This window comes from Palaemon carinicauda, chromosome 21 (assembly GCF_036898095.1).
Source record: "Palaemon carinicauda isolate YSFRI2023 chromosome 21, ASM3689809v2, whole genome shotgun sequence".
NCBI classification, from domain to species: Eukaryota; Metazoa; Arthropoda; class Malacostraca; order Decapoda; family Palaemonidae; genus Palaemon; species Palaemon carinicauda.
The window spans coordinates 33,405,423-33,477,511 of record NC_090745.1 but is presented as its reverse complement, the minus strand read 5'-3'; the positions used below and the strand labels follow the sequence as shown (position 1 = coordinate 33,477,511).

The 72,089-nt window shown below is 38.0% G+C and overlaps 1 long non-coding RNA gene and 2 pseudogenes across 1 annotated transcript; 1 reads left to right on the top strand and 2 right to left on the bottom strand.

Moving 5' to 3' along the window:
- Positions 1 to 4,667, bottom strand: part of LOC137614827 (prolyl 4-hydroxylase subunit alpha-1-like) — a 9,943-nt pseudogene extending 5,276 nt beyond the window's left edge.
- A 19,516-nt stretch (positions 4,668 to 24,183) lies between these two features.
- On the top strand, positions 24,184 to 24,976 carry LOC137614658 (uncharacterized). The gene is made up of 2 exons (XR_011039120.1): positions 24,184 to 24,449; positions 24,798 to 24,976. It is a non-coding gene; the product is annotated as an uncharacterized lncRNA (long non-coding RNA).
- Positions 24,977 to 29,765: 4,789 nt separating this feature from the next.
- On the bottom strand, positions 29,766 to 37,827 carry LOC137614826 (prolyl 4-hydroxylase subunit alpha-1-like; annotated as a pseudogene).
- Positions 37,828 to 72,089: the final 34,262 nt, after the last annotated feature.

Genomic DNA, 72,089 nt, shown 5'->3' with positions numbered 1-72,089 from the left:
GCTTTAAGAGTGGTCAAATGTCACTGGAAGACCAGCCTCGTTCAGGGCGACCTTCAAGCTCTCGAACGGATGAAAACATCATGAAAATTCATGAACTGATCTTGGAAGACCATCGCAGAACAATTGATGAACTTGCAGATTTGAGTGGTGTGTCCTGGAGCTCATGCCAACAAATTTTGAACGACGAATTGGGAATGAAAAGAGTTGCAGCAAAAATGGTGCCTCGCTTGCTCACGGACGGTCAAAAGCAGTCACAAATGGATGACTGTCGTGAACTGAAGGGAACACTTGGAAGTTGATCCAGATCTTTTTTCGAAGGTCATCACAGGTGATGAAAGCTGGTGCTACGGCTACGACCCAGAAACAAAGCAGCAATCAGGTCAGTGGAAACATCCAACGTCACCACGACCCAAAAAAGAGCGTCAAGTGAAGTCCAGTGTCAAGACGATGCTGATTTGTTTCTTCGATGTGAAAGGAATTGTCTATAAAGAATTCGTTCCTACAGGTCACACTGTTAATCAGACGCTTTACTTGGCAGTGCTGAAGCGTTTGCGAGATTCCGTGAAACGGAAACGCCCCGACCTGTGGCAAAGTGGAGGGTGGTGGCTTCATCACGACAATGCACCAGCGCACACCGCCATGAGTGTGAGACAGTTTCTGACCAAGAATGGCATGACCCTACTTACCCACCTTCCCTATTCACCCGATCTTGCTCCCTGTGACTTTTTTTTGTTCCCCCGAATGAAGAAAGTCCTCAAAGGAAAACGTTTTGCACACAACGAAGAGGTTAAGAAGAAAACGACGGAGTCATTATAAAAATAACTTCACAAGAGTTCCAGAACTGCTTTCAACAGTGGAAAACACGTCTGGACCGGTGCATTGCTTCAAATTGAGAGTACTTTGAAGGTGATAAGACTATAAACATGTAACGATAGCTGAATAAAATTCTATGACACAATTCCGGTTACTTTTGGGTCCTCCCTCGTATAGTCAAGGAACAACCTATGATAGATCAGGAATGCTTTTCTAATATCATAAAACTTCATATACATGTTTTCCAAAATACATGCAGACCTAAGGGGTAACCAATTTAAGCAATCTTAGGGAATTATGAGACTTTAACAAATTTGTGATTCCTTAAGCACAGTATAGAGATTCCAATGACGAAGCAAATGAAGGACACTCGCCTTGCTGTACATCGGTGAGATAGATGAGGAAAGTAGCCATATGATTGTAGGGAAGATTCGAGGCTGTGGCATCATGGTGTACTGTGTAGTGCCCTCCTACGCCGTAGTTTACGACCTGTCAGGTATTACACAAATGCTTCAGTAAAGAATCATCACTGAATATTGTTATCATTATCAATGGCAAAGTAAAATGGTGGGAAAAGAACATAGGTCTAGCGTATCTCTTCTACATGCACACACAATAATGTAACTTAGGGAGGGTAGTACCAAAAGGATACAGTCCTCCTGTTCATAGGCAAGTCTTTTTCTTGATGTCATCAGATGCTGGCAGGTCATCATAAAAATTATGAATGTTTGATCTCGTGTATCTTTTAAACTGGGTTAACAGAACCGTGTTAATGGGGAGTTAACTGTATTTATAATTTTAATAACTCTATGCACATCAGACACACAGACGAGCGATCCATGACACTGACACGGTGCTTGGCTCACAATTTACATGATCATTTCACTCTTACCTGGTATGTTTCACTACCAGTGTACTGGACTGCATTTAGGCCGGTCAGTCTTTCGATGCGAGTAGTGAGGAGAGGCAGGTGATGGCCATTGTGTTCATATATCCAGGCACTGAAAAGTATAAGAAGAAATTTTGGGTTAAGTTTGTAATTTTATCAGCGAAGACAGGCACGGAAATCTGGTCTAGTAATGATGAAATATTCATTAAGTTTCTTTTCATAAAAAGTTGTTAACATGAATGTTAATGTATGGCCCTCAGTCCACCACATAAGGTATAGATTAGGCCCATAGCTGTTATTGGCTTTTAATGACAACATATACTTTAATCCTTTTGGAAGGAAATTCAATTACATATCTTTACTTCTCTGATTCTATAACTGAATTACTTCTTACGTGGAACTAGTTCTCTGGTAGCTAACTTCACTCTCTCCGTTGTATCTGAAGGTGCTGGATTTCTCCAAGAAACGAGAGGCCGTCTGTTTGAGGGCCGTGGCCTCTGAGGGCATCACCACGCCCTTGATGGTAATGACGTAGGGAGATAACGAGTGGACCTCCATCTTCAGTGGGCCGATTAAAAATTGAAGTGAACCATTATTTATGTATCGACAATAAAGGTTGAACGTCATATTAGGGGCCTGAGGAAGAACACAAAATGCTGTTGTTTTTTATTATCATTACTATTCAGTTGTTTCTGAAATATGAAAGACCATAATTATTGCCATATACATTTTTAAATTGGGTGAACATGCATGACTCTCCTGCACATTAAACTTGACACAAAATAAGCAGTTTTATATGCATATATATGCAATCTGAATGTAGCAACATTAAACTTCACTGCTATTCATTGTTCATAAAATAGATAAAATTCTTTAACTAAGTATTCATCATAGAAATTCTTCTATACAACTACAAGCTGTGCAATATTTGCATTTACCATAGCCTGTAACCAATTACAATGATGTATTCTCAATTCCCTTAAACTGACTTCTATAATTTCTTTCAACAATGCTATGGCTTGTACACTTTCTAAATTAGCCATGTTTCAGACCACCATAGATGCATATTTGATTAAATTAAAAAAATCTAAAGTATGAATACCATAGATGCTCAATAATTAAACTGACAAAATCTAATGACTATTCTGCTTACAAACTGGATTTTAATGTTACCTTATCTCTTAAACTTAACAAACAACCAGAAGTATAGTTACCCTCAAGTCCTCGCCTCGAAAGATCTTCACGTACTGGACTTGACCTTCAGTTAGTGAGCCAACTTCCCCCACAACCGTCGTGCTTTTTGTGGTACTTCTTTTTTCTGGCCAGTTGCTTATCAAGCGGCTTCTGGTGAGTGCTGTGCTGCTTTGTGCGGAAGCCTTTCCATTCCAATACTTGGTCGTGCTTTAAAAGAAGAGAAATAGCACTTACATATTTGGCAGAAGGATACAGCATTCCTTTCCCCACTAAGACTAGTTTGGCTTATTGGTCTACTTTGAAACTAAAAACTAACTGAGGTACTGTACAGGATTTACCACCCATCAGGGATTGTAAATTTATTATATGTATCACTATTATAACTTTCAATATTTCCATAAGTCAGTTGTTTACAATTGCCAAACTTTAAGTCGCAGGGTGGGGAGACTTTCTGGCTGCTCAAGTCAACTTTCTCTATCTATTTCTATTCCTGGTATTTTCCCTTAGTCCTAGTTCACCCATATCCCTCCTCATCACATCCATCCATCTAATCCACTGACACCACATACTTCACCTCCCCATTACTGGTATGTTCTTACCTCTCTTGATTCATTCCACCTATTCTTTTCTTATTACATGGCCATGGAATCTCAGACGAGCTTCCCTAGCCTTATCTTTTACATTACATATACCACACATTCTTCTAATATTTTGACTCTCCCCCTTTACCAGTAGTGATCAAGCAATCCATCTCACCATTCTCATCTCAGTTCTTTGCACCAATCCATCCTCTTTCTTCTTAGGTGCCCAAGTATCTTCTTGATAACTGACTTATAGATCTTCATTTTGAGTCTTAAGTCTAAAAAAACCGCAGTTACTTCTCTCTGTTTTCACCATGCCTCTTCTACTATCTGTCTCACTGCTTTCTCAGTAATTCCCTCCTGTGTTAATATTGATCCCACTTGAATGTTTACTCATTCAAACCTTTCTCTACTACTAATCATTAGATCTGTCTACCCAATGTTCATCTCAATCCTTTCCTTTCTAGGGATCCTTTCCATGATAAAAATATTCTTTGCTGTCTTTCTTCTTTGTCTACTATAATGATTAAATCGTCAGCTAACACAAGTTCCCACAATTCTTTGTTGTTCTTTAATTCTGATGCTGTAGTGTCTATAACAACACGGAAGATAAATGAACTCAGAGCAGATCCCCGATCGATGCTAATCTCCACAGGGGCTGTCTCAGTCTCCCCATATTTCTCTGTATGCTGGTTGTTGCTCCTTCATATATCATCATCAATAACCTTTCAAACCCCCGCCCACCCCCCCTCTCTCTCTCTCTCTCTCTCTCTCTCTCTCTCTCTCTCTCTCTCTCTCTCTCTCTCTCTCTCTCTCTCTAATAGACTAGCTTTCTTGATACTCACAAACACATGTAAACTTTCATGTCTCCTTCTAGATACTTATCTTAGACTTTCTCTTGCTTTGAAAATAGCATCTACTGCGCTCTTTCCTTTATGAAACCAAAACTATTGCTCATGTATATCTATCTACTCTCTCAACCTTCCTTGTACTATTCTCTCTAGTATCTTGAATACAGTCTCCAATAGCCTTAGTCCTTTGTAGTTCCCACAGTTTAACATATCTCCTTTTTGTTTACACAATTTGGTCATCCAACTATCTTCCTATTCCCTTGGCATATCCTCTACATCCCAGATCTTTTCCAATATGTGTACACCTACTTTACCTAAATTTTTCAATGCCTCATTCATTTCTACTGGTAACTGTTATTTTCCAGCAGTTTTATTTACTTTTCCTTTCTTTGTCACATTCTTAACTTTATCATTGGTCCTTCTACTGGAGGAGCATTCTCTAGTTCTTCATACTCATTCTCAGTGTTTTAATAGTTGTGAAAAATAGGCTTTTCATCTTCTCTTGACTTCTTCCTCAATTTAGATAGTTTCATTTTCATCTTGAATAATTTCTTCTTGCTTCTGCAATTCTGTAGGTTATCTTTTCTCCCTCCATTGTTCCTATCATCTCAGAAAACTCTCTCGTGGTTTCTCCCTTTGCAATTAATAACATTCTCTTTGCTTCCTTCTTTATCCATCTATATTCCTCATTAGCCTGGTAGTTGTTACACACACACACACACACACACACACACACACACACACACACATATATATATATATATATATATATGTATATATATATATATATGTATATATATATATATATATATATATATATATATATATATATATATATATATATATATATATATATATATATATATATATATATGGAGGAAGGTCGTTACACCTGGAAAGCTTCAGTGATTTAATAAACAGGAGAACGAAGAGTCTGGATAACATCTTTCATGTTTATTGTTGCCGACGTATCAGGACTCGTCCCATTATCAAGGCTAAAAAGGACATATAAAACATTGTAAGCAATCACTCAGTATAAATATAGTTCAATATAAAATACATAAAATAAAAGTTTAAGATTAAAGTTATAAACACAGGTACAAGTAAAAACTGGAAATAAGATAAAATTAGCTAAAAGAAAAATATCTTCAAACTGAAATATACAAAAATTAAAATTGTCTAAGGAAACTATCCTGTCTTAGTTTAACTAATTTTCAAGAATCCCTGACAGTGGGATCCTCGTTTAAATTTAAGGATTCTCTCCCTGATCTAAGGCGTTCTTCAGTAGTTTATATGTTTACTTGTCTGAGATGTAATCTCGGAAATTATGTGGGTTCCACAAAAAGACTGCTGAAAATCACTTAGTTGCTAATCAGGGAGTTAGCCATAGAACTGGATGCGTGCTCAACACCAAAGAGTTCTCAACTGTAACACACATCTAAATGCAAGACTAGCACAACATATAAAAACTTCGAAATCATTGCCCAAGCGCCAAACAACTCCTCTCTACTAGTATTAGAGTCGTTGATAATTAAAGAACAAACTCCTCAACTAAACAGCCAATTATCCTCTGTCACCCCCACATTGCTCAAGCTGACAACTTTAGAATTTTCTTCCTGAGTGCTGTACTTAAGATAGTCACTTAGTTCTCTAGTTTAGTCAAGACAGGTTGGTCTCCTTAGACAATATTATTTTTTGTATATTTCTGTTTTAAAACACTTTTCTTTTTTTTTTTACTTATACCTGTATTTATAACTTTGATTTTAAACTGTTTTTTTGTATTCTATATTCAACTATTTTTTTTTACTGAGTGTTTGCTTATAATGTTTTACGTGTCCTTTTCAGCCTTGATAATGGGATGCGTCACGAAACGTCGTCATAAATAAACTTGAAAGATGTTATCCAGACTCTTTGTTCTTATATATATATATATATATATATATATATATATATATATATATATATATATATATATATATATATATATATATATATATATATATATATACATACATACACACACACACACACACATATATATATATATATATATATATATATATATATATATATATATATATATATATATATATATATATATATATATATATATATATATATAGCCTATATATATATATATATATAAACTTTTTTTTCAGAGTCCAACTTGGTTCAAGATTATCAATCAAGTCAGCAAAAACTCGTTGAGTTTAGTGATATGATATACTTGTGCAGTGCTTAAAATCCCTAGAAGAAAAAAATTAAAGAAGAAACCAAAAGTTTTTTATTGTTCTTATTGTCGTTTAACATTTTCTAGTAAATACCATTTGGATAGACATTCATAATCCCTTAGTGGTGAAAAATCTTTTTATCATTCTTCATGTCCTGAATCCTTTCCACGAGATGACACTTTGAGACGTCACATAAGGGAATGCTCCACTTTGTAGTGCTGATTTTCGCCAAATTTTTTTCATTTTATTTTTCTTTGCTAAAAGTCTTCCTTTGGCCTAGCAGAAGGCCGTGATACATGTAGAATTCGTCTGCAGCCTCTATAATGCCCCCCATGGTCGTCAACGCCCCCATACCTGTATAATATATATCATTGCATGTTGGGCGAAGTGCCATATGCTTATAGTAAAAATAAGAAATATCATTAGTAATTGTAAAACGTTTATAGTGTACCTCTCAAATATTGGTCGAAGTCGTTTTCTATGATCAGTTTCAGCAAAGAAAACAGCTTTTGGGGTATCTATGAAATTATTTTCCATTTTCCTATGTCCTCAGAAAAAAATTGCCTTTTCTTTGGTTTGGTTTTTTTCGGGAAAGGGGTGTATTTCTTTCATTGTACTGCTTTTATGGCCTAAATGATATAATTTTTAGATGTTTTAGGCTATCAAGTGACATAATAACTACAAACTCCCAGAAGGTTTTGTCCCTAAATCGAGGTTTGAATTTTTGTTGATTATTTATTCCTAACTATTCGCTCATTTATCAGCGGGGTTTTCACTGAAGTTGTTGCTAATTTTTTTTAGGATATGTGATTATTTACTATTCTATTTTGATAAAACTTTATGTGCATGTTCCAGATGGATATACCAACATGACTACAGACCAAATTTGTATTCAAGACAGTAGTTTCTCACCGATCACCAAATAACCTTTAGTACAAGGGGCACTGAATTTCACTTTTTTTTCATAAAACCATTTATTTTCCTCGTAGGATGATAAAACTCACAGAGAATATGCGTTGTTATAGTGCTAATAATGCCTGAAAATTTCATTAGTCCTGTCTTGATCACTGTGTTTTTGGCAAATATTTTTACGATCGGCACCCCTACAAAGAGGAGCCAACCCTAACTGTACAAAAATTAACAAATCAATTAGCGTTATTGTGAGTGACATTCAACGAGGGAGACTACACGTTCCAAACATAATACCCGTCCCGTGTTGCACCTATCTAGATATTATTATTATTATTATTATTATTATTATTATTATTATTATTATTATTATTATTATTATTATTATTATTATTATTATTATTATTATTGTTATTATTATTATTATTATTATTATTATTATTATTATTATTATTGAAAAGAAAGATTAACCAGCCCACTGAGTCAAACTTCAATCATGCAAAGCTGGCCCGAAACAATTCGAGAGCAAAAATGTAATAAGTTTTAAATCTAATTGATAAAAAATAAATTAAATTAGAAAATTTATGGCAAATAGAAATTTAGATTCTACCTATTAAACCTGTTCATCTGAAAAATGTTAAAATTTTAGAAACAGAAAAACATTGATTTCTATAAAATAGCAGTTAATGTTTTTGACCAAAACATAAATCTTTTGGTCTTTTAAAAACCTTTCATTCGCAAAACATAATTTTGTCGTAAGGTTAAAACATTGCCATACTCGCTGCACTTGGGAACTGCCTCATGAGGTATACACACTAGAAGCCTAAAGGTCAATCTCTTATTTCTTGCTAAAATAACTTCCGCCATTTTGTCTTTCTGCTTTGGTTGCCTTCAATCTCTGATTCATTATTCCAAAAAGTTTACCATTTTGTTACTCGAAACTGCCTTATTGTGGCTACACAATCCGTGAAGGGAAATTTGATGCCAAGTTGTAAAAACAACGCAATGTAAAGTATAGACAAAGTGACATAATTGAATAGATACCAACTATGTTCATTCCAAATAATAATAACAATAAAAAACATAACAATAATAATAATCATTTTACTCACATAGGCCATCGAACCGAAATACCGAAGCTTAATGATAATATCAATATTATAAAAAGCTAACGTAAAGCCCACCCAAAAAGAGACACAATAAAACAATGTTTTGCGCCATCAATTCGCGGTAATTGTACTGTCAATAGTATATTCTTAATCTGGACTCACGCTGGGTTTAATCAACTTACCGGAAAAATGAAATAGATTAGTGGTATTAAGCCCTTTGTTAGATCTCCACTGTCGTGAAAGTTTGTTTTGCGATATAGTACGTTGTTTATAACTTTGAACAAAGTAATCAAAGACAATTTGGGGCATGCAAGCTATTTAGATCTTAGAAGAATAATTACCACTCCAGCGAACTTGCATTACAATTGAAATCGTCCATAAACGTTGAGAGAAGATGCATTTACGCATTAGTCTCTGGCCAGTGTAGAGAAACGCGGCTGTTATACAAGTCATTCAAACTCATTTCTTTCCATTCGGGGAAATGATCATGGCCCCGAAATCTCTCTCCAACTGGTATACACTCCAGATCTTCTTGCGGGTCCTCCAAATCTGTGGATATTTCCCGTATTCATGGAAGAAAGGTAAACAGTTTTGCCTGAGCATTGGTGTCTACGCAGTACTGTGGACCGTTTTAGCCAATTGTCTCAACTTGAGTAACTGTTGCATTATTGTCTCAACAATTTGGAATCACATTTACACTGCAGAGGCAACGGGGACCATTGTCGTGATTGTGGCGGGTGGATTTATTATCGTCACTTACAACATCAGAGTTCTGTTATGTATCTGGAGAGCCAAAGACTTGGCAGCGTTTGTTCGTGGCATAGCTGTGTTTCATGCAGATGAGCATTGGTGTAGGATACAGCCTTCTGTGCTGACGATTTTGACAGATACTAAATTCACCGTGTGTGTCTCTTGTCATCTTTATTTCTTTGTTAGATCATTCATAGTTGTTACAAGCATTTCCTGCAGGGATCTAATGGGATTATTCAACTATTGTTCCATCATTTATGGAGGATTGACTGTTATTCTAATTCTCAGTGTCGCTGAAATTCTTTGTGTCCTTTATGCATAGGGCAGTTGACGAAATAAAAGTAACCATTAGCAATATGAAGTCGAGAGATATCTGGACTTCTTCCAGTCGTTTCCAAGGGCAACAGAGTGTTCATGAACAACTAGGGAGACTTATGGAACATTTGGATAAGGTAAACAAAACTTGGTTCCTCTATGTTTTTGTGTTTAACATAGCCTACAGCTTTGGGAATATTTCATCCTTAACTTTGCATGTTTGCGTGCAGGCTTTTACTTCAAGAAAATTTCCTCATTTTTGTCTCTCTGTCTATCAAGGTGGATGAACTTCAGACGTGTTACCAAAAAAAAAAAAAAAAATGCTTTACTGTTGCTTATTAATCCTCCTCGGAAAATTTATACCAAGTTGTAAAAACGACACAATATAATAAATAGACAAATGGACATGACTCGATACTAAATAATAATAATAATAATAATAATAATAATAATAATAATAATAATAACAAAGATAATAATTTAATCCAATACAACCCATCGGACCGAAATACCGAAGATTAATCTTAATTGACGTCATGACATTGTTGATAACAATTTTCACTTGAGGCCAAAAAAAAAAACGGAATACAATATAACAATGTTTTACGTCATCAATTCACGGTAATTGTAATGTCAATAGCGTATTCTTATTGTCCACTCACGCTGGGTTTAATCAACTTACTGGAAAACTGGAATAGATTAATGGTATATTGTCCTTTGTTAGATCTCCTCTCTTATTACAGTTTGTTTTGTAATACGATGCATTTTCTATAACTTTGAACATAGTAATCAAAAACAATTTCGAGCGTGGAAGCTATTTAGGTCTAAGAAGAACACTTGCCCTTCCAACGAACCTCATATCACAATTGAAATCGTCTATAAACGCTGTGAAGAGATATATTTAGTCTCTGGCCAGTGTAGATCAACGCGGTTGTTACGAGTCACACGAGAGCATTTCTTTCCAGTTTGGGAAATGATCATGGCACCGAAATCTCTCTCCAACTGGTATACACTCCAGATCTTCTTGCGAGTCCTCCAAATCTGGGGATATTTCCCGTATTCATTGAAGAAAGACAAATGGTTTTGCCTAAACATTCGTGTCCACATGATACTGTGGACCGTTTTAGTCAATTGTCTGAACATTAGTTACAGTTGCATCATTTTCTCAACGATTTGGAATCAGATTTACACCGCAGAGACAACGGGGATCATCATCATGATTGTGGCAAGTGGCTTTATTGTCCTTAGTTACAATATCAGAGTTCTATTATGTATCTGGAAGGCCAAAGACTTGGCAGCATTTGTTCGCGGCTTAGCAGCGATTAATGCAGATGAGCGCTGGTGTCGGAACCAGCCTTCTGTGCTGACGATTTTGACGGAGGTGAAATTTGCTGTTTGTTTCTGTTGCCATCTTTACTTCCTCGTCAGGTCACTCATAGGTGTTAGGAATATTTCCGGCAGGAGTATCATGTTGTTATTCAATTCTTACACCATCTTTTGCGGAGGATTGACTGTCATTATAATTCTCACACTGTCGCTGAGATTCTTAGCATCCTTTATGCATAGGGTAGTTGACGAAATGAATGTAACCGTTAGCAAGATGGAGTCAAGACATATCTGGACCTCTTCCAATCATTTCCAAGGGCAACGAAGTGTTCGGGAAAACTAGGCAGACTTATGAAACAGTTGGATAAGGTAAACAAAACAAGAGAGAAGGGCATTACACTTTTGGTGCCTCTGTTTTTTCATTTAATTTATCCTAAAACTTTGTGAATATTTCTTCCTTGACTGTGCATGTTTGCATGCAGGCTTTTACTTCCATAAAAGGACCATTTGATCGTACTTTCTGCCTCTTTGTCTCCATAGATGGATGAACTTCAAACGAACATGGCCTCATATGTTAGTGGGTTCCTGATCAGCACATTATTAATTTCTGTGGGGTCTTCTATCATCCAAATCTTCAGAGTGGTGCGAGGAAGCGTCGACGGATTCACCTGGGAAATGTTAGATTTTCTGGCAATAAATAGCGTTTCAGTCAGCATTTGTTTATCCGGCCAAATGTACACTGATCAGGTAATGTGATCTTGAAATTTGGGTGATAAACCTTTTATAAGAACTGATAAACCAATAAACGTTATTCACTATCTTACCTTTGTAATATCTATGCATAGGCTAGTGTATAGGTAGGAATTAAAGAATATATTTATCAAATCAAAATTATTATAAATACAATCATATTTATGTTCGTGGAGATACTTTAATGTAGTGAAGGGGTTTGAGTATTGCCATGATCAGAAAAGCTGTACTAGTAAGGTCTTCCCATACTAGGTTGGTTGCTGTGAGCTATCAAACCAATCATGTTAAGGTGTTTTCACTCAGAAAAGGATATATATATATATATATATATATATATATATATATATATATATATATATATATATATATATATATATATATATATATATATATGTATATATATACTATAAATATAAATATAAATATATATATATATATATATATATATATATATATATATATATATATATATATATATATATATATATATATATATATATATATATACACACATATATGTGTTTGTGTGTATTTATACCATATACTAGGCAGGCAGTTAATTCTAATAGCCAGGCCTTCTTCATCACGAGACTCAATACTATGCAGTATTCTAGAAGTTTTATTCCAGCTGTTACCAAGTTGTGGAATGATCTTCCTAATCGGGTGGTTGAATCAGTAGAACTTCAAAAGTTCAAAGTTGGAGCAAATGCTTTTTTGTTGACCAGGCGGACATGAGTCTTTTTATAGTTTATTTATGACATATTTGTTTTTGATGTTGTTAATAGTTTATATATGACATGTCTGTTTTGATGTTGTTACTTGTTTTAGAATGATTTATTGTTAATTTGTTCTCTTCATTTATTTATTTCCTTATTTCCTTTCCTCACTGGGCTATTTTTCCCTGTTGGAGCCCCTGGGCTTATAGCATCTTGCTTTTCCAACTAGGGTTGTAGCTTGGATAGTAATAATAATAATAATAATAATAATAATAATATATATATATATATATATATATATATATATATATATATATATATATATATATATATATATATATGTGTGTGTGTGTGTGTGTGTGTGTATGTAAGTGTGTATATGTTTGTGTGTTTATATATTCTTACAAAGTTGGTCACCATGAAAATAGAATATTTTATTCACGTATTTTATTTCTGTATTTAAAAGATGATTAGCCAGCTTGTAAGGTGAGATCCTTTAATCAAAACACTCAAACAACTCTTACTTCGATTCTTTACAGGTTACGAGCGAGTACTAATTTAAACACTGGTGATTGGAATAATACACTCTATACAAAAATAAATATATTCTATATGAATTACAACACTTTGAAAGAATTTCCATAAAAACAAATAAGTCACTTGAAATATTAAATCTGAATAAACCTTAAACTAAGATAAAATCAATAATACTTATAAAAATTATACAAATACTTGTTTCACTTGAAATTAAATTTTACGCACTAATTTAATTAGTTTTAACACTCAAGAATATAGTTAACTAGATAACGATACAAATACATTTCACTACTACAGGGGCAGGTACAAAATTTGCACAATGCCAACACTCACCCCAACAAAATAGATTTAAAATCACCTGGATAATTTGCAACAATGTTGTGCCTATATAAGATTTAGTTACTTCCAGAACATTCCAAGGCCGAGATCTGGTAGCTTGGGGCTGGCCCAAGGGTGTAAGGATGGCATAAGATTGCTCTCTCGGACGCTTACAGATGCAACCGCGATACGGCTCTCTCTCAGTTAGCTCTGCCCATCCTTTGTCCTTGAAGGGAAAAAAAAGAATAAGATCTAACGCTATGATTTTCAGGAATCCTCTTAAGCAAAGGGCATGATATAAGAATTGTGTATTTTCTCTCAAACATAACAAAATACCTCATGAAAATATAAAAAAAACATTTACTTAAGCCCATGTTCACATCTCGCACGAATCACATAACACTCAAACAGTTTACGCAAGACTTCGTAACCAAAATACGGGAAATAAAAGGTTAATTCTTAAGAATAACATAGATTTACATATACTAACTTCAATAAAGAATACAATGAAATTAACAATGAAAGGCTTACGTAATTTACATGATAAACTTATACCTTTACGAGAGGAACTCATCTTAAGAGCTAGCTATTCACATCTGCAATGCACATATGAAAACCTAAATAGAATACATGAATAATCTACTGTATTTATACCCTACACTAGACCAGCTTCGTAAAAATATATATATATATGTATATATATATATATATATATATATATATATATATATATATATATATATATATATATATATATATATATATATATATATATATATATATATATATATATATATATATATATATATATAAATATATATTAATAGGATTATGGATTAAAAAGAGGATACAATCTTCGGAGTGCAGGCTGGTTTCAAAAGAGGTAGGGGATGTATGTATCAGAGTTTTATAAATTATTTAGGCAGATAAGCAAGAAATATTTAGTAAAATGAAGGAGGTATATCATGCATTTATGGATTTGGAGGGAAGCAATGGGGAATGAAGATGTTACATGGAATTGGCGGAAGATTGTTGCAATTAGTGACAAGTTTATACATAGGCAGTAAGATGTGTGTTAGGATAGGGAATGAAGTGAGTGAGTGGTTTGCAGTGAGATTGGGGCTGAGACATAAATGTGTGATGTTACCATGGTTGTTCATTTATTTTGTTGATGAAGCTGTAAGAGAGTGAATGCTCAAGTGCTTGGCTGAGGATTGAAAACTGACAGATGAGAGTGATGATGAGTGGAAGACGAATCAGTTGTTGTTAGCGGATGGTACAGTACTGGTTGAAGACTTAGAGATGTTGTGTTGATTATTGACAGAGTTTGAAAGGGTGTGTGAAAGAAGGAGGTTGTGAGTTAATGCGCATAAGATTAAGGTTATGAGATGCACGAGAAGGGGGGAGGGTGGTGCTAGATTGAATTTCATGTTGAATGGAGAGTTACTTGAGGAAGCAGATCAGTTTTAGTACTTGGGTTATGTTATGTCTGCAAATAGTGGAAAGGAAGCAGATGTACGTTAGAGAGTGAATGAAGAATGTAAACTGTGTGGGTACAGTGAAAGGAATGGTAAAGAATAGAGGGTCAATGATGAATGTATAGAGAGTTCTGTATGAGAAAGTGATTGTACCTATTGCCAGGGATGGATCAGAATTGTGGGAATGAAAGTTATGGAGAGACAGAAATTGAATGTGCTCGAGGTAAAGTGCGTGAGAAATATGGCTGGCGTTTCTTGATTGGATATGTTTAGGAACAAATTAGTGAGGGTGAGAATGGGTGTGAGAAATGAATTAGCAGCTAGAGTGGACACGAATGTATTGTGGTAGTTTGGCCGTGTAGAGAGGGTGGAAAAGGGTCGTCTGCTGAAGATGATGAATGCAAGAATTAATGGGAGAAATGCAAGAGGAAGGCCAAGGTTTTGTTGGATGGATGACATGAATAAAGCCTTAGGTGAAAGGAGATTAGATGTGAGAGGCAAAGGAGTGTGCTAGGAATAGAAATGAATGACGAGTGATTGTTAGGTAATTCTGATAGGCTCCACTGCTACCTTGGGTTACTTTGATGACTGCTGAGGTAACGGTAGTAAGGGTGTCAGCATATGAAGCTTCATTTATGGTGAGGGTCTGCTGTGGCAACTTCATCAGGCAAAGAGAAATGATGAGAAAATATCCCCTTTTGTTTCTTTTTTTTATGTTGGCTACCTCCCAACATTGTAGGATGTGTTTATATATATATATATATATATATATATATATATATATATATATATATATATATATATATATATATATATATATACATGTGTGTGTGTATGTGGGTACGCTTTTTCTATGTGTATGTTTGATTTTTTCAAGAACATGTTCTTTTGCAGGTTACAGAAATTCAGCGAAAAATTGAAAGATTGGCTATCGAAAACCAGGATGCTACAATGCTCTCCCAAGTAAGAATCTCTCTCTCTCTCTCTCTCTCTCTCTCTCTCTCTCTCTCTCTCTCTCTCTCTCTCTCTCTCTCTCCCTTCATATATATATATATATATATATATATGTATATATATGTATATATATATGTATATACATATACACAAAATATACATAAAATGTTCTTATTTATATAAAATTTTCAATGCATAGACATAAGTTGAATAAAAGCCCATAGACAAATATCAACATAGATTCAAGCTAGATTAAATCCTACAAGTAGAACAGTCTATTCCGGGAGCACGTAAGAAGAAGAAGACTTCTGGTATTTAGAGGCAGATTGGATAGATAATGTATGATTAAACTTTGAAAAAAATATCCTTAGTTAGTTTATGTATCTTTACTTTACTTACTTTAATTTGATGGCTGCTTTCCCAGTCCCATACAGCAGGGGACCCCACTCTCTACAGGACCTCCTCTGTCATTTTGTCTTGTTCGTTCAGAGTATTCAACATTTCATATCACACACTGCTCATTTACTGTTAAATCGTCACTGTCAAACGACTTACGAAATAAGAGTCTTTAGTTTTCTCTTGAAAGCCTTAATGTCTTCAATCATTCGGATGTCTCGCGGAAGCTTATTGTATAGTCTCAGGGCAGCATGGTTAAAGGCTCTGGAGCCTAAAGTAGACATATATCTAGGTTCCAATAGTTTGAAACCATCTGTATTTATTCCCGAGTCAATACGGTTTGTTGGCTCCTCAATATTTAGCAATTCTCTTCAAGTATTTTGGACGACCAGTTCTGATAACTTTGTGGGTTATTGTACGTATTTTCTCTGGGTGGCACACCTTTTATCAGTCTTGCTCCTCTGTTTATTATATTTTGTAATTTCTTATGTTGTTTTTTCTTTCCAAAATCGCTAATGCACCGGTGTAATATTGCTAGGAAAGTCAGCAACAGTCCCAAATTACATTCAACGAACATTACGTCACAAAGAGTTACACCATTTTTATAAGTCAGGCTGATTATGCATATAACTCGTTCAATAAATAAGTACAAATATTGCATCCATTGTTGGTACCCTTTTCAACGCACATTAGTTGACAATAGTGAACTAACATCATGAATTTAGAATATGACATTTTGCCATTGAAAGGACATAATTTCACTCACACCATCTAATATTTCAATGGGTCTTTTTCATTTCTAAACACAGAACAGATGCCAAAATTAAACTTTACAAAAGAATACCGTAAAACGACGACTTTTCCTTTATATTATTTGTTTTGGCAGATGTCACTGTGTCTGATGAAACTCAGGCGAATGAGGACCTTCGATGTTTGTGGATGGTTTACTTTGGGACATCAAACACTTGTCGGGGTAAGATACATAAGCCTAAATGACCGTAAATGTCTTCTAGTTTTAGCAATATTTCTGTAAATTATCACTGAATCATATAAATTTGATTACAAATAAATAAGGTTTTTAAATTCGTTCCTACCAGCTGGTGTTAGCAGCACAAAGGTTGGATCTGGCTGGGGTTGCCTGAATAGGGCCGGTAGCGCCCACCTCCACATAAGTTCCTTTCGAGTTGGTCAAAATAAATTTTGGAGTGGCCTTCCACTATAAGAACGGCTTACCTCAGCTAATGCTTCTCTTCTACCTTTACCAAGTGGAAAGTAGCCACTGAACAATTAGTACATTATTTCGCACCATGAGTGAGGAAGAATGTTTTGTTATCTTAGCGTTCTTAGGTATATAAGGAAACAGGAGAACATGTAAAGAATAAGCCAGACTATTTGGCATATGTGTATGCAAAGAAAAAATGAGACGTAACTAAATAGGGGTCCAATATGGTATTAACTGACGAGTCAAAGAACCCAATAATGCGATAATATCTCAGTGGGTGTTGATGAAGCAATGTTGGACATGTTTTCTTGGAGGCAGAGACCATGTGAGGATATTCCTTCAACTCGAGCAGCACTGAAGCAGGATGAGAAGCATGCAACATTTGAGGCAAGCTGCTTCTGGAGTCAGTCAACAGTACATTAACTAGAAAAGCAGTTTTCTGCTAACTGGGGTTGGATCAAGAGAGAATACCTGTGGCAGGTCATTTGGACAAAACTCCCACACGTAGCAGAGATTAGTCAGCAATCTGACAAGGTGCAGATACAGTGTCGGAATGCTTTGGTTGATGTAGATGTTGTTGCTGTGGTCTGACCTGCATAGTACTGTGCAGTTGCAAATGAGAGATTTAGATGTGTTGTAGTATACTATAGGCTACTCATCCAGGATACCAAACAATATGGTGCAAACATGTATAGGCCTACAGATTATATGTGCATCCAATAAAATATCAGACTGATGGTGCATAGGATATGAGTGTGTTATACTCTAATATGATTCTTTGACTGATATTATGGTAAAAGGGAGCCAATGACTAGGTAAAATATGAATATACACCAATATCACTCAGATAGCACAAGTCTTTGGATTTTACTGTGAAATGTAATATACCTGTAAATTCAATGGTGTCCATCTTGGAAATGGTCAGCAATATATATATATCTATCTATCTATCTATATATATATATATATATATATATATATATATATATATATATATATATATATATATATATATATATATATATAAATATATATATATTTATGCATATATATACATATATATATATATATATATATATATATATATATATATATATATATATATATATATATATATATATATATATATATATATATAATGTATACGACCCGTCAGAAATAAGTGGTAAACATTTAGATAGACATGCGCAAACACACAGATTCAATGCATCATTATTATACAATAACCATTTTCCGGCAGATGGCCACTTTCATCGCTATGTACCTGGTTGTTCTTCTGCAAGTGGGAGGAGGACAGTCCCTTCCCTCAGAAGTGTTATTGGGACTTAGACAGAACTTAACACTTCAGTAACCTTTGAAAGTCTAGGTGCTGCTTTTGGACGAGTGCCCACTACTTTTTGAGTAACACTTTATCGATTTTATCTGTTATCATCTTTTTGTTGTTTAGTGTTTCTCTTTTAAGGATTTGTAAAACAATATAGTAATTTCATATAGGTGTCTTTTAAACAGATGTACAATATTCCATTGGAAAAATTTTAATGTATAAAGATGATGAGATTATTAACCTTAAGTCATCTAATTTTGTTTGGATTTTCTTTACATGTGCATTTATTCATCTTAAATTTAACTATCGCCAGAATAGTGAGTTTCATTGCGATTATTACTAATATAATCATCATTATTATTATGATGGACTCCTATGGTGGACTCATTTTAGCCCAGGGAGGGCATGGCTTGAAAACCCTGAACACAAGGAATTGCTCGAGCAAGATTTCCATTTCTGGCCTAGAAGTTTTACCAAAGATTTTCAAAAGGGCCTCATTCGTTTCCATTAAATTCAATTGGAATTAAGGGCAACATCTTACATTTCCTTTTCATAAGGAGGCTTTGTGATAAGTTTGGTTTAAATTGATGCAGTAGTTCTTAAGAAAAGATTACGAAATCTGAAACGTTTATTAAATAACATGCATACACATAATCAAATAAGCTTTCAGTTTTGGCGAATTAAAACGGGAGAGCTTTCTATACACCTTCTACTAAGACGTTTGTATGTAAGTATAGTATGTATACCATAAACTTATCATGTTGATCAGACACTTCATCAGATGGAGAACCCCTTTATTACAAATTCATTTTGGCCATGTAGAGCTACAGAACAGATGTTCCTGTTTTGCCAGCTTCTGACACTCAGAGTCTTTAAAAAAGTAAGACTTGAAGTCACTGAAAAAACCTACGAGTGAATTTGATCATCTCAGTTCTTCTATGAATCATAATCATCCTTTAAAGAACTGTTACTTTTCCTTGATAATAACTACCTCACACGACAGAGTTTCCCCCAATTGTATCGTGACACTTAATATTTTCTCCAGTCAAACTTCACAAATCCTGTAATGAACATACAGCAAGCAATGCACATACAAATAAAGAATTATACCCTTTCTCCATTTTCTTCTATGCACAATGCACAGTAACTGCCATCTGACTACAATCAACTTAAATGACAAAAGGTGTTGAAATCAGTGCACAGTATTTTATGCTAATGTCATCATTATTGACAAAAAAGCCATTGAATGTACTCATCCAATTGATGCCCTTATGTTGTGATCCTTTGTGGGTCTACAAATGCCTGTGTTGTTCTCTAAATAAAGTTAGTTATTTGGAAACTCGTCATTAATTTCATACTTCCATTACCCGTCCCACTGATGAGCTATGGAGTGCCTCAAATAAACGGTCCACCACTCAGCTCACCGCTTCATTTGGTGTAGTCTCTCATGTTGTACACCACTGATTCCAACTCATCTACCCATGATTCCACAATGACATTCCCGCCCTTCACCAGTAGAGATGTGTATTCCTGGTTTCAGCTTACCGAGGTTCAGTTCTACATTAAGAGCGTGACCCGCTCAAGCAGCAAAGTAGACTACATCCCCACTGTGATCACTGATGGTACCTTCTCAGAAATCTCTGATTGGCTTTAGAAGCAAAGGAATACCCCCATACAGTACAGTATGATGTCCTCACATTATACCTACTGAAGTGGCATCGTACTCGCCTTTGCCAGCCGCCCATATAGTCATGATTTTTCAGGTCTCAGATGGTTCTCCTCTGAATTGAATCTGCTTCGTACTGTGGAGGATTATTTTTTTTTCCTTGTTGTTTGCCAAATCCTTGAGAGAGAGAGAGAGAGAGAGAGAGAGAGAGAGAGAGAGAGAGAGAGAGAGAGAGAGAGAGTTGTTAATGTAATGATTGATTGTAGTGAGAAATACTGTTGGTATAATTGAAGTTTTCGTTTATATTCATTTTGTCAGAATAGTTTAAGACAGTATTGACTGTCTTGGGCGAATGCTTTGTTTGATTTTGACTGCAGCCAGAGGCAGTGTGTTGGAAGTGATTATCTATTTTATCAGACTGTAGTTCCTCCTTTGGAGACCTAATTTCTTTAATGTGGACTTTATTGTTGCTGACCAGACGTGTCATAGACGATTTTTATAAGAATGCTCTGGAAAACTATACAACTGTTGATGACCCGGCTGGTGTATTGAGCTCAAATTGATGATGATGATGATGATATCCACGACCCCATCAATTGAGGCAGTTGTGTCATATTGCCAGAAAGTGTCCCGTTGGCCACAGAGTTGTGGCAATGGGGTATAAAGGACTGTTGGCCCTTGTGTGGATGATGGTGTCCACACACAAACACACACACACACACACACACACACACACACACATATATATATATATATATATATATATATATATATATATATATATATATATATATATATATATATATATATATATTATATATATATATATATATATATATATATATATATATATATATATATATATATATATGTATGTATATTGGTGTTTTTGTTTGTTTGTGTTTTAGTGTTAAATCTGGAATTGTTTTGCAGGGGTTATTTGAATGTGGTTGGCTTTTTAGTATTAAGTGATTAATTTAGTTTTAGGCATTATAGCGATGAGTGTGGTTGTTATTTTTTTCTTTTGAATAGTTTAGTTTGTAAGAAACATAATATTAATGTTATGTTGAGTTTTACTTTTCCTTCTTTCCAAGAGTCTGGTTTGTGATAATGTAAGGGGAAATTTTGTGGTACTGAGATATTTGTCAGAAAGAGTGATTCAAGGGTGTGGGGTTTGTTTTGTAACATCTCTCCACAGTGCCAGTGTAACCTACCATTCCTGGCTTTGACGCATTGCTCATAAAGGACCCTCTGACTATAGTTGACGACCTTATGGACAACCACTTCCCCACCATCAAGAACTCCATCAACAATGCCACTCCTGACGAGGGATGACAACGATTCAATGCCATCTGAAGCCAGGTCAATGCTGTAGAACATTGATGGGCCCCTCATGACATGCCTTGGCAGTAACAAAGCCACCTACCATGAACCTATACCACCCCATTTTCATGTCCCAATCAACACTTTTAACAGCTAATGAATGACATCCCTTGCCCTCAGTTGTGCTACTACCTACCACTCCAGATATTTGGCTGCTGCTAAGAAATGTGCTACCGGATGTCAATGGTAAAAAATGTAAAAGTAGGCCATCACTTGTTGGGGTGGCTACCCCATTAACTAATCTCTCTTTTTTTTTTTTTTTGTATAATTCAGGATCTAATGTATGTTTGCTAGTAGATATTAGTCTCTGACTTTCCTTTCTGCCACATTCCCTCATGGGCGCAACCCTGTAATTTTAAGTCTGTTGGTGTCAGCCTTGTAGCTGTCATCAAGTCTGCTATCCTTACTCATGGCTATGAGATGCTGACACTACCATTTTGGGGCAGTCATTACTGGCGGAATCTCATCATCACTGACATTACACTGCCTCTCTTCTGTGCAGATATCCTCTCCAATTTCCATAGACTGATTGATGTCTCATTTCAACGCTTAGTCAACGCCAACTCTTACTCGTCTGCACATCTATCAACTGCTCCCTAAGACCTTATTCACATGAGTAATCCCAAAAATGATACACCTTCCACCTTACTTCATATCCCAATGCCTTCTTCCCAGAACTTTTAGACGCACATGGTTCCCAGCAATCACTGCATTTGTCACCATATCAAGACATTGGGGCCCACAGTGTTTACAAGAATCAGATTTGTGGCCTTGAACTGTTTGACAACTGCTAAATGCAAATTTACCCAAAATGAAGAAATGGACCTTGGTTTAATAGGCTCAAGCTCATGGTTGCTACACCTGCACATCAACCTGAAGAAGGGTGGATCCCTACATCCTTGTGGGGATTACATCTGTCTTAACATACAGACAAAACAGACCACCTACCCCTCCCCAACATTGCAGACCTCACTACCTACTGTCATAGTACTAAAGCAGTTTCGCCCCTCAATCTCTTGAAGGGGTATTACCAGGTCCCATGAACCCAGAAGACATTTCCTAGACCAAAATCGTCACCCTTTTCGGCACACATACTTTCAATTATTCCTGATTTGGCCTTTGTATTGCACTAATGCAGGAGTCACATTTCAAGAATTCATGAATGGCATTTTAAGGGATCTTCCCTTCTGTGAATGTTACGCAGATGACATTCTCTTATCCTCTCCCTTCAAAGACCAAATGTGTCAACTACACATCATCCTCTACCACCTGCAGCAAAACAGAATGTTGTAAGGTACTTCAAATGTACCTTTGGTGTCAAGGAAGTTCCATTCTTGAATCATTGCAATACTCCTGAGGGCATTCACCTCCTACCTAAGATGGTATCAGCAGTACAAAAGTTCGTGACACATTTGACTGTCAAAGCACTGCAGGAGCTCTTTGGCATGATGAACTATTATCATCAATTCTTACAAGCTATTGCCGTTACTCTTGCTCCCTCTTATGACTCCCTCAGGGGCAAGCCTAACAACCTGAAGTTGGGCCCTCTTTAATGCAAAGAAAACCCTATCAATGTTACTGCTTTTACCTTTCTCGTGTCAACTGCCCCCTTACTGCTCTCCACTGATGCCAGTGATGTCATTATAGGGGCAGTACTCAAAGAAATGATTGACGGAGATCAACGAATCACCTCGCCTGTTGGCCTTCTTGAGTAGAAAATTTCCAAGGTGGAATCTAGCTACTCTACATTCAACCACAAACTACTGGGGGTGTATTTGGCTGTTTGTCACTTCCAACACTTCCTAGATGGTATGCCCTTCATCATTCATATGAACCATATGTCCTTGTGCATGCCTTCACTCAACAGTCTAGCGCCTGGTTTGCCCATCAACGGCAATATCTCAGCCAGTTCTGAATACAATTACTATTCAAAACATCTGTGGTAATCTGAATCCCGTCACCAATGAAACAATCTAGCGACCATCCACCATTGGAGAATCCAAACGTAAGGACCCAGGGTACCAAACCTGCAGGACGTCTAACATGTCCCTCCATTGGGAAGACATCGGCCTCGATGTGTCCAACGCTATCCTATTCTGTGAAGTCAGTACTGGTAGGCCACACCTGTGGATACCTGCTTCCATGCACCAAAAGGCGTTTCAATTAATCCATGGCCTCTCATGCTGATCTTGTACTGCACGTGTATCACACACACTTATAAACTGTAACGGTATTTCTATTTTTTTAAAAGAAATTAAATTTTAGTATATCATTACCGTCTTTAATATGTTAAGACATAAGATATGTAAATTGGTTAATTTGTATTAATTACTTTTCCCTTATGTAATTACCCTTGACCCACTTTTAAATAGACCCCTTTACCTGTTACCCGTTGTTATCGGGAAAAAAAGTTTACTTCGGTACTGACTTAGTTAGCCGAAGCAGTCTGGCAACGAATTGTCTCCGACTCGGAAGCCACACTCTTGTAGGAGATTTTAATCTTGTGCTTTTATCACTAGGACTTGGATGGATAAGATTTTCTCCTACTTTTAAAAGCCCTATGTACCAGCCATGATCGTGGTGTAGATTGATCCTTGGGAGTGACCTACCATGTTGAACAAGTGCCGTGATTTGATGAAGTTCTACAACGCTCGTCCTCGTCGTGTCAAGAGGCTTGATCAAGAGCCAGAACATAACCTCTTAATATTGCCATTTGCCGCTCTGGAATTAATTACAGGTAAGGGTCAACTAGAGAGTGGGTCTCAAGTCAAGCCCTTTGTAAATTCCAGCTAAGGAAAGTTATTTCTTAAGTAAGGCCTTGCATGTCTTTAATATCTATGTAATCATCTATGAGCCAAATTTAAGTGTCTTGTGTCTTGGCATATATCCAGGTTAATGTTAGCAATTTTTTATCCTTTAGGGAGTATCCAGTCAACATTATTCTATTGTTCTAGGTTAGCCAATAGCCATTTTATGTCAAATTGATTAAATGTGTAATTGACTGGTAAGCCAGGAATGATAGGCCATTTTCATAACCTTTAGTTCTGCTTGGTAATTTTAATTGATGACCTATCGAAATTTACAGGTGATTACCGAACTGAATGGAGACATTTGTGTTATACCCACTACTTCGCATCTAGCTGTAATTACTTCAGGACCTCGGGCAGTTATTGAGAGCCTCTAATAGTTTATTTAAGTTGCTTATGTTTACTTAAGGGAAGTTCTCTATTTGTTAGTATATTGTTAATATACAAATTAATTATTTTATGTGTTTCCTTGGTGCCCATAGTTTTTACCAGTGTTTTTGGTGTCTCCTTGATAAAATTTAGTTCATGGCGACCGTGACAGGATAGTTGCATGTTAGGTAATTAAGAGGCTCTCAAAATTAGGTTGCACTAGTTTAGCTGTAGCTCACTCCCACGGGTTTTCTATTAACGATCTTTGTTATTGGTGATTTTTTGTCAAGTAATATAAAATGTCAAATTTAAAATTGCTTATTGCTCAGAGAAAGGTTATTCGTAAGAAAGTAACTGATGCCTTTAATAAATTGGGGTCCTATGCACTGATAACCTGTCAATTCCTGCATGTGCTTGAATCATTGTGTTTGAATTTTTGTGTTGTTTTTGCTAGAAACGGCTTGTATTTAAACTCATGCTGCATCAAAATAAAGTCAGTTGCAATTATGCCACCTCTGTTATCTTCTAACTGCTCACTCGTACACTGGTGACCAGGCAGAGTGACTAGCTCCCTCCCGCCTTTCCTCCTCACTGCTGTATCTTATTGTTTGATGATACCGTCTGCTGACACTGACTCTACTACCAATGCCACATCAGAAACTACCGTCCTTCGCCAGCAAAGAAGTGTTCGCCAGTTCCAGTCAAGCACCAAAGCACATTGCGTTCTTGCGGCTATCCCCGAGGAAACTTACCCGGAAATATTCAATTGGCTGTGTGAACAAGGAGATACACCAATAATGTACTACATCCTCAAATCAAACCTCCTGAAGCAGTACTCGCCAACACCAGCCAGCCGCATACCAAAAGACTTCGCTCGCCCTCAGGCAAATGACCAGTATCGCTCGCCTACAACCTCCCCATCGTGCTCGACCGCCTTCAACAGAACGGTCTTGTCGTGCGGTACAGCAATTGTATTTTTGATGGTGTTACGACCCTTGTCGGTCGTAGTGCAAGTTCTTATTGCACGATAAGAGAGGTCAGTGTTCACAAAAATATCAGGCAGTAAAATGGTCAGCGGAAACGAAAACACTCGGGAAAACTTAACAATATTTTTAACAACAATTTTTAGAACAGTCAACCTTGTGACTACATCACAATTTAAATTAACAACTTACAACTAACTATTAACTACGAAGTATCATTCTTGGGGTACCACATCACTTCTGAAGGAGTCCACCACCTTCCTGAGAAGGTACCAGCTGTTCAAAACTTCCCCACTACCACGTCCATCAAAGCGCTGCAATAATTTTTGGGCAGGATCAACTAATATCACCGTTTACTGACAGCCATCCCCACCACTCTTGTCCCCTCTTAGCCCCCCTCAAGCCAAAAGGCTTGAAGTGGGGTCTCCTTCAAGAAGCAGCCTTCTGCAATGCAAAAAATGCCTATCAACCGCTGCTGCTCTCACTTTTCCCATGCAACATGCATCTCTCCTCTCCACTGATGCCAGCAACGTCTCTATTGGGGCAGTTGCTTGAGGAGGTGGTCAATGGCTTGCGGTGCACTTAACTGCCTGTCACTTTCGACACTTCTTGGAAGGTACGCCCTTCGTCATTCACATGGACCACATCCCTCTAGTGCACGCCTTCATTCGACAGCCCGACGCCTAGTATGCCAGTCAACGCCGACATCTCCCCGCTGTGGCTGAATACAATTGTACCTTTCATCACGTCCCTGGGAAAATCAATCACGTTGCCGATGCTCTGTTAGGAAATACATTGGCTGCAATTCATCTGGGATTGGATTACAACACCTTGCCAGAAGCCCAAAGAAAAGATCAAGAGTTCCAAGCCTGTTGAACATCCTGCATATCTCTCTGTTGGGAAGATGTCCCTCTCGTCAACTCCAACGCCACCCTCCTCTGTGATGCCAGTACTAGAAGACCTGTACCACTGATACCTTCTCCCATGTGCCGACAGATATTTGATTTCATTCATGGCCTTTCACATCCCCTCCACCATTTTACTGCACAGCTGCTGAAGACAAAGTTCCTTTGGCATGGTATTACCAAGGATGCTAAGAATTGGGTCCGCGCCTGTACTTCATGCCAAACCTCAAAAGTACATCGAGACACGGATTCAGGAGTGGGCGCCTTTCCTCAACCTCAGCGGCACTTTGCCCACATTCACGTTGATGTTGTAAGTACCCTACCCACATCACAAGGACATCGTTACCTGTTTACAGTCATTGACCACTCCACTCATTGGCCTGAAGCATTCTCATGGAAACTGTAACCTCTGCCTCGTGTACATCTGCCTTACTCTGAACATATTACTTCTGACAGGGGTACCACTTTCACCTCTCAATTATGGACGTCATTAGCGAATCTCCTGGGTATTACCCTTCATCATATAACCGCATACAATTCTGTAGCTAATGGTAAGGTTGAAAATTTTCACAGTACCCTCAAAGCAGCTTTGATGTTCTGCTGCAAGGATTCCAACTGGTTTACCCAACTTCTCTGGGTCCTCCTGGAACTAAGGATCACTCCTAAAGACGCCCTGGACGTCTCAGAGCTAAAATGGTGTTTGGCAACCCGTTGATCATCCCTGCCGAATTTTATCTGTCTGCAACCTCCTCTGACAATCTCCAGCGCCTACGTGACGTAGGCGCTGGAGAAAATTTACTCCATGCCTTCAGACTTACAAATCCATAGGAAAGCAACACATACCAACAAATTTGCACAAGGCATCGCACATTTTCCTATATTACGACACCAGCAAGCCACCTTTTACATGGGCCGTTTCCTCGTGATCTGTCATACAATGAAGGCTTTCTTAATGAATGTTCGTGGCAAAGAAGATTGAGTCTCCTTTGATTGCCTCAAACCTGTGTATCTCCTGTAAGATGACCCGCCTACAGTGCACCTCTCCAGAGCAACGTGGCCTATTTCGCATGTATGTCATTTCTAGGGGGAGAGCCATGTACTGCACTTGTCTTACACACCCTCATACACTTTAACGGTATTTCTATTTTTTGTACATTATCATTAATACTCTCCCCTCACACTGATAGCCTGTCTATTCCTGCATGTATTTGAATTTTTGTGTTGTTCTTGCCTGGAACAGCTAGTATTTATACTCACGCTGCATCGAAATAAAGTTAGATGCAATTACGCTACTGAAGTGGAAGTTCATATGGCATGGTATTACAACTGAAAATGTTATGGATTTATTCCATGCCTGTACATTCTGTCAAACTCTGAAGGGGGTATCAACACACAGATTCGGTCGTGGATACTTTTCATTAACCTCAGCATTGTTTTATCCACATTCATATTGGCGTGGTTGGCCACCTGCCTGTGTCATAATGGCACTATTATCTTTTCACAGTTATTGATAGCTCCACTGATTAGCCTTAAGCCAACCCCCTGCAAGATGCAATATCCACCTCAGGTACTACTGCTTTACTTTCTGGATGGGTAGCAAGACTCAGTATAGCATATTGCTTTTGAAGGGGTACCACTTTCATCTCTCAAAAATTGTGGTCATATTAGGGCATCTTCTCGGCATCACCCTACATCAGACTACCAAGGAATTGGTGGGACATTCCCATTGTACCCTCAAAACAGCCTTGACATCCTGCTGCACTAACTCCAGTTGGTTGCTACAACTTTCCAGATCCTCCTCGGACTGAGGATCACTCTCATGGACACCATGGTTATCTAAATGGCTGGAATGGTGTATGGCAATCTGTTGGTCATCCCTACAGAAGTTTTTTCTCTCCACCACCTTCTTTGATTATCTCCAGCACTTATATCATGCTCTGGAGAAATTTATTACCTGCCTCCACACTTACAACCCCCCACGAAAGCACCACGTACAAAAAGATCTACACACTGCAACACACGTCTTCATGCTCACCGATGCATGCAAACCACTATATATTGTGATCTATCATACTCTGAAAGCTTTCCTCCTATACATTCACAGTAGAAAGAATTGAATCACCATTTATTGCCTAAAACCTTCATTTCACCTGCTAGACAACCCACCAACAGTATGCCTCTCTAAGGCAAGTCACCATCTCTCATAAGTATGTCTGTTTCAAGAGGGGAGCCATGTAATACAACAAGCAACATACAAACAAATAAAGAAAAATGACCTCTCTCCATTTTCTTCTATGCTGCACACACAGTTACCACCGTCTAACTTCAATCAACTTAAACGACAAAAACTATTGAATGTAACACACGAAGATTGAATAGGTTTCTCCTTATAGTATTCTTGAAGATACCCTTTGCAGAAGGTTGGCCAATGAAAAACAGTTTTTTTTAGCATATGTAGATGAGGACTTAAGAGGGAAATCTAAATGATACACATTTGTATAAAGGATTTCATTTTCTCCCATTTACTGATGTATTTACCCATATAAACAATTTTTGACTTTTGAGTATGTTACACAAAAACGAAAATAATCTCCACCACTTATACATTTTTCTGACTACATGTTTTCTTATTGTCAAGTTGATTAATTTAACACAATTGTGCATCTAAACAATCTGTATTATTATTATGTTGCGTTTGGAGATGATGCATACATTCCTCACTTATGTCACAAATGCTAAAGTTTATTGGTTTTAATCACTGAATATCTGGAACACTTTTCAATAATAACCTACAAATAGTGGCAACTTCAAAGCCTAGGCCCTTCCTGTGTCCCAAATCTAAGACTGCGCCAACAGCTGATTGATGGAGGAATATATAGTGTTACGAGCAGGATCAATGGTTCTAGTTCATGTTTATGTTTTCACATTATTCACTGGACTGATCACTATTCAAACACCATGGTCACACTACTAATCTTGAGTGCTGGTCTTATGTAAGAGGTTGTTGTACTTGGTCTTCCTCATTGATTGTGCAAGGAACTCTGGTTAACTGGCCACCATATGTTATCCATTTGTTGATTAATAGAAAAAGACAATATTGCTATTAGAGTCTTACAGAAGAATGCAATTCTCTACAGGCATATGTAATTAAGAAACATTTCTGAGAATAGAAAATTAGTAAATCTTACTCCATTTGTCTCCGAAGAGGACTGGGCAAGCTGCGTGCTCTAACATGTCGTCTCGAACTCCAGAAGGTTTCATGTTGTACCGAAGGAGGCCCATTCCTTTGCTTGGTCTGACGCCAAAACTCAGCCATGGAAAGACAGTCGAACCTCCTGGTGAGAAGGAAAATGATCAAATAAATAAATAAATCTGTAAACAATTGAAGTAAGAAAATAATCAAGTATATCCATCAATTGAAATTAATCAAACTTATTTTTATGTAACCTACTCGATAAGTGAAATAGATGAATGAATGATAAAATCACATCTATGATTCATTTTTTTGTTAAATAAAATGATTAAAATAATATACCAAAGGTTCGTGGTAACACTGTCTTTTTCCCTTTATTTGTTCACATTCACCAACACAGTGGTACCTCAGTTTACTAGTTTAATCGGTTCCTGGAGCAAGTTCATAACCCAAAATGTTTGTAAACAAAACAGTTTTCCAATGAGTAATAAAGAAAATACTGTACATTCGATGCATTACATACATCCATAAATAGATATATACTCATTCTTAAGGAACAAATTATAACCCTTATAATCAGAAATGAATACAAATGAATTCTCACTTTATCTATGAGGAGAGTCATGGTTTGTGTGAGAGAGGCAAGAGAGGAGGAGGAGGAGGAGGAGGAAGAGGAAAGAAACTCCCTTTATGAGAGTTTCTGGTGAAACATCAGGAGTTCTCTTTCTTGAATGGCATTCACAATCCAATAAGTGAATCACTTCATTTGTGATTTTTGTACAGTTTATTGTCTTTTATTGCACTCTTACATTCCACTTTTACAAGGAACCTATCTAGTGATGACTGCTTTTGCCTTTTCATAAAAATTTTATGGAAATCCGACATTACGTGGCCCGTACATAGATTCGCTGATTGCCCTCCTGAAGCCTTATCTGCGTGATGGGTTTCTACAAAATTTTGCAGTTTTCCATATTCTTGAAATCTCCCTAATATCTCGTGAAGTCAGAGGTTTGACGCTGCCCCTCCTCCTCCTCACATGAAATCTCCTTCATTACCTTTTGTTGTTGGTCCTCATGGAACTCCACCAGCATCTTGGTCATTAGCTGATCGCCAGGCTCGTCCAGATGATAATGATGTCGTTCTTGTTCACTTCATAATGCATTGTCGTGCCAAAGGACACAATTTCATTGTCAACTGCCCATTAGATGGGTTTTAATCCTTCAAAATTATGTTCAGAAATGTATTTAGGCCATAGTTCCCTCCATGCAGTATTGAGGGTTCTGTTAGTGACTCCTCAAGCTTTATCAATAATTTTGAGATTGCTGATATTGTGGAAATGTTCTTTCCAAAACTTTCTGAGGGTGAGGTTGGTCCCTTCTGTGATCTTGAAGCATTACTGGAACATTGTTATTCAAAGCTTCTTAAACTTTGAGATCGTCTGCTCGTCCATGGGTTGGAGTATTGGATAGGTGTTTGATAGTAGGAAATTTATTCTGATGAATCTTAACTTCTCAATTAGGTTATTTTCAATGGCTGGAGGATGAGCAGGAGAAATATCTATAATCAACAAGACTCGAAACTGGAGGTTCTTCTCCATAGGGTACTTTTTGGCCTCAGAACCAAAAATCTCATTAACCCATTCCACAAACAAAATTATAAGTCACCTAAGCCTTGTTGTCTGACCCCCACATAACGTTCAGTTGCTTCTTCTGCACCTTGTACTTTTTAAATGCTCGTAGATTCTCTAAGTGATACATCAGAATGTTGTATATTACTTTAGTTTAGTTTAACTTATATTCAACTCCATTTCTGTTATTGTAGTGTCGTCTTCCTTATGCCATGCATACATCAGTTAGACTGCTAAATTTTAAATCAGTGTCTGTCTCAATTGATAGAGAATACATCTCTTTTCGAGCACTCGTCTTTTCCTTACTCCTTTGTAAGGGATACATAACAAATTGAGGTCCTGCCTTAATCCTTACAGAAAATAGCTGAAATACTTAAGAAGTTGAAGATAAATACACTGGCGATAAGAATTATATTACAGAAGTTGGATTTTATAATCCCCATTGGCATTAGTACAAGACAACAGGTTTGAATGGTCTTTCATGGGCTTATGACTGAAAATTGTCTCTTCTTCTGCAGTAATGAAGGTCTTTCTGAACATCTTCCAAAAAAAGACCTGTATCACAGTTGAACAATTGCTGCGGACTCAGAATCCATGAAACTCTTAAATTCTACAATGAATGCCTCTGCTGCCTTAAAGTCTTGCTTTGAATGTTTACTCTTCTTTGTCTGCTGATTTAACTAACTTTTTTAACAAGGACAGCATACTGTACAACACCTTTGCCTTTTCACAAATAATATTCTTAGTAATCATATCCCCTGCTAACTGGTTTTCATTTATCAAGATGAGAAGCAAGTTTTCAATGTTATCAAGAACATGTGACAGCTGTTTCATAAATATCTGCAAAATTTTTGCAGCATCAAATACTTTATTTTTTTTTCTTCAGAATTATACAAATCATGGATTTGTATAATTGTACATTTTACCAGGTCTGCCAGACGAGTACCTTGAACATACTTCTCACTCATTTATTTTTTTTATCTCTATGATAATTGTCTCCTTATTATCTTTCTTACTCATCGTGGGTGACAATTGTTTAGATGCTTTACTGTACTGTTATTGTTAACTTAACGTTGAAAAACCGGTATAATTTAACAAGGAACACATGGTCACAACTCTACAAAGAACACTCCCGAAGACATTCACAAAATAACTAAACTGCAAGTGATACTGGTACAATTACTATTGGGAAAGTGAAAGAGTTATGGTCTGAGTAAGGGTGAAGGAGTGAAAGCTAAGGAAAAAAGGGGGCCTGAAAATCATGAGAACACTGTGTGGGTAGCATTAGAGTACTACCTGACTGTTTTCTGCACATCACGTGTTAGTCTCGTTAGTACTTGCTCTAAAAAAAGTGCGTATTCAGAAGTAAATTTTTTCTCACAGCCCAATAAAATGTTCATAAACCAATTTGAGTTTTTATGTTCTTGTACCGATTTACTGTTTTCAAATCCTCTTGACATTAAAGGGTACTAAGTGGTATTTAGTGGTAGTTCTCTAGACGATGCACTCACATATTTATTATTATTATTATTATTATTATTATTATTATTATTATTATTATTATTATTATTATTATTATCATTATTATTATTATTATTATTATTATTCTTATTATTATTATTATTATTATTGAAAATAACAAGAAATAAAGTTTATATCCTATTGAATTTTAAGATTAAATGATATTTGAACATTAGAGTTTAATTGAAGCTAAATCATTACTATATTTCAACGACATTTGAACGTGGAAGTAAAAGTAAATCATTTAGAAATTGAGCCTTTACAAACTATTCTGATAAAACATTTATTTTTTCAATCTTACTGAAATTAATGACGTTCACGGTAACAACTATATCAGTTCCTATCTTATGATAACTTCTTATAAAATGCAGTGAAGAGGACATTCAATCTGAATTGACGTTGAGGTGTTTGGCAATATCTTCAAGTACTGCGATTGAAGTCAGTGTCAGATAGTATTAAATTACGGCAAGATGAATCTCTGCAGGATTTGTGAATGTTTGATTTTATAAATGAATGGTTATAATATAATTTTATATGAAAATGAAAATTGTATTATCATTTGATGCCCCAAAATGAGCTGAATCTAATTCCATTTCAAACATCAAAACTGTCTTTTTCAAACAAAATGATAAAGCAAAACACAACAGTCACCTGTGATTGAATGTTTTACGAAGTATGTAGCCTTGCACAAAAATAATACTTCAGTTTTCCTTAACAATATACACATAACTAAAAAATGCTATAGGAATAATTCTGTCAAAATCTTCTACGAGGGGGGACCCAAAAGTAACCGGAATAGTTTTCTGTTTGACAAGCCCGTAGTAGTTCAGGCTTCCGCCACTAGATGCTACCTGAGGCAACCCCCAGGCATCAGTGTGTTAACTGGCGTCATCGTGGGAACACGTATAGCTTCACGGTTAACATTTGTTTTGAAGTGCCTCACGCCTTTTTGTTTATTTTTACGATGACTGATAGGAAGGAGCAGCATGCTGCTACGAAATTCTGTTTTTTGCTGGGGAAAACGGCAGCCGAAACAGTTGCTATGCTTCAAACAGCGTACAAGGATGTTGACATGAGTAAAACACAAGTTTTTGAGTGGTTTGCACACTTTAAGAGTGGTCAAATGTCACTGGAAGACCAGCCTCGTTCAGGGCGACCTTCAAGCTCTCAAACGGATGAAAACATCATGAAAATTCATGAACTGATCTTGGAAGACCGTCACAGAACAATTGATGAACTTGCTGATTTGAGTGGTGTGTCCTGGAGCTCATGCCAACGAATTTTGAACGACGAATTGGGAATGAAAAGAGTTGCAGCAAAAATGGTGCCTCGCTTGCTCACGGACGGTCATAAGCAGTCACGAATGGACGCCTGTCGTGAACTGAAAGAACACTTGGAAGTTGATCCAGACCTTTTTTCGAAGGTCATCACAGGTGACGAAAGCTGGTGCTATGGCTACGACCCAGAAACAAAGCAGCATCAAGTCAGTGGAAACATCCAACGTCACCACGACCCAAAAAAGCGCGTCAAGCGAAGTCCAGTGTCAAGACGATGCTGATTTGTTTCTTCAAGCTCTCAAATGGAAGAAAACATCATAAAAATTCATGAACTGATCTTGGAAGACCGTTGCAGAACAATTGATGAACTTGCTGGTTTGACTGGTGTGTCCTGGAGCTCATGCCAACGAATTTTGAACGACGAATTGGGAATGAAAAGAGTTGCAGCAAAAATGGTGCCTCCCTTGCTCACGGACGGTCAAAAGCAGTCACGAATGGATGCCTGTCGTGAACTGAAAGAACACTTGGAAGTTGATCCAGACCTTTTTTTGAAGGTCATCACAGGTGACGAAAGCTGGTGCTATGGCTACGACCCAGAAACAAAGCAGCAATCAAGCCAGTGGAAACATCCAACATCACCACGACCCAAAAAAGCGCGTCAAGCGAAGTCCAGTGTCAAGACGATGCTGATTTGTTTCTTCGATGTGAAAGGAATTATCCACAAAGAATTCGTTCCTACAGGTCACACTGTTAACCAGACGCTTTACTTGACAGTGCTGAAGCGTTTGCGAGATTCCGTGAGACGGAAACGCCCCGACCTGTGGCAAAGTGGAGGGTGGTGGCTTCATCACAACAATGCACCAGCGCACACCGCCTTGAGTGTGAGAGAGTTTCTGACCAAGAATGGCATGACCCTACTTACCCACCCTCCCTATTCACCCAACCTTGCTCCCTGTGACTTGTTTTTGTTCCCCCGAATGAAAAAAGTCCTCAAAAGAAAACGTTTTGCAGACGTCGAAGAGGTTAAGAAGAAAACTTCGGAGTCATTAAAAAAATAACTTCACAAGAGTTCCAGAACTGCTTTCAACAGTGGAAAACACGTCTGGACCGGTGCATTGCTTCAAATGGAGAGTACTTTGAAGGTGATAAGACTATAAACATGTAACAATAGCTGAATAACATTCTATGACAATTCCGGTTACTTTTGGGTCCCCCCTCGTATAGTCAAGGAACAACCTATGATAGATCAGGAATGCTTTTCTAATTTCATAACTCTTCTTATACATGTTTTCCAAAATACATGCAGACCTAAGGGGGTAACCAATTTAGGCAATCTTAGGGAATTATGAGACTTTAACAAATTTGTGATTCCTTAAGCATAGTATAGAGATTCCAATGATGAAGCAAATGAAGGACACTCGCCTTGCTGTACATCGGTGAGATAGATGAGGAAAGTAGCCATACGATTGTAGGTAAGATTCGAGGCTGTGGCATCATGGTGTACTGTGTAGTGCCCTCCTATGCTGTAGTTGACGACCTGTCAGGTATTACACAAATGCTTCAGTAAAGAATCATCACTGAATATTGTTATCATTATCAATGGCAAAGTAAAATGGTGGGAAAAGAACATAGGTCTAGCGTATCTCTTCTACATGCACTCACAATAATGTAACTTAGGGAGGGTAGTACCAAAAGGATACAGTCCTCCTGTTCATAGGCAAGTCTTTTTCTTGATGTTAGCAGATGCTGGCAGGTCATTATAAAAATTATGAATGTTTGATCTCGTGTATCTTTTAAACTGGGTTAACAGAACCGTGTTAATGGGGAGTTAACTGTATTTATAATTTTAATAACTCTATGCACTGCAGGCAGACAGACGAGCGATCCATGACACTGACACGGTGCTTGGCTCACAACTGGTATTTTGTACCTTCAGAATTTCAAAATTTACATGATCATTTTACTCTTACCTGGTATATTTCACTACCAGTGTACTGGACTGCATTTAGGCCAGTCAGTCTTTCGATGCAAGTAGTGAGGAGAGGCAGGTGATGGTCATTGTGTTCATATAACCAGGCACTGAAAAGTCTAAGAAGAAATTTGGGTTAAGTTAGTGTAATTTTATCAGCGAAGACAGGCACGGAAATCTGGTTTAGTAATAATGAAATATTCATTAAGTTTCTTTTCATAAAAACTTGTTAACATAAATGTTAATGTATGGCCCTCAGTTCACCTCATAAGGTATAGATTAGGCCCATAGCTGTTATTGGCTTTTAATGACAACATATACTTTAATCCTTTTGGAAGGAAATTCAATTACATATCTTCACTTCTCTGATTCTATAACTGAATTACTTCTTACGTGGAACTAGTTCTCTGGTAGCTAACTTCACTCTCTCCGTTGTACCTGAAGGTGCTGGATTTCTCCAAGAAACAAGAGGCCGTCTGTTTGAGGGCCTTGGCCTCTGAAGGCGTCACCACGCCTTTGATGGTAATGACGTAGGGAGATAACGAGTGGACTTTCATCTTCAGTAGGCCGATTAAAAATTGGGGTGAACTATTATTTATGTATCGGCAATAAAGGTTGAACGTCATTTTTGGGGCCTGAGGAAGACCACAAATGCTGTTGTTGTTTTTATTTTAATTACTATTCGGTTGTTTCTGAAATATGAAAGACCATAATTATTGCCATATACATTTTTCAATTGGGTGAACATGCATGACTCTCCTGCACATTAAACTTGACACAAAATAAACAGTTTTATATGCATATATATGCAATCTGGATGTAGCAACATTAAACTTCATTGCTATTCATTGTTCATAAAATAAACAAAATTCTTTAACTAAGTATTCATTATAGAAATTCTTCTATGCAACTACAAGCAGTGCAATAATTGCACTTACCATAGCCTGTAACCAATTATAATGATGCATTCTCAATTCTCTTAAACTAACTTTTATAATTTCTATCAATAATACTATGGTTTGTACACTTTCTAAATTAGCCATGTTTCAGACCACCATAGATACATATTTGATTAAATTAAAAAATCTAAAGTATGAATACCATAGATGCTCAATCATTAAACTGACAAAATCCACTGACTATTCTGCTAACAAACTGGGTTTTAATGTTAGATTAGCTCTTAAACCCAACAAACAACCAAAAGTATAGTTACGCTCAAGTCCTCCCCTCGACAGATCTTCACGTACTGGATTTGACCTTCAGTTAGTGAGCCAACTTCCCCCACAACCATCGCTTGCTTCTTGTGGTACTTCTTTTTTTTTGGGGGGGGGGGGCTAGCTGCTTATCAAGCGGCTTCTGGTGAGTGTTGTGCTGCTTTGTGCGGAAGCCTTTCCGTTCCAATACTTGGTCGTGCTTTGAAAGAGGAGAAATAGCACTTACATATTTGGCAGAAGGATACAGCATGCCTTTTCCCACTAGGACTAGTTTGGCTTATTGGTCTACTTTGAAACTAGAAACTAATTGAGGTACTGTACAGGATTTACCACGCATCAGGGATTGTAAATTTATTATATGTATCACTATTATGACTTTCAATATTTCCATAAGTCAGTTGTTTACAATTGCCAAACTTTAGGTCGCCGGGAGACTTTCTGGTGTTACCAATATTTTAGATCTTCCTTAAATATTATTAGTCCCACTGTATAGCGAAATCGGCTGCTCAAGTCAACTTTCTCTATCTATTTCTATTCCTGGTATTTTCCCTTAGTCCTAGTTCACCCATATCCCTCCTCATCACAACCATCCATCTAATCCACTGACACCCCATACTTCACCTCCCCATTACTGGTATGTTCTTTGCTCTCTTGATTCATTCCACCTCCTCCTTTCTTATTACATGGCCATGGAATCTCAGACGAGGTTCTCTAGCCTTATCTTTTACATTACATATACCACACATTCTTCTAATATTTTGACTCTCCCCCTTTCTCCAGTAGCAATATTCAAGCAATCCATCTCACCATTGTCCTCTCATTTCTTTGCAACAGTCCCTCCTCTTTCTTCTTCGGTGCCCAAGTTTCTTCCCCATATTATAGTATGGTCTTGATAACTGACTTATAGATCTTCATTTTGAGTCATAGGTCTAAAACAAGTCCATGCCTCTTCTACTATTTGTCTCACTGCTTTCTCAGTAATTCCCTCCTCTGTTAATATTGATCCCACTTGAATGTTTACTTATTCAAACCTTTCTCTACTACTAATTATTAGCTCTGTCTACCCCATGTTCATCTCAATCCTTTCCTTTCTAGGGCTCCTTTTCATGTTAAAAATATTCTTTGCTCTTCTTCTTTTTCTGCTATAATGACTAAATCATCAGTTCCCACAATTCTTCATTGTTCTTTAATTCTGATGATGTAGTGTCCATAATGACACAGAAGATAAATGAACTCAGAGCAGTTCCCTGATCGAGGCTAATCTCCACAGGGGCTGTCTCAGTCTCACCATATTTCTCTGTATGCTGGTTGTTGCTCCTTCATATATCATAATCACTAACCTTACAAACTTCTCTCTCTCTCTCTCTCTCTCTCTCTCTCTCTCTCTCTCTCTCTCTCTCTCTCTCTCTCTCTCTCTCTCTCTCTCTCTCTAATAGACTAGCTTTCTTGATACTCACAAACACATCTAAACTTTCATGTCCCCTTCTAGATACTTGTCTTAGACTTTCTCTTACTATGAAAATAGCATCTACTGCGCTCTTTCCTTTATGAAACCTATACTTTTACTCATGTATATCTATCTACTCTCTCAACCTTCCTTGTACTATTCCTTCTAGTATCTTGAATACAGTCTCCAATAGCTTTAGTCCTCTGTAGTTCCCACAGTTTAACATGTCTCCTTTTTGTGTACACAACTTGGTCATCCAACTATCTTCCTATTCCCTTGGCATATCCTCTACATCCCAGATCTTTTCCAATATGTGTACACCTACTTTACCTAAATTTTTCAATGCCTCATTCATTTCTACTGGTAACTGTTATTTTCCAGCAGTTTTATTTACTTTTCCTTTCTTTGTCACATTCTTAACTTCATCATTTGTCCTTCTACTGGAGGAGCATTCTCTAGTTCTTCATACTCATTCTCAGTGTTTTAATAGTTGTGAAAAATAGGCTTTTCATCTTCTCTTGACTTCTTCCTCAATTTAGAAAGTTCCATTTTCATCTTGAATAATTCCTACTTATCCTACATCCTGCTTGTCTTTTCTTCTTGCTTCTGCATTTCTTTAGGTTATCTTTTCTCCCTCCATTGTTCCTATCATCTTAGAAAACTCTCTCGTGGTTTCTCCCTTTGCAATTAATAACATTCTCTTTGTTTCCTTCTTTATCCATTTATATTCCTCATTAGCCTGGTAGTTGTTACATATATATATATATATATATATATATATATATATATATATATATATATATATATATATATATATATATATATATATATATATATATATATATATATATATATATATATATATGAGGAAGGTCGTTACATCTGGAAAGCTTCAGTGATTAAATAAACAGGAGAACGAAGAGTCTGGATAACATCTTTCATGTTTATTGTTGCCGACGTATCAGGACTCGTCCCATTATCAAGGCTAAAAAGGACATATAAAACATTATAAGCAAACACTCAGTATAAATATAGTTCAATATAATATACATAAAATAAAAGTTTAAGATTAAAGTTATAAACACAGGTACAAATAAAAACTGGAAATAAGATAAAATTAGCTAAAAGAAAAATATCTTAAAACTAAAATATACAAAAATTAAAATTGTCTAAGGAAACTATCCTGTCTTAGTTTAACTAATTTTCAAGAATCCCTGACAGTGGGATCCTCGTTTAAATTTAAGGATTCTCTCCCCGATCTAAGGCGTTCTTCAGTAGTTTATATGTTTACTTGTCTGAGATGTAATCTCGGAAATTATGTGGGTTCCACAAAAAGTCTGCTGAAAATCCCATAGATGCTATTCGGGGAGTTAACCATTGAACTGGATGCGTGCTCAACACCAAAGAGTTCTCAACTGTAACATACATCTAAATGCAAGACTAGCACAACATATAAAAACTTTGAAATCATTGCCCAAGCGCCAAACAACTCCTCTCTACTAGTATTAGAGTCGTTGATAATTAAAGAACAAACTCCTCAACTAAACAGCCAATTATCCTCTGTCACCCCCACATTGCTCAAGCTGACAACTTTAGAATTTTCTTCCTGAGTGCTGTACTTAAGATAGTCACTCACTTCTCTAGTTTAGTCAAGACAGGTTGGTGTCCTTAGACAATATTATTTTTTTGTATATTTCTGTTTTAAAACACTTTTCTTTTACTTAACTTTATTTTATTTCCAGTTTTTACTTATACTTGTATTTATAACTTTGATTTTAAACTGTTTGTTTGTATTCTATATTTAACTATTTTTTTTTACTGAGTGTTTGCTTATAATGTTTTACGTGTCCTTTTCAGCCTTGATAATGGGATGAGTCACGAAACGTCGTCATCAATAAACATGAAATGTGTTATCCAGACTCTTTGTTCTTCTATATATATATATATATATATATATATATATATATATATATATATATATATATATATATATATATATATATATATATATATATATATATATATATATATATATATATATATATATATATATATATATTATATATATATATGAACTTTTTTTTCAGAGTTCAACTTGGTTCAAGATTATCAATCAAGTCAGCAAAACTCGTTGAGTTTAGTGATATGATATACTTGTGCAGTGCTTAAAATCCCTAGAAAAAAAACTAAAGAAGAAACCAAAAGTTTTTTATTGTTCTTATCGTAGTTTAAAATTTTCTAGTAAATACCATTTGGATAGACATTCAAAATCCCTTAGTGGTGAAAAATCTTTTTATCATTCTTCATGTCCTGAATCCTTTCCACGAGATGACACTTTGAGACGTCACATGAGGGAATGCTCCACTTTGTAGTGCTGATTTTCGCCAAATTTTTTCATTTTATTTTTCTTTGCTAAAAGTCTTCCTTTAGCCTAGCAGAATGCCGTGATACATGTAGAATTCGTCTGCAGCGTCTATAATGCCCCCCATGGTCGTCAACGTCCCCATACCTGTATAATATATATCATTGCATGTTGGGCGAAGTGCCATATGCTCATAGTAAAAATAAGAAATATCATTAGTAATTGTAAAATTTTTATAGTTTACCTCTCAAAAATTGGTCGAAGTCGTTTTCTATGATTAGTTTCATCAAAGAAAACAACTTTAGGGGTATCTATGAAAGTATTTTCCATTTTCTTATGTCCTCAGAAAAAAATCGCCTTTTCTCTGGTTTGGTTTTTTTTTCGGGAAAGGAGTGTATTTCTTTGATTGTCCTGCTTTTATGGCCTAAATAATATAAATTTTAGATGTTTTAGGCTATCAAGTGACATAATAACTACAAACTCCCAGAAAGTTTTGTCCCTAAATCAATGTTTATTTGTTGATTATTTGTTCCTAACTATTCACTTATATATCGGTGGGGCTTTCGCTAAAAGTTGTTGTTCGTTTTTTTAGGATATGTGATTATTTACTGTTCTATTTTGATAAAACTTTATGTGCATGTTCCAGGTGGATATACCAACATGACTACAGACCGAATTTCTATTCAAGACAGTAGTTTCTCACCTATCACCAAATAACCTTTAGTACAAGGGGCACTGAATTTCACATTTTTTTCATGAAATCATTTATTTTCCCTGTAAGATGATAAAACTCACATAGAATATGCGTTATTATAGTGCTAATAATGCCTGAAAATTTCATTAGCCTGTCTTGATCAGTGTGTTTTTGGCAAATATTTTTACGATCGGCACCCCTACAAAGAGGAGCCAACCCTAACTGTACAAAAATTAACAAATCAATTAGCGTGATAGTGAGCGACATTCAACGAGGGAGACTACACGTTCCAAACATAATACCCGTCCCGTGTTGCACCTATCTAGATATTATTATTATTATTATTATTATTATTATTGTTATTATTATTATTATTATTATTATTATTATTATTATTATTATTATTATTATTATTATTATTATTATTATTATTATTATTATTATTATTATTATTAATGAAAAGAAAGATTAACCAACCCACTGAGTCAAACTTCAATTATGCAAAGCTGGCCCGAAACAATTCGAGAGCGAAAATGTAATAAGTTTTAAACCTAATTGATAAAAAATAAATTAGAATAGAATATTTATGGCAAATAGAAATTTAGATTCTACCTATTAAACCTGTTCATCTGAAAAATGTTAAAATTTTAGAAACAGAAAAACATTGATTTCTATAAAATAGCAGTTAATGTTTTTGACCAAAACATAAATCTTTTGGTCTTTTAAAAACCTTTCATTCGCAAAACATAATTTTGTCGTAAGGTTAAAACATTGCCATACTCGCTGCACTTGGGAACTGCCTCATGAGGTATACACACTAGAAGTCTAAAGGTCAATCTCTTATTTCTTGCCAAAATAACTTCCGCCATTTTGTCTTTCTGCTTTGGTTGCTTTCAATCTCTGATTCATTATTCCAAAAAGTTTACCATTTTGTTACTCGAAACTGCCTTATTGTGGCTACACAATCCGTGAAGGGAAATTTGTTGCCAAGTTGTAAAAACAACGCAATGTAAAGTATAGACAAAGGGATATAATTGAATAGATACCAACTCTGTTCACTCCAAATAATAATAACAATAAAAAAAAATATAATAATAATAATAATAATAATAAAAATTTTACTCACATAAGCCACCGAACTGAAATACCGAAGCTTAATGTTAAATATCAATAATATAAAAAGCTAACGTAAAGCCCACCCCCCCTAAACAGAGACACAATAAAACAATGTTTTGCGCCATCAATTCGCGGTAATTGTACTGTCAATAGTATATTCTTAATCTGGACTCACGCTGGGTTTAATCAACTTACCGGAAAAATGAAATAGATTAGTGGTATTAAGCCCTTTGTTAGATCTCCACTGTCGTGAAAGTTTGTTTTGCGATATAGTACGTTGTTTATAACATTGAACAAAGTAATCAAGACAATTTGGGGCATGCAAGCTATTTGGATCTTAGAAGAATAATTACCATTCCAGGGAACCTGTATCACAATTGAAATTGTCCTTAAACATTGAGAGAAGATGCATTTACGCATTAGTCTCTGGCCAGTGTAGAGAAACGCAGCTGCTATACAAGTCATTCAAACTAATTTCTTTCCATTCGGGGAAATGATCATGGCCCCGAAATCTCTCTCCAACTGGTATACACTCCAGATCTTCTTGCGGGTCCTCCAAATCTGTGGATATTTCCCGTATTCATGGAAGAAAGGCAAACAGTTTTGCCTGAGCATTGGTGTCTACGCAGTACTATGGACCGTTTTAGCCAATTGTCTCAACTTGAGTAACTGTTGCGTTATTGTCTCAACAATTTGGAATCACATTTACACTGCAGAGGCAACGGGGATCGTTGTCGTGATTGTGGCGGGTGGATTTATTATCGTCACTTACAACATCATAGTTCTGTTATGTATCTGGAGAGCCAAAGACTTGGCAGCGTTTGTTCGTGGCATAGCTGTGTTTAATGCAGATGAGCATTGGTGTAGGATCCAGCCTTTTGTGCTGACGATTTTGACAGAAGCTAAATTCGCCGTGTGTGTCTCTTGTCATCTTTATTTCTTTGTTAGATCACTCATAGTTGTTACAAGCATCTCCTGCAGGGATCTAATGGGATTATTCAACTATTGTTCCATCATTTATGGAGGATTGACTGTTATTCTAATTCTCACAGTGTCGCTGAAATTCTTTGTGTCCTTTATGCATAGGGCAGTTAACGAAATAAATGTAACCATTACCAATATGAAGTCGAGAGATATCTGGACTTCTTCCAGTCGTTTCCAAGGGCAACAGAGTGTTCATGAACAACTAGGGAGACTTATGGAACCTTTGGATAAGGTAAACAAAACTTGGTTCCTCTATGTTTTTGTGTTTAACATAGCCTACAGCTTTGGGAATATTTCATCCTTAACTTTGCCTGTTCGCGTGCTGGCTTCAAGAAAATGTCCTCATTTTTGTCTCTCTGTCTATCAAGGTGGATGAACTTCAGACGATCATGGCCTCTTATATGAGCGGTTTCCTGAGCAGCACATTATTAATCTCCAAGGGGTACACTATTGTTCACATCTACGGAGTGGTGCGAGGAAGTGTCGGATTCAGCTGGGAAATGTTGGATTTTCTAGCAATAAATGGCATCTCCATCAGCATTTGTTTATCTGGCCAAATGTACACTGATCATGTAATGTTACCTTGAAATTTGGACGATTATCCATAATTATTATCATCTTCATCATCAGCCGTTATTAGTCCACTGCAGAACAAAGGCCTTAGACATGTCCTTCCAGTTGCATCTGTTTATTGTCTTTTTATGACAGATTATAGCTGCAAATTTCTTAGATCACAAGTCCACCGTCTTCTCTTCCTTACTAAAATGATGGGAATAACACTAAGAGACAGAAAAAGAGCAACATGGTTACGAGAGCAAACTAAAGTAAAGGATATTCTAACAACATTGAAAGAAAAAAAAAATGAACATGGGCAGGGCATATGATAAGAAGAAGAGATAATAGTTGGACATTAAGAATAACAGAATGCGACCTTAGAGGTTGTAGAAGACACAGAGTAAGGAAGAGAAGACGATGGATCGACCAAATAAGGGGGCGTGGACTGGCACAGGAAGACCACATTCAGACGCAATTGGAAAAGGACATGTGTGAGGGCTTTGTTCTGCAATGGATGATAATGATGATATTATATATATATATATATATATATATACATACATATATATATATATATATATGTATGTATATATATATATATATATATACATATATATATATATATATATGTGTGTGTGTGTGTGTGCGTTCATTTATATGTATTTTTTATTTTTTCAAGAATATGATCTTTTGCAGGTTACAGAAATTGAGTGAAAAATTGAAAGATTGGCTGGTGAAATCCGGGATGCTATAATGCTTTCCCAGGTAAGCAACGCTCTCTCTCTCTCTCTCTCTCTCTCTCTCTCTCTCTCTCTCAATGTTTTTGTGAAGTTATTAGCCATTAAAATTATCTTATTTACATTTTGTTATCAAGGCAGAGATAAAAGGTGAATAAAAACACACACATCAGTATATAAAAATCTAATATCAGAGCTATATTTAAATATAAAAGTATATCAGTCTATTCCAGGAACATGTAAGAAGAAGAAGAGTTCCAGTATTTAAAGGCACACTGGATGGAAAGTGCATGATTGAACTTAGACATAACTTACGTAAGCGAGAAAGATAAGATCCTTAGTCAGTTTATGTATCTTTCTTACTATATATCGCTAATGAACCGATAAATAATAATGCCAGGAAGGTCAGCATACATTGGACTGAGCCACTGAGTCCCAAAACACATACTACGAATAAATAACAATTACTTTACTGTATTTGTTTACAAGAGCACGCTCTCCATTTACTCCTTAATTATGCATTTCTGCATCTCCTCTTTTTGTACAGTAATTAGGAGGTTCTTTAAATGCTTGGAAAGCAAAAAATTAGCAAGATATGTTGAGGGAGGGGGATGGAGGGGGAGGGGTTGGTGAAGGAGGTACTAAGTGACCGGGAACTGACATGAGGACATCCTTAACATAGTCAATCAGAGAAGTTTGTGACGTCAGCGGACATTTGATATATGTTCAAAATATATGCTAAATTGAAAATTGATCAATTACTCAAACGTGTCACTATTCGTGAATTGCATATTTTATTTGGTAATACTTGACAATAAATCTAGTTTTTTTTTTTAAAGAAACTTTTTACGAGAATGACTATTTTTGCAGCGGTGGTCAATAGATGGCGTTAGTGTAGCAAAACGTCCTCTAGGAAAACTATTCAATCTCAAAATAATTTCTTTAAAAAACACTTTAATATGATTTATATAAAATATTTACCAAATACAAAATATACATTTCACAAATAGTGACACTTTTGAGTAATTACTCTATTTTTGATTAAGTATATAATTTGTTTATATACCAAATGTACGCTGACGTCACGAACAGAGAAGTTCGTGTGACCATGTTGACGATGTCGGTTCCTGGTGGCTTAGTACCTCCTTCACCAACCCCTCCCCCTCCCCACAACCCACAACATATCTTTCTATTTTTTGCCTTCCCAGCATTAAGAGAAACTCCCAATTACTGTACAAAAACAGGAGAGCTGCAGGAATGCATAATTTGGGAGTAAATGGAGAGCGTGCTCTTGTAAGCAAATACTTACTTAACTTTAAACTGACGGAAATATTTATGACAAGACTCATAAAAGGCTCACAATTCACCTATTAAGGATGATTTACTTAACGTTATAGATTTAGAGATTTATAAGTTTTAATAATGTGAGACTCCGATAGTACACAGCTCCAAGATTTCCTTGTTTACTTTGTAAAATCAGAAGTTTGGTAAATAGAAGTGTCACAGAAAGATGTCTCCACAATAGCAGCCATATTATTATTATTATTATTATTATTATTATTATTATTATTATTATTATTGATAATAATAATAATAAAAATAATAATAATATCTATCTATCTATCTATCTATCTATATATATATATATATATATATATATATAAAACACTCCTGAGTGCAAAAGTTGCATTCATTGCTGATACCCTTTTCAACGCACATTAATTGGCAATAGTGAATAACATCAGAAATTCAAAAGATGGCATTTTGCCGTTAAAGTGACATAATTTGATGCATACCATCTAATATATGAATGGGTCATTCTCACTTCTAAGCTCAGAACAGTTGCCATAATTAGAATAGTGCGCTCGAGTGTACCCTCAAGCAAGAAAACTCTAACCCAAGACAGTGGAAGACCATGGTACAGAGGCTATGGCACTACCTAAGACTAGAGAACAATGGTTTGATTTTTGAGTGTCCTCCTCCCAGAGGAGTTGCTTACCATAACTAAAGAGCCTCTTTTTTACCCTTACCAAAAGGAAAGTGGCCACTGAACTATCCCAGTAAAGTAATTAGCCCCTTGAGCAAAGAAGTGTTTGGTAATTTCAGTGTTGTCAGGTGTATGAGGAAAAACAGAATGTGTAAAGAATAGGCCAGACTATTCGCTGTATGTGTAGGCAAAGAGAAGTGAGCCGTAACCAGAGAGAGTGATCCAATGCATTATTGTCTTACCTGTCAAAGGATCCAATAACTCTCTAGGGGTAGTATCTCAACGGGTGGCTGGTGTCCTTGCCAACCTACTACCCTTATTCCTCGTAACATTGTCTTTACTTCTCACCCAGACTATTGTGACTATTTTTTTCCAAAGAACTCTTGCATACATTACTATGAATATCTTTTGCAAAATGTTTGTAAATAAAATCCTTAGCAGTTTCGTTAAATCACTTAAATAAATGTTTTTGATAAGCAGAAATATTTTGATGAATGAGACCTAGGCCCAATGACAAAGAAAATCCGTCGTTTATACTAATAATATTCGTTATATATATATATATATATATATAGGCTATATGTATATATATATATATATATATATATGTATATATATATATATATATATATATATGTCAAAGGTTCTTTGTATTCAGCCAACTAGAACTAGACATTGACGTGTCAAAATCCACCGAGAAGGAAAGGTTCAAAAAAAGACTCTTAATCAAATTCAAATTCCTGTTTATTACATAAACCTAATTCTCCTCAAATGAAAATAAATCTCCAGCCAGGAAGGAAAAACCATTCGCATTACAAAAAGGAATCTAGGACCCAAACAAACTCTAGCACACCGGAAAAAAAAAAGAAAGAGACAAAGAACCAACCATCAATGATGCACCCACACACAAACTATACATACGGTGATAGGAAAGTAAAAGGAATAGACTGGAGACAATTTAAATTAACAAACCCTAACTATTTACATACATTTAACAATAGCTTAATTTCCGTGGGATGATGTAAGTTCTCTTGCACCAGGTCTTTGTCACTAAATCAGGTTTGAAGGACGAACCCGTCGAGATCCAAACCATTAACGTAATGTTATGCTTGAATGATCACGTAATTACTGGTACCAGCGGCAGCCACACACCTATGAAAACACTTCAGGCTTTCCAAAATCGTTCAGCAAGGGAAACTACACAATTTCATTCTTACCCTAAGGCAAAACTGAACGGCAGTGTCACGTCTGCAGGCTTCGAAGTGGTCAAAACGAGTCTGTCCCTAGACTAACAGGAGCTTTGGTATTAGCCAATGGTTGCTGTCCATCACCAAGTCACTCCACCACCACTTGAAGCAGGAAAGAGTGTCCTCTGCAGACGAATTCGTGGAACACTGACGTACATTACAAATTTACCTTTCAAGGTAAACAGTCTTGCTAACTGCCTCTTGGCTCCTCCTCTCTCCCACCACGGATAAGGAAAACAAAAATACACATGTATGACATACCTGGCTACGAGCGCAACCAACAGATGGCACCATAACCACTGGAAAATTTATTTTCTTAATCCTTTTAAATTAATTACGTTAATAAGGAAAATTTCCTTACAATATATATATATATATATATATATACACACATAGCACTACTGTATTATATAGTAGATAACCGTATATATTATTAATACTTCATAAACCTATTCCGACAGATGGCCTCTTTCATCGCTACATACCTGGTTGTTCTTCTGCAGGTGGGAGGAGAACAGTCATTCTCATTCGAAACAATTCTGTAACATCTAGAGAACCTAACACTGCAGGAACACCTAAAAGTCTAAGTGCTGCTTTTGGATAAGGGTCCACTGCCTTCTGAATAACACTTTATCAATTTCATCTGGTATCATCCCTTTTGCGTCTATGTTTGCATTTTAAGGATTTGTGAAATCATGTGGTAATTTCCTGTTGTTAACATATAATGATGAAATTATAATCCATAACGCTTGTATTTTTTTTTTCTTTTATGTTTCCTTCATGAGTGTTTAATCATCTTATACTTAACTAGCATCAGATCAGTGAGTTTAACTAAAGATTTTCAAATAGGCCTCATTCGTTTCTATTAAATTCAATTGGAATTAGGGGCTACAAGGTAAATTTCCTTTTCATAAGGAAGCCTTGTGATAAGTTTGGTTCAAACTGATCCAATGGTTCTAAAGCAAAGATTAGGACATCTGAAAGGTTTATCAAATAACATACATACGAATTATCACGAAAGCTTTCAGCTCAGGTACGGTAAAAACTTGACACCTTTCAACAGACCTTCTACTAAGTCGTTTCTATGTAAGTACGTTAATATAACATAAACTTATCATATTCTTCATCAGAGGGAGGACCCCTTCTTACAAATATATTTTGGCCATGTAAAATTACAGAACAGATGTTTCTTTTTAAGTTTTGCCAGCTTCTGACCCTCTGAGTATTAAAAAAAAGTAAGACTTAAAGTCATTGAGGAAAAACTTCGAGTGAGTTTGGTCATCTCAGTTCTTCTATGAATCCTAATTACCGATCAAAGAAATTCTGTTTTTCCCTTGCAGGACAGAGTTTTCCCAAATTCCATATTGACACTTGTTATTTGTTACTTTAAATTTATGTATATCGTATTACAAAACTTGTGAAAATTATTTTTTTCATGTATGTTGATGTAAAAATGAAATAATTCACTTTGTCATATATATTAATGTAAAATTAAACAATTATTTTTTATCTATGTTAATGTATTTGTAAATCAAAAATATCGATTTATTCTTCTATGAGAGTTCTCTATTCTACTTCGGCACCAGTTGCCTGATGGGCGAGAGCTGTATATACAGTGCAAGATGATTCGATAATGGGTTCGTCGCGTGACATCCTGTTGCTTATGCTAGTCTCGGATGCTTCAAATGCATCACAAATATTCAGGAAAATTGGTCCTGCACATAAATAGGACATGTGATGAACAGGAGAAGGCAGAGACAAGAGAGACCTGACTGAATACTACTCGTGTTTGGAGACATTCTTCTGCTACACCCTCTGTGACTCTGGAAGTTAGTGACTACACACAACAAGAGAGTATTTTGAAGACAATTAAAATAACATACATCATCAGACAGAAGCACTGATTCCTCGTGTCAACACTTTATATCTGAAACTACTCAATGCCATCTGTTCCTCGCCGCATACAAGTTTGGAAAGTTAACTCTACCTACTTTGTAAGAGTTATGTACATCATTTACTTTTGTTGTGCCGTGAGTATTCGGAGGATTTTTGTGTAATGCTGTGAATATTTATGTTAAATCTTAAATATATTTTCCTTTTCTGTTTGATGGCTATTATTTTCATATTGCTGTTAATGTTTTGCTATTGTTTCATAAACTTTTTGAGTAGATTTTGCATAATCTAAGTCTTATACAATAGTGAACATAACAACTCAGAATGGCTTTTCCAGTCATAAATTCTGTAATGCCCATCCAGCAAGCAATGCACATACAAATAAAGAATAATGCCCTTTCTGCATTGTCTTTTATGCAGTGTGCAAGGTTGCTGGTAGGTTATAACAGAAGCGAGATGAATGCATTTAACTTTAATTCAGCAGATAATGAGTTTACATACAAGTAGTTCAGAGTAAGAATGTCACAAAAATTCCAACCAACTAATGCATCAAAAGGCAATCTTAAATAGGTACTGTTATCAGTACCGGGGAAGAGCTAGATACACAAAAAAAAGGAAATACTATTACAGTGTACGAGCGTGTGTGAAACACGTTTGGTATATGGCTAACCCCTAAAAAAGATATACATGGGAAATAGGGCACCCTGCTCTTAAGAGGCATACTGTAGGCAACCTATCTTGCAGGAGATATGCAGGTTTAAGGCAATCAATGGAGACCTGATATTCTTTGCCACAAATGTTAATTATGAAAGCCTTCGGTGTACGATGGATCATGAGGAAAGGGCCCGTGTATGGTGGTACTAGTGGTTCTCTGCTAGTGTTGTTGCACAGGAAACGTGCGATACCTTGTGCAAGTCTTCTGGTATGTGTTGCTTTGCTGGGGTCTTGTAAGTCTGCCGGCATAGAGTAAATATTCCCAAAACATGATGTAGGCACTGGAGATTGAGGTAGGAGACTGCTGACAGAAAAAAATTCAGCAGGGACGATCAATGGATCGCCATACACCATTTCAGCTGCCGAGACATCCATGACATCTTTAGGAGTGGTCCATAGGCCTAGGAGGACCCAGGGAAGCAGAGTAAACCAGTTGGAGTCATTGCATTGGGACACCAAAGCTGTTTTGAGGGTGTCATGAAAATGTTCAGCGATTTCGTTGGCTTCAGGGTTGTTGGTGGTTGTCTGATGTAGAGTGATTCTTAGGAGATTCTCTAATGATGTCCACAATTGAGAGGTGAAAGTGGTACCCTTGTCAGAGGTAATATGATCAGGGATACTAAATCTCTGTACTCAAGGGGGCCAGCCGGCTAATGCCATTTTTAAGGACATGACTTTGACATTCATACTACTTAATAAGGTCACTTAGGACATCTCCAAACTACATAGGATTTTTGCCTCTGACCTTCGGTTTTGCAACGCCAAGGAGATTTACCCTGAAAATGAGTGTTTTTTAAATTCTTTCTCCCCCCTTGATAATTAATACTAAAACTTGGGATTACTACGCTATACAGACCAATAAAATGAAGTTTTTTACTAAAATTTATTTTTTTGGCTAGATATGAACTTCTTCATTATGGTAAAAAAATAAACCCTATATAAAACTAAGAAAAAAATATGAAAAACGATTTGAAAAAGGGACTCTATTTGATTGTTTAATAATGTCTTTCTAAGTTATATTCCAAATTTCAATGCTATATCTCTAAAACTAAGGGAGAAGATAGAATTTGAAGGTCAATAAGTATAGTTTTGAGATACGGACGTTCAGTTTTTCTTTGTATTTTTACAAAGACAATATTAATAAATTGTGATTATTATGAATTTTATGTCCTTCTTGGGATATTAATAAAGAAAACAATGTTATTTATCATAACTTAATCATAAATTAAGATCCCTTTGCTCAATATCTATCTTCTTTAGGCGAGACAGTCGTCCTTCATCATCTGTCTCCTTCACTAACTCTGCTAATATTGCCGATATTACCCACTTCTGAACTCTTATAAAAGCGAATTTTCTTCTTCCTTATGTTGGCGAGATGATGAAATTATCTTTTCCTTATTGGCATGATGAAATTCTTGCGAAACCAAGAAAAACAGACGTAAAAGCGAGTAAATGTCAGAGGTTAGATTTCAATGTATACTCTCTCTGTAGGTTCGTGCTAGTACTGAAGGGTATAATCATAAAACTTCCTGTCTTGTGAGTCATGGAATCTATACAGGTGCCATTTCTCACAATTTTTTTTTATATTAAAAAGTAATAATTATAAAAATTTATGATAACGGAAGAAATACTGCATTTTCTTGTAGGGATCAATGTTTTTGGTTTATTGAGTTACTTTTAATAATTACCCTGTAACTATGAAAGTAAGAGGAATTTTGATAAGATATTCCGTAATTGCATTCTCCATTGCCATACGAAGCTCAGTGAATTTTTTTACGTTATTGCGTTTTTTGTCCTATAGCCTCATATATTGGCATACCGGCTGGGCCCTTTAATGCTAATGGACGTGTAGATCCAAATTGTATTTATGTTTTTTGTATAAAGACAGCTGATTTCCTAGCTCCTAAATTGTCTGTTATATTTCAAAAGTTAGCAAGTTATTTTTTTTATTTGTTAGATGATCGGCAATGTTAGTCCATAAGTTCATTAGGTAAATGTGCTTGTTGTAACTCTAGCTCGGCCAATTACCTCCCATTTTCCATAACTCCCATATTAACTTAGATTAATAAAGGTTTTTCGACAAAAAATCAAAAATGGTATGCTGCGAATAATCATTTCTTCCTTAGTTTGCAGTTTGATTTTCTCAAAGACCTTGGAACATTTGACGCCCGTCTTACAATTTCCAGTGCTGTCCAGAAATCTCTTGTTTGCTGTCATGACAGAAGACTCGTAGAATTAGGCGAGATTTTAGTGCTGCCTTTGACAATGTCAATCATGAGGCCCTTGTTTTCAAACTAAACATACGGGTGTGGGTGTGTTTCCTAATATCATTATTAGATTTGTAAGTAATAGATTATAAAAAGTAGTTTTCCTTAGGAACCATAACCATAGTAATTATAGGAACGTAATATCTAGTGCTCCTCAGGGTAGTTTCTTTGACAATGACTTTTCATACAAAATTCTCATGTTAAGATATTGCCTTAGAAACAGGCTTTCTGCATATGCAAATGATGCTACTCCCTTTCAGTCAATTTCCTTTCCTGAATATAGACCCAAATTTGGAGAATCCCTTAAAAGAGATCTTGCTAAAATTGGAACATGGTTCAAATTAAGGGGAATAAAGTTAAACACTAACATAAATGAAAAGATAATTGTAATTGGGTCGAGGACATTAGTTCCCTAATACCCAGATCTTTTCATTGACAACCCCTCCTTAACTATATACAACCCATTTAAAATTCTAGTTGTGGTTATCAATTGCAAATTTTCTTTTGAGACTTACATCTAGTCAATTTCTTCTTTAAACTCATAAAAATTGGATTAGCGAGAAAGTATAAAGTCATTTTGGCTGATCAATATATCCTTAGGAGATGTTTAATTTTTTCATTCTACCTTCTTTCGAGTAATGTTCTCCTGTCTGTTCTTCAGCTGCTAACTCTCATTTTAATTTGATAGAAAAATTCTTGGGGTCTATTAAATTCCTTACTCTTGACCTGTATACTAATATCTGGCACCATCGCACTGTTAGTTCTTTGTGTATATTGCATGTGGTTTTTCTTAATTTATATCCTCGTTTCACAATTTGTACTGATCTATCTAATGTTGTTACTAATCTCAATATAATTCATAATTCTTTTTCATTTTTCATAAATAGTTTATTTGTTGCATCTCTATTTCCGTTCTGCACTGAACCACTTTGAGTCTTTGGGCTTGTACCATTCTGTATTTGCAACTACTGTAAGGTTGTAGCTTAGCTAATAATAATGATAATAATAATAATAATAATAATAATAGTATACGGTGGTATAATTCATTAGTAATGTGATATATATAGGATATGTGCATGACCGTTTTCATATGTATACCAGTATGCCTTAATTCGTGTATAAATGGGTAGAGTAAAATATGTTTAAATGCAAGTAATATATGAGTTTCCAATTGAAATGGTCAGGATATCAACTACAGAGGGGGAAGAATGGATGCTGGATTTATAAAGAGCTTTATGGGCAGAGGAAATAATGGCTAAAGACTGGGAATCTAATGGTATCTATATTAAAGCAGAAAGGTGATGTTATGGAATGTGGTAACTACAGGGGAATTAAACTAACAGGGCGTTGTTTAAAAGACTTTGAGAGAGCATTAGATGAGAGGTTGAGAGAGATTGCAAAGATTTGCAATATGGACTCATGAGTTGGAGAGGGACTGTGGTTACCATCGTTATAGTAAGGTAGCTACAGGAAACGAAACTAGAGGGAGTCAAGGTCTTCAATGCTTTTGTAGATCTAGAGAAGGCTAATGATAAAATGCCAAGAGAAGTGATATTTTGGTGGTTGGGTAAGAGAAAAGTCCCGGAGAAGTTTGTCAGAATGGTTGAGAGGATGTACAAGAGAGGAAAAAAACAAGTAATAATAGCAGTTGGGGAAACTGAAACCTTTGAAGTTAGTGTCAGATTACACCAGAGTTAAGTCCATTGTTATTTGTGCTGGTCATTAGTGTGTGTTACTGACAAGGAGAACTATGATTTACAAATCTTTACAACAGTTTTGTTCAAATATTAGCATCTAACATTTCTAAGAAATTTTCTTTACACGTCCTAATATGAAATGCATAAATTTAATATATCTATAACAATGTCTTACGTGAAGAGATCAGAAATGAAGAGTTATGAGAGGTGCTATATGCAGAGGATTTGGTAATTACCATTTAAAATGAGGAAGACCTATAGAGAAGGGTAGTAGAGTGGTGGGAGATTAGCTTGAGGGAAGATGTGGGCAAGTCTGAGGTTACGATGAGCAGTAAGGAGGGTAGGGGCAGGATAGCCATACATAAACGTAGAAGCTCAGTTATGAAATATGTGGAACATTTTAGATACTTGGTATCTACTATAAATCAGGAGGGCTGTGAGATTGAGGCTGGGAATATGATAAAGGCAGCCTGGGCGAAGTGGGGAAAGGTAACAGGAGTAGTTTGTGATAAGAAAATGAAAATATCCATTAAGCTGAAAGTCAAGATTTAAAGCACAGTAATAAGACCAGTATTAAATATGGATTATAATCATAGGAGCTAAGACAAAAAGAGAACAGCAATGAGAATGCTGAGTTGAATTATGGGAATACCACTACTTGAAAGATTGTAAAATGATGAAATAAGAATGGCAGTTGTAGTAAAGATTAGAGAGGTGATAGGAGTGTCTCAACTGAGATTGAGTAGGCACATGTTGAGGATGGATGATGGGAAGGGAGTGAATAGGGCTTGTGAGTAACCTGATAGGGGAAGTGGGGAAATCAAGAAGAAGGCAGAAATTAGATGGCGAGGTAAGGTCAAGGATGATATGGAGAGAAGAGGTTTTGGTAGAAGAGGATACCTTTGATAGAAATGAATCCTTAGTGTAGGGATAATGGTGGCAAAAAAGAATATACGTATTGTGTTCTGGGATTATGTTTGATGTATTATTTTTTACTTAGATAGTTAAAAGGCCATTTAAAATATGAATTAAGTGAGTCGTCAGAGAGAGGACATAGTTGCGTAGTTGCATAAGAAAATAAGTTATGAGGGGACTGTAAAATGATGAGGGACAGTAGAGGAAAACGGTAGATGCTGGTGAAAGAGTTTGAAAGTTTTAATAACAGAAGAGAGTTGAGAGTAAGAGTGATCAAGAATAAGGTAAGAAGGTAAAGTAGGACCCAGAAAGATGAAGAAATTAATATTATTATGGAATGGAGAAGAATGGAAGTGAATGATTCCTGTGAATATATGGAAGTGAATATGAGAGATAAAGACAAGAAGAAAGAGGTGAGTCACAGAATAGGCAATGGAAGAAAAGCAGTAGGATACATGCAAAAGAAGGGTAAAAGACGTGAATCGTGAGGGTAGGCTAAGGGTGCAGATGGTAGGAAAAGGTTAGCATAGGTAAAAAGATTGATCAGAGTAATCTGAGGTGGCTCAGTTATGTGGAGAGAATGGACAGAATTAGGCTGGTAAAGCATACAGGTCAAAAGTGATAGGACGTAGCAGGATAGGAATGCTTAGCAATAGTCGAATAGATGATGCACTGGAAAGGAAGGGCCTAGGAGAACCAGATCTTGGAGGTGCCAGAGCATCCACAAGATAAGTTAAAATGGTGCAGAGTGTGTAGAGGTGTTTGATGTGATGCCATTGAGTGTCCTCGGTATGTGTTTAGACTAATGGGAAATTTGACTGCCAAGGGGATTCATGATTAAATAGTTGAAACATTGTCACGACACTGACAATTAATTTAAACATTAATATTCAAGATGCGGGATACACAAAGTTTAATTTGTATTGAGCAATATATTTTCAAAAAATAATCATACAAAGGTCTGAGCACTTCTAATAGTCTAAGAATTTCAATCTTGCAATGTTTCTTTAAATAAAATACGTGCTCTTCATTTCATGGTAGCATGATACAATTATTGTTAACTTGATGAACAACGGTCAGGGGACGAAGACTTAACATTTACGTTAATTCAATTTCCACTCGAAAATTTCCAAGTCCAAAAGGTTTGAAAATTGTTTCTAAGTCTAAAAATGAGGGTTTTGGTATGACAAGCAAAGGAACGAATATTTTGGGCAGCTTCTTCTACTGCTGCTTTAGGCCAGACTGATGCATGTCCGGCGGGTATCGTAAGGCGTCTCCGACACCGTAGGGTGTGACCTCATGACGTCAGAGGGAAAAAACCAATCAGTGTCATCCTCGTCATAGTAATCCAGTTATGTCCAGCAGGCCTACGCCCTCCTGGCCGTTGTCCGTCAAGCTCCGCCTCAAGGCCCCCCAACAAAATCTGCAAGACAAGGTGGGAGGCAGAAAACCATTCGTTGGCAATTTGGCATGGAGAAAACCTCTTCTCCGGTGGATGCTGATAACTCGCATTCCCCTCAAGCGAGCTGGTGACCAGAGGTCCTTCACGTGACCACAACCAGGGTGTACGTGACAACATAAAATATTGCGGTGATTGGTTTTATTACTTTTCTCTGGAGCTCCTGTCAAAAGAAACACTTTCATATATATATATATATATATATATATATATATATATATATATATATATATATATATATATATATATATATATATATATATATATACATATATATATATATATATATATATATATATATATATATATATATATATATATATATATATGTATATATATATATATATATATATATATATATATATATATATATATATATATATATATATATATATATATATATATATATATATATATATATATATTAGGGCTAGCGAATTACATAAACTCCTAAGATCCAAACTCATCTGTTTATTTTTACATAAATCTGTTACGCTTGAATAATACCAGAGATCTGAAAACCCACCTTACGAGCTGGCTATACATCCCTTAAATACACAAATGAAATACATGAATAAAATATTTACTCCTTTACTATACCAGCTTCGTAAGAATATATATAAAGTAACAACCGAAGCTAATTGAATGGTTGGTCTCCAATAGACATCAGGCATTTCAGGCCTCATGATGGTTGCCACAGGCATAGTGCTTGCAACCCCATCCCTAAATTCGAAGCATTTGGAATATTACCCTTTGAAATCTCCCCTTAATTCCCAAGATGCAATTATTATTATTATTATTATTATTATTATTATTATTATTATTATTATTATTATTATTATTATTATTATTATCTTTTGGAAGAAGATTAACCAACCCACTGAGTCAAACTTCAATCATAGAAAGCTGGCCCGAAGAAATTCTAGAGGGAAAATATAATGTTTTAGACTCAGGTTATAGAAAATCAATTTGAAATAAAAAAAAATGAAGGAGAATAGAAATTCAGATTTGATCTATTGAACCTATTTTTCTCAAAGAAGAAAAAACTTTGAGGTTTTAGAAAAGAGAAACTCTCAGAATCCCATAATAAGGCAGGAATGTGGTTCAAGACGAGAATGTTTTAGAACCAAAAGAGCAACCGCCTGGTAGGGGAGGCGCTGAGGCTAAAGAAATCGACCATTTGTAATTTAGGATTAAGAAATTTAATGTCATTTTATTATAACATGATGAAAAAATCCAATCTAGAAATTTAGGTTCAGGAAAAAATGCGGGAAAAAGGTGACGTCTGGGGGTGCAGAGTCCAGCTCTGCCTCTTTGATCCGTCGTCCCCAACCACAGTAAGTCCTTAATTGTTCTATCCCCCCCCCCCCCTATTGTACCCAGGTCGGTTTCCATGTAGGTTTTGCTAGAGTTGTGTAAAATTTGTATCTGTGAATATTTAATCGATCCTTGTGTTTGGGGATCAGTGTTGTCTTGTAAAATACGTAAAAGGGCCTCGGTATGGCGTTTATCGAGGTAACTTACTAAAAGTTTAATTAATTTTGCTTAATTTTGAGTCCGGTGCGGACTTAGTTTTTTTTCAGTAACGCATGTGGTCATTAAGTCAAGTGTCTCTTTGTATGTCGAGTAAAGGTTTATTTTTTGTATTTCTCTCGTATTAGATGATTATTTTTATAATAAATTTGTTAAAATATAGCCGTATTCTACTTAATTCCTGAAGGGTTTTGAGAGGCTAGCCTCTTCAAGGCCTTGTGATCCGCCCAGTACATCGGGCAATTTAGTAAACAGGTGAAATTTCGCCACACACATTATTCAGTATTGTGATTCCTTGTTACTTGATAACGTGTAAGAGAAAAGCATTTAATTTCATATTACTAAAACAATTCTGTTGTCCTTCCCAGTAACGGTTTCGTGTATGGTCCCTCAATTACGAAGTTAAAGACTAAAGGTTCAGCAGAGATAAGATGTTCTAGATTTCCTACGTAAAAGATATTGTAAGGACACCGATCCCTTCATCGTCCAGAAACTCAACAAACTACTTATTTATTTAAATTCTCTCTTCGCCACACTGTGGTGTCCTATGTATATATATTCCGCTCTACCAGAGCTACATTTTGATATATGTATCGTTTCATGACATGTTTTTGTTAACCCATAATTCATATATTTGTAAGTGTAAGAAAACACATATATTTTGGCGGGCACTTCAATCTGACTTGGCGCCAATGTAATCCTACGTTTCCGTCCGCACCTTGTTATGTATTTCTGTGGGCATTCAAATAAAGTATCAGTTGATCTTGGTGACGCTTGTCTCACTGTCCTTACAACTGGTGACCCCGGAGTTGAAAGTAGCATCAGCGGTTTTGGCTTTGCCATTAACGGACTTATTACGGCCGTGCTACCTTCTACATACTCCGTTACCTTAGGCAAGAACCTGCCTTTGGTTCTCCCACACTTCGGTGAACGTAAGGCAGTAGGATGAGCTTAACCGACATATCAACCTGTCACCTCTTCGCCGACTCGTCGTCTGGCCACGATGTAGGAAGCACCACGCCCATCGCACCCAACGGCCTCGCTTCCACGCCCAAAGTCAAACTGCCGCCCTTTTCTCAACACAACACCGCTTCCTGGTTCCTGAGAGCGGACGTACTCTTCCGCGTCGCTAGACTCAGCGACTCCTGCGCCAAGGCTGACATCGTTCTCACCTCCATACCTGAAGAAGTATTCGACAAGATTTCCCCATGGCTCGACGCCCAGGCCGGCCAAGTTTCATACGACGACCTGAGAAAAAAACTCATCGGTATCTACTCCCTCTCCGTCTCAGCAAGGGCACAGAAAGTACTGGACCTCGCTGGCAAGCCCATGGGTGACACCTCTCCTGTCGAGGCTTGGGACGAGCTAACCGGCCTGCTCATGCTCCCGAAACAGACAGCAATGGCCGACGACGTGAGATTAGCTTATCTCGCGAGATCTTTCTTCGACGCCTACCACAGGACGTACGGGCCCAATTGACAGACGCCGACACGCTCCCGATGAACGAACTCCTGTCGAAGGCTCAGAAGCTCCACAAGGCCTCCAAAGCATCTCGCCTCGGAGCATCATCGTCAACACCGCCTCCGTTCTCCTCCTTCAGCAACTGCTCTTCCATAGACTCCTCGGCAATGGCCCTCGAGGACGACGAGATCAACATTCTATCAAGAAAGAAACCACCGCAACCGACGCGACCAAACCCTAGGCCTAACCCAGCATGGTGCTTCTACCACCAACAGTTCGGCAGTGACGCCAAGAAATGTAGAACACCATGCAGTTTCCCTAGAAGATGATGCCAGAAGCATCCACCTGCCACCATCGCGGCCGCAGCTAACCATAACAAGATTGGTTTCTGTATCCTCGATACCATTTCCAACCGTAGACTCATGGTGGACACCGGCGCAATGCAGTCAACGTTCCCTCCTTCGAAGTCCGACCTAGACCGTGGTCCCGACAAAAATGCTCCCTCACTCATCGCCGCCAACGGATCTCCCATACGGTGCTATGGAATCAAGACCCTCAAGATATCTATCATGGGCCGTTCGTATTCTTAGCCCTTCGCTATCGCCGACGTCAATCGCCCCCTCCTCGGTGCGGATTTCCTCGCCCACCATGGACTCCTCGTCGATGTCGTTTACAGACGTCTCATCGACACGGGGACCTGCCAGTCTCGCGCCCTAGAACATGGCCCTGCAACAATGTCCGTATCCGCCGTAATAACGCACCCCTACGCCGACCTCCTACGAGAGTTTCCCGAGGTTTTCAAGCCCGAGCTCCGACACTCGCCAGGTTCCCCGTCTAAGCATGGCATCTACCACCACATCACAACGACAGGACCTCCCACTCACGCCAAATTCCGCCGCCTCCCACTTCAGAAACTGAAGGATACCAAACGCGCCTTCGAGGACATGGAACGCATGGGTATCTGTAAGAAAGCATCGAGCCCCTGGGCATCACCCCTGCACATGGTTAAAAAGCCGGACGGGTCCTGGAGACCTTGCGGCGACTACAGGCGCCTCAACCTCATCACAACGCCTGATCACTACCCACTGCCCAACATGCAGGACCTAACGAACGCGTTGCACGGCGCAAGGTTTTTTACCAAGATGGACCTTCTCAAGTCTTACTTCCAGGTCCCCGTATTCCCGGAAGATATCCCGAAAACTGCCATTGTAACGCCGTTCGGATCCTACACCTTCGCATACTCAACCTTCGGTCTACGCAACGCCGGGGCAACCTTCCAACGACTTATGAATAGCATTCTGGGTGACCTACCTTTCTGCGTCTGCTACGTCGACGACATCCTGATATTCTCGAAAACCAAGGAGGAACACCGGAGGCACGTCCGCACCGTCCTAAAGCGCCTACAGGAGAACGGCCTAGTCGTACGCTTCGACAAATGTACGTTCGGTGCGGAGGGAGTGGATTTCCTTGGTCACCGTGTATCCTCGCGCTGGGTAAAACCCATGACAACCAAAGTCGACGCCATCAGGAAGTTCCCAATACCTACGACCATTCGCCAACTTCAGGAGTTCTTGGGAATGGTCAATTACTACAGCCGCTTCATCCCCAACATCGCACAAACCCTGTCACCCCTCGACGACGTCCTGAAAGGAAAAGCAAAAAAACTCGAGTGGGGCTTGCCCCAGCAACAGGCATTCACTCGGACGAAGGATGCCCTTGCGAATGCCACCACCCTGGCTCATTTCGACGACAACCCGCCCCTGCGACTAACGACCGACGCCAGCAACGTCGCCTGCGGGGCTGTGCTTGAGCAACTCGTCGATGGTTCTCCTCGACCGCTGGCATTCTTCAGCAAGAAATTGAAACCCGCCGAAACAAGTTACAGCACCTTCGATAGGGAACTCCTCGCCGTCTACCTCGCCGTCCGCCACTTCAGGCACATCTTGGAGGGTACCCCCTTCACGATTGCAACGGATCATCAACCCCTCGTCCACGCCTTCACGAAATCAACGGACGCATGGTCATCCCGACAACAACGTCATCTCGCATCAATCGCCGAATTCGGGTGCACCATACGTTACGTCCCAGGAAAGAAAAACCAGTCGCGGACGCCCTTTCAAGGATTGAAATTGACGCGATCCACCTGGGAATCGACTACGCCAATCTCGCAACCGAACAACGCACCGACCGAGAAGCACAGGTTCACCTGACGGAGCCATCCGCGCTCAAGATAAGTGCGGTTCCCCTCGGACCAGCAGGAGTAACTATTCTTTGCGACACCAGCACGGGCCGCCCTCGTCCCTGGGTACCAGCCTCCTGCAGAAGGAAAATATTCGATATCATCCACGGACTTTCGCACCCCTCAGGACGCACCACCGCTCGCCTTCTGTCTGAAAAGTTCGTCTGGCCAGGGATAAAAAAGGAGGTCATGCATCAACTGCCAGTCAAGCAAGGTCAGTCGTCACACCGAATCGGGGGTGGGCGATTTTCCCCAGCCAAAAAGACGTTTCGGACATATACACATCGACGTCGTGGGACCATTGCCCCCTTCTGGATCCGCTCGCTACCTACTTACGATCATCGATCGCTCCACGAGGTGGTTGGAGGCATCGCCGATGACCGAAGCTACAACTCAAGCATGTGCCGAAGCCCTCCTGTCAAGCTGGGTGAGCAGGTTTGGCATTCCTGACGACATCACGACTGACAGAGGCCCCGCTTTCCTCTCAGAAATATGGCTGGCTTTGGCGAACCTGATGGGGACGACGTTCCACAGCACCACGGCATACAACCCCGCGGCAAACGGCATGGTCGAACGAACGCACCGCGCCCTCAAGGCGTCCCTGATGGCGAGCTGCACCGACGGGGACTGGAAATCACGACTTCCTTGGGTACTCCTCGGCCTTCGCACCGCCCCTCGCGCAGACGGTTTACGGGGAAGCGCTCGCAGTTCCTGGCGAATTCTTTCCCTCATCAACCGACGACACGCAGCTGGATCACCTAAGGGATATCGCCAGGAAGTTCAGGCCGTGTCTCAAAACTTACCAGGACCGAACCAAGCACTTCAAGCCAAAAAGCCTGGATGACTGCAAGTACGTTTTCGTCCGTGTCGACGCTCATCGACAACCACTGACTAGACCTTATCGAGGTCTCTACCGGGTTATTAAAAAGACAACGAAAGCCTTCCTTCTCGACGTCCATGGCCAAGAGGACTGGGTCTCTATAGACCGCGTGAAACCAGCGTTTCTCAAAGGAAGCGACACCGCCTCCGCTGGACCTGGCAGACCCAGAGTTCCGCCACAAAACAAGCTGCCCAACGAAGGAAAAATCATCAAACGACGTCAAGAGGAAGAGATCCTTACACCGACCGCCAGCGCGCCCCTCCGTTCAAAAACAAGAGGAACCCTCCGACGCCCGAAGAGATACGAAGATTGATCATCAGCCCTCTACGCCGCCCGATGTCTTGGGGGGGGGGAGTACTTGTAAGGACACCGATCCCTTCGTCGTCCAGAAAATCGACAAACTACTTATTTATTTAAATTCTCTCTTCGCCACACTGTGGTGTCCTATGTATATATATTCCGCTCTTTCAGAGCTACATTTTGATATATGTATCGTTTCATGACATGTTTTTGTTAACCCATAATTCATATATTTGTAAGTGTAAGAAAACACATATATTTTGGCGTGCACTTCAATCTGACTTGGCGCCAATGTAATCCTACGTTTCCGTCCGCACCTTGTTATGTATTTCCGTGCGCATTCAAATAAAGTATCAGTTGATCTTGGTGACGCTTGTCTCACTGTCCTTATAATATCAAGAAATAAGTGGGCGAATGCACGTCATCGTGCGGATCCGATCAATCCTGAATCTGCTGTGATATGATCAGCTCATTTTGCTGCCAAGCATTGTAAAGACGGCAGGATGTCATGGTTGCTGGGTTTTGAAAGCCATAACAATATGCGCTTATTGAAAGCAGAAGAGATGGCACATCTTTATAACTGCCAAATGTTAAGACTGATCTTCAAAGTTTTATATAATCAGACTTTGATAAAAAAAAAAAAGTAATATTACAACTCATATAAATTTTATGCCTATCATATATATATTGATAGTCATATATAGTTTGAGATTTATATAAGTATAAACACACACTTTATATAGTGTACGCATATATAAAATGGTCTATATATCATTGGCAAATAAAGGCAGATAGACATATCTCTATCTATCTATCTATAGATATTCATACACGATATATATATATATATATATATATATATATATATATATATATATATATATATATATATATATATATATATATATATATATATATATATATACTGTATATATATATATTATATATATATAAATTATATATATATGTATATATATATTATATATATATATATATATATATATATATATATATATATATATATATATATATATATATATATATATATATATATATATATATATATATATATATATATATATATATAGACACACACACGTATATAAATATATATATATATATATATATATATATATATATATATATATATATATATATATACATACATACATACATATATGTAAATGTATATATATATATATATATATATATATATATATATATATATATATATATATATATATATATATATATATATATATATATATGCGCAGCTTAAATTTTTCGTTAATCCAGAAGAATTTGCAAAAGTCAAAAGACTGGAAGGAAATTTGTAATTTCATATCTAGTCAATGACTTGATATAATCAAAACGAATCATATGTATGGAGATATATCTATGAGGAATAGATTTTGAATTTGATATTGAAAAAGAAACAGTGGTTTTAAACGAGGTAGTGGAACTAATGAATTCAAGAAGGGGAAAGTTGTAAGTTCCAAAAAGGAGTAATTTTGACAAGCAAATCAACAAAAGGTCTATTCAGTATGTAGTCTGTCTGTCTGTATAGATTGCCTTACCTTGTGTAAGAAAGATAAGCGCGACCTAGATTATACAACGACACAGAGATTAAATTAGGACTGCATTAATCCTTTGTTTGGGTGTAAAAGACAAGTGAATGGACTCGACAAGTATCCAAACCCAATACAGTTCAATTATAGACTTAGGATATTGTTAAGTAAGAACGTGAAACTTGTTAGTAAAAATAGAAACTACTGGAGCCACAGTCAAAGATTGATAAAAGATGTCAGTAGGACAAGAGAAAGAGAACTTGCATTAGAAATTTGCCCCATTAGTATCATGTTTTTTAGTTTATGTTATGGGTAAGCATTAATATTCTTTTATAAGTTATCTTATCTAAATGTAATAATTTTGCTTACATGAAGTTCTACCAAAATAGGTGATTATTCAATTAATTGGTATTTAAAAGCTTTCATGTAATACAAACACATTTTAACCCTTCCTTTGTAATTTTCAAGAAAATGGCTGATGATATATAATGGTATACAACAAATTCAATAAATTTATCATCACTGAATAGTGTTTGAAAATGAGGATGCTAATCCTCTCATCGCTCGCTAATATTCAATATTTCTAAGCTATTTTATAACAAACAAAAAAAATATCCCTTTCACTGTATTTTCCAAAAAAATGATGGATGATCTATGATATTATGTAACAAATTTACTAAAATAATCATGATTAAATATTGTACTGATAATGAGGAAGGACAAGCCTCTCATCACTGGCTACCAGTGATCTTATGGATCGTGTGACGTCACGGGGGATTGGCGCTGATTCTGTCTGGCAGAGCTGTTTTAAGTGGGTCCTGATGCACACTAAGGACCCAAGGGTTAATCTCGTAGTAGGTTGGCCAGGGCACCAGCCTCCCGTTGAGATACTACCTCTAGTGAGTTATGGGGACCTTTGACTGGCCAGACAGTACTTCATTGGACCTGTAAGGACAGTGAGACAAGCGTCACCAAGATCAACTGATACTTTATTCAAATGTGCATGGGAGTATATTACAAGGTGCGGACGGAAAGGTAGGATGGCGCTGGCGCCAAATCAGAATGAATTGCCCGCCAAAATATATGTGTTTTCTTGCACTTAAAAATATAAGAATTATGAGTTAGCAGAAACATGTAATGAAATGATACATATGTCAAAATGTAGCTCTGATAGAGCGGAATACATATACATGGGAAACCACGGTGTGGCGAAAGGAGAATTCAAATAAATAAACAGTTTGTTGATTTTCTGGACGACGAAGGGAGCAGTGTCCTTACAAGTTCTCTCCCCCCCCCCCAAGACATCGGGCGGCGTAGAGGGCTGATGATCAATCTTCGTATCTTTTCAGGCGTCGGAGGGTTCCTCTTGGTTTTGAACGGAGGGGCGCGCCGGCGGTCGGCGTAAGGATCTCTTCTTCTTGTCGTCGTTAGATGATTTTCCTTTCGTTGGGCGCCTTGTTTTGAGGTGGAACTCTGGATCTGCCAGGTCCGGCGGAAGCGGTGTCGCTTCCTTCGAGAAACGCTGGTTTCACGCGGTCTATTGAGACCCAGTCCTCTTGGCCATGGACGTCGAGAAGGAAGGCTTTCTTTGTCTTCTTAATTACCCGGTAGGGGCCTCGATAAGGTCTAGTTAGTGGTTGTCGATGAGCGTCGACACGGACGAAAACGTACCCGCAGTCATCCAGGTTTTTTGGCTTGAAGTGCTTGGTTCTGTCCTGGTAAGTTTTGAGACATGGCCTGAACTTCCTGGCGATGTCCCTTAGGTGATCCAGCTGCGCGAAGGCCGAGGAGTACCCAAGGAAGTCGTGATTTCCAGTCCCCGTTGGTGCAGCTCGCAATCAGGGACGCCTTGAGGGCGAGGTGAGTTCTTTCGACTATGCCGTTTGCCGCGGGGTTGTATACCGTGGTGCTGTGGAGCGTCGTCCTCATCAGGTTCGCCAAAGCGAGCCATATTTCTGAGAGGAAAGCGGGGCCTCTGTCTGTCGTGATGTCGTCAGGAATGCCAAACCTGCTCACCCAGATTGACAGAAGGGCTTCAGCGCATGTTTGAGTTGTAGCTTCGGTCATCGGCGATGCCTCCAACCACCTTGTAGAGCGATCGATGATCGTAAGCAGATAGCGAGCAGATCCAGAAGGGAGCAATGGTCCCACGACGTCGATGTGTATGTGACCGAAACGTCTTTTTGGCTGGGGGAAATCGCCTACCCCCGATTCGGTGTGACGGGTGACTTTGCTTGACTGGCAGTTGATGCATGACTTCGCCCATTCCCGGGCGTCCTTTTTTATCCCTGGCCAGACGAACTTTTCAGACAGAAGGCGAGCGGTGGTGCGTCCTGAGGGGTGTGAAAGTCCATGGATGATATCGAATATTTTCCTTCTGCAGGAGGCTGGTATCCAGGGACGTGGGCGGCCGGTGCTGGTGTCGCAAAGAATAGTTACTCCTGCTGGTCCTAGGGGAATCGTACTTATCTTGAGCGCGGATGGCCCCGTCAGGTGATCCTGTGCATCTCGGTCGGTGCGTTGTTCGGTTGTGAGATTGGCGTAGTCGATTCCTAGGTGGATTGCGTCAATTTCAATCCTTGAAAGGGCGTCCGCGACTGGATTTTTCTTTCCTGGGACGTAACGTATGGTGCACCCGAATTCGGCGATTGTTGCGAGATGACGTTGTTGTCGGGAGGACCATGCGTCAGTCGATTTCGTAAAAGCGTGTACGAGGGGTTGATGGTCCATCGCGATTGTGAAGGGAGTGCCCTCCAAGATGTGCCTGAAGTGGCGGACAGCATGGTAGACGGCGAGGAGTTCCCTATCGGAGGTGCTGTATCTTCTTTTTGGCGGGTTTCAATTTCTTGCTGAACAATGCCAGCGGTCGAGGAGAACCATCGATGAGTTGCTCCAGCACAGGCCCATAGGCGACGTTGCTGGCGTCGGTCGTTAGTCGTCCGGGCGAATGCCTGTTGCTGGGGCAAACCCCACTCGAGTTTTTTCGCTTTTCCTTTCAGGACGTTGTCGAGGGGTGACAGGGTTTGTGCGATGTTGGGGATGAAGTGCCTGTAGTAATTGACCATCCCCAGGAACTCCTGAAGTTGGCGGATGGTCGTAGGTATCGGAAACTTTCTGATGGCGTCAACCTTGGTTGTGATGGGTTTTACCCCGCACGAGGATACGCGGTGACCAAGGAAATCCACTCCTTCCGCACCGAACGTGCATTTGTCGAAACGTACGACCAGGCCGTTCTTCTGTAGGCGTTTGAGGACGGTGCGGAAGTGCCTCCGGTGTTCCTCCTTGGTTTTCGAGAATATCAGGATGTCGTCGACGTAGCAGACGCAGAAAGGTAGGTCACCCAGAATGCTATCCATTAGTTGTTGGAAGGTCGCCCCGTATGCGTAGGTGTAGGATCCAAACGGCGTTACAATGGCAGTTTTCGGGATGTCCTCCGTAAATACGGGGACCTAGAAGTAAGACTTGAGGAGGTCCATCTTGGTAAAATACTTCGCGCCGTGCAACGCGTTCGTTAGGTCCTGCATGTTGGGCAGCGGGTAGTGATCGGGCGTTGTGATGAGGTTGAGGTGCCTGTAGTCGCCGCAAGGTCTCCAGGACCCGTCCGGCTTTTTTACCATGTGTAGGGGCGATGCCCAGGGGCTCGATGCTTTCTTATAGATACCCATGCGTTCCATGTCCTCAAAGGCGCGTTTGGCATCCTTCAGTTTCTAGGGCGGTAGGCGGCGGAATTTGGCGTGAGTAGGAGGTCCTGTCATTGTGATGTGGTGGTAGATCCCGTGCTTTGACGGGGAACCTGGCGAGTGTCGGAGCTCGGGCTTGAAAACCTCGGGAAATTCTTGTAGGAGGTCGGCGTAGGGGTGCGTCGTTACGGCGGATACGGACATTGTTGCAGGGCCGTGTTCTAGGGCGCGGGACTGGCAGGTTCCCGTGTCGATGAGACGTTTGTTAGCGACATCGCCGAGGAGTCCATGGTGGGCGAGGAAATTCGCACCGAGGAGGGGGCGATTGACGTCAGCGATGGCGAAGGGCCAAGAATACGAACGGCCCATGATAGATATCTTGAGGGTCCTAATCTCATAGCACCGTATGGGAGATCCGTTGGCGGCGATGAGTGAGGGAGCGTTTTTGTCGGGACCACGGTCTAGGTCGGACTTGGAAGGTGGGAACGTTGACTGCATTGCGCCGGTGTCTACCATGAGTCTACGGTTGGAAATGGTATCGAGGATATAGAAACCATTCTTGTTTTGGTTACCTGCGGCTGCGATGGTGGCAGGTGGATGCTTCTGGCGTCGTCTTCTAGGGAAACTGTATGGTGCTCTACATTTCTTGGCATCGCTGCCGAACTGTTGGTGGTAGAAGCACCATGCTGGGTTAGTCCTAGGGTTCGGTCGTGTTGGTTGCGGCGGTTTCTTTCTTGATAGAACGTTGATCTCGTCGTCCTCAGGGACCGTTGCCGAGGAGTCTATGGAAGAGCAGCTGCTGAAGGAGGAGAACGAAGGCGGTGTTGACGATGATGCTCCGAGGCGAGATGCTTTGGAGGCCTTATGGAGCTTCTGAGCCTTCGACAGGAGTTCATTCATCGGAAGCGTGTCGGCGTCTGTCAATCAGGCCCTTACGTCCTGTGGTAGGCGTTGAAGAAAGATCTCGCGAGATAAGCTAATCTCACGTCGTTGGCCGTTGCTGTCTGTTTCGGGGAGCAAGAGCAGGCCGGTTAACTCGTCCCACGCTTCTACAGGAGAAGTGTCACCCATGGGCTTGCCGGCGAGGTCCAGGACTTTCTGTGCCCTTGCTGAGATGGAGAGGGAGTAGATACCGATGAGTTTTTTTCTCAGGTCGTCGTATGAAACTTGGCCGGCCTGGGCGTCGAGCCATGGGGAAATCTTGTCGAATACCTCTTCAGGTATGGAGGTGAGAACGATGTCAGCCTTGGCGCAGGAGTCGCTGAGTCTAGCGACACAGAAGAGTACGTCTGCTCTCAGGAACCAGGAAGCGGTGTTGTGTTGAGAAAAGGGCGGCAGTTTGACTTTGGGCGTGGAGGCGAGGCCGTTGGGTGCGATGGGCGTGTTGCCTCCTGCATCGTGGCCAGACGACGAGTCGGCGAAGAGGTGAGAAGCTGATATGTCGGTTAAGCTCATCCTACTGCCTTACATGCACCGAAGTGTGGGAGAACCAAAGGCAGGCTCATGCCTAAGGTAACTGATTATAGAGAAGGTAGCACGGCCGTAATAAGTCCGTTAATGGCAAAGCCAAAACCGCTGATGCTACTTTCAACTCCGGGGTCACCAGTTGTAAGGACAGTGAGACAAGCGTCACCAAGATCAACTGATACTTTATTCAAATGTGCATGGGAGTATATTACAAGGTGCGGACGGAAAGGTAGGATGGCACTATCGCCAAATCAGAATGAATTGCCCGCCAAAATATATGTGTTTTCTGACACTTACAAATATACGAAATATGAGTTAACAGAAACATGTAATGAAATGATACATATGTCAAAATGTAGCTCTGATAGAGCGGAATACATATACATGGGAAACCACGGTGTGGCGAAAGGAGAAATCAAATAAATAAACAGTTTGTTGATTTTCTGGACGACGAAGCGGTGTCCTTACAGACCCTTCTCCCTGGTTATGGTTCACTTTCCCTTCGCCTACACATACACCGAATAGTCTGGATTATTCTGTACAGATTCTCCTCTGTCCTCATACACCTGACAACACTGAGATTACCAAACAATTCTTCTTCACCCAAGGGGTTAACTACTGCACTGTAATTGTTCAGTGGCTACTTTAGTCTTAATAAGGGTAGAAGAGACTATTTAGCTATAGTGAGCAGCTCTTCTATGAGAAGGACAATCCAAAATCAAACCATTGTTCTCTAGTCTTGTGTAGTACCATAGCCTCTGTACCATAGTCTTCTACTGTCTTGGTTTAGAGTTCTCTTGCTTGAGAGTACACTTGGGCACCCTATTCTATCTAATTTCTCTTTTTGTTTTGTTAAAGTTTTTATATTTTATATAGAAATTTATTTTAATATTGTTACTGTTCTTTAAATCTTTTATTCTTCCTTGTTTCCTTTCCTAGCATCCTGCTTTTTCACTAGGGTTGTAGCTTAGCAAGTAATAATAATAATAATAATAATAATAATAATAATAATAATAATAATAATAATAATAATAATAATAATAATAATACAATCCAATACGTAATCTAGCTGAAAGACTTTCGTCCTCTTGGAAAAAAAAAAAAAACATTAGCTTTGATTGCTTTCAATCTCTGATTCAATATTCCACAATGTTTGCAAGTTTGTTACCAAAAAAGAAAATGCTTTATTGTTGCTTATTAATCCTCAACTGGGAATTTAATGCCAAGTTGTAAAAACGACTTAATAAAAAGAATAGACAAATGGACATGAATCGATACCAGTTCTGTTCATCCCTCCAAATGATAATAAT